The sequence below is a fragment of the Theobroma cacao genome, chromosome 10 (genome assembly GCF_053813885.1).
Source record: "Theobroma cacao isolate CCN51 chromosome 10, ASM5381388v1, whole genome shotgun sequence".
Lineage (NCBI taxonomy): Eukaryota > Viridiplantae > Streptophyta > Magnoliopsida > Malvales > Malvaceae > Theobroma > Theobroma cacao.
In genome coordinates, this window is record NC_142648.1 from 2,994,789 (window position 1) to 3,050,299 (window position 55,511).

A 55,511-nucleotide genomic window follows, 5' to 3' on the forward strand; every position below is an offset into this window, starting at 1 on the left:
TTTCAACTTCATGTTTTTCAGATTTGGAGGTAGTTGGGACCTAGGTCGAAGAGTCAATTTGTATTTACTATTTGGTAGGTACCATGGCATCCAGTAACAGTACCCACGCTCAGAGTCACTCCGCTGATGGTCAAGGTCTCTTGCATGTGTATATGTCACCCTCATTTTGTGCTGAGAAGCGGGACAGCTCGATGGCAAGGGTTTGGGGTTCTAGAGTAGGCGAGCCAGCTCGAGGAGGGGCAAGCAACAAGGGTTGGAACCCCAATTTGGCATCGAGGGACTTGGAGGCATTGGCACCAGCGAGCGGATGAGCGCGCAAACTAGGTGCGCTGGCCAACAGGCAGATTGGGCACGTGGGCCAACACGTGGACGAGGCAAGCAGACCAACAGGAAAAGGGCGCGCAGAGGAGCAGGCAGACTGGCGTGAAACTGGAACGTGCAGGCTGCCTAGGCAGTCTACTTGATGCGCGGGAAATACTGGCTAGCCTAGGGCCTGAGGGGCAGTCGTTGGTAACAAGACCAGGGGCGAGTCAAGAAGGCCCAGCATGGCTCAAATTAGCCCCTAGCCATTGGGAATAAGCTTGTAACGACTCCAAGGGGTCCTAGGCTTATATAAACCCCTTAAGCCTCCTCATTTAAGGCTAATGACTCTTGTATTAGAATTTTATACAATAAAAGCTATCTCTTTGTTCCTTAAGCTCTCTCTTCTTGCTTGTGCTTTGCCAAAACGATCCTAACTTGTTAACTTGAGAAGGCTGCTAGCCTTTCTAAACGCCCTTGAGTAAGGCAAAGACTAGGCCGCACTGGTCAAGAGAAAACTCCCGTGACATATATAGTTACTTAAATGTAAATTATGAGATTGTTATGCACTCTGTATGTTTGATTTGATTAACCATGTCGTTTAGGGTTCACGAATGATAACCTTATTTTTGGAACGTTATATATATATATATATATATATATATATATATATATATATATATGTATACATATTCTTGGTTCTCATGGTTTAATTTCGAAAGAATATTTATTAGAAATTATAAGTTTTAGATTTTAAAGAAAGAAAGGCTTGCTTGAGCCTGGTTGGCTATGCCTATTGGGCTCATGCGTCAGTCACGGCCCAGGTTTTGGGCTGTGACAATATTCTGGCAATTCAATAAGATTATTAATAAATGCAATTGTGGTTGCTTCATTTGCATAAAGTAATTCAATATGATTATAACTCTTTCTCACTTGTAATATAAATCTTATTATTAATTAATAAATATATATAATTGACAAAAATAAATATAAAATGACAGTTTAAAATTATAATCAATAAAGAAATTTCATGAAAACCGAGTATCATTTCCATTTTTGCTAGGAAGTTTCTTGACAAAATACTCCCTTCTTGAGCAGTAAGCACTCCTTGCACAGACCTCAACATTTTAGATTCATGACTTGCCTGACAGCTTTCTTTCCAATTAAAAGGGTTTGTACACTCTAAATCCAATGAAAAACAAATCAATATTATGTACGTTCATTTGAAGAGAGTTCACTCGATATTAATTTTTCAAAAAATATTAAAAAAAACACAATAAATAGAATTTTAAAATAAATCGATTTGCTGGAACCACTTAAAATGCTAAAGTGATTTTTGTAATAAGAATCCAATGAATCTCAATCATTGAATCTAATTCAATAATTAAGGACCTCTTTCCCATGATGAGTGATAAAAAATTTCAAGAGCCATCTCTCCCTTTCTTGACTTCACCTAATCCTAATTTGTCGTCACGTTGATTTTTTACTCTTATGGGCCGTCCATAAGTTTTGAATATTACATAGCCACGTTGATTTTTATTTTTTCTTTATGGTTTTTACGTGGTTAAAAGAGAAAGTTCATTTGGGATTTTCTTTTACTTATGTAATAAAGGACAATAGGATAATGCCGCTGCCCCTACTTTAGAAAGATTGTATATTATTCTTGCACCTCCATCTTTCCATTTTGAACTTTCCATTTTCCAACTTTCTTTTTCTTTGAAAGCGACCTCCACCACTCATGACCCGTATATCACTTCAAAAGATTTTTCATGACGTAGTCCTTGGTCCCGACATAAAAATAGCTCAATTACAAAAATTATGCGTAGACCGTCCTTTTTTCAGCTTAACAAAATTTAGAAAATAAGGAAGGATTATAAACAGTTAAAGTAGTTGTTGTGGGTTTAAATTCTATATGAATTTAAACTAACACGTGAGTATGTCGGGAAGAAGTGTCGACCTCACGAGGAGTTGATTATAATAGTATTAAAATTGAATCAAACTATCTTTATTTGAGTTAACTAAAGAATGAAAAATAATTAAAAATATATAAGGTAAAATAAACTGGAAGTAATATTTTAAAAATCTAGAATTATAGTTTCATTAAACATTTCACTTGGATTGTAATTGAAATAAGAGATAGCACTAAAATAAATTAAAACTCTATTTGGATGATTATCCAAATGAAGTAAGATATTAAGACCAGATTCAAGTAGAGAGAGAGAGAGAGAGAGAGAGAGTTGTCATCATAGTGATCCAAATTATCGAAAATTTTATAATATATACTACTGTTTTACCACGAAAACTCCTTTAATCGGCCTTTTCTGTTTTTTAATCTTTCCCGGTTGACTAATATTGATTGACTAAACAGCACCGAGGTTTTGCCTTGTAAGTTCGTCAAGGTACTCCTGTGCAGGGCACCCTCTCTTTGTACTCAAAGTGTAGGGTAGATGCAAACTCAGGAGGGCCTTAACTAAGAATGAAGGCACGCGCCTTAAAGCGCGACTGACAAAAATCAACCATTTCCGAGGCCAATTGTTATACAAACGGAACCAGTCTCCTCTTTCCTTCTCACTCTTGTTTACTTCATTTTCTCTTTCTACTCTATATCTGCAATAAATCGACTAACCCTTTCAGTTATTTTCCAAAGATTATTATTCAATCTTGCCGATGGATGAAAGGTTGAGGCGTGCAGCTCAATTAGGAAATATAGATGCCTTGTATGATTTAATCGAAGATGACGCGGATGTTTTACGACGCATCGATGAGATGGAGTTCGTTGATACTCCACTGCACATAGCTGCAGCTCAAGGGCACACTGAGTTTGCAATGGGGTTGATGAACTTAAAGCCATCATTCGCTAGGAAGCTCAACCAACGCTGCTTTAGCCCCATTCACCTAGCCTTGCAAGAGAAACAAGAAAAGATGGTGGATGATCTCCTATCAATTGATAAAGATCTTGTTCGTGTTAAAGGGAGGGAGGGTTACACTCCTCTTCATCATGCAGTCAGAGAAGGAAATGTTCCGCTTCTGTCTAAATTTCTGAAGAATTGCCCCAATTCTATCTTTGATTTGACTAATCGAAAAGAGACTGCTCTGCATATTGCAGCACAAAATAATAATTTAGAAGCTTTCCAAGCCATACTGTTTTGGATTCAGAAGACACGCGAATGCCACTACAGGGAGAAACGAAGAATCCTAAACTTACAGGACAAGGATGGAAACACTGTGCTGCACATAGCCGCATCAAATAACCAAACCCAGGTACCATTTTTCTCATCCTAAGAGAAAAGAGAATTTTTTGGCATAGTATTATATATTATTTGCCAATTAGTTGTGGATTTTATATACGCAGATGATCAAACTGTTAATAGAAAGCAAGAAGGTTGATAGCAATACGGTTAATCGGAGTGGTTTTACAGCTTTGCGTGTCTTACAAGAACAAGCTCGAGTTGACAGCGGAGAGAGTGTGAACATTCTGAAACGGGCTGAAGATCCAGTCTCTCCACTGTCAGTATTTACCAAATCATCTATAGAGACGGATTTGGACCAACTGTCATATGATATTTCGAAGATGAATGTAGATACAATCAATGCGTTGCTAGTCGTATTTGCTCTGATTCTAACGATGACTTACCAAGCTCTTCTCAGCCCGCCGGGTGGTGCTGAAGCTGCGGGGAAGTCAGTCCTCAAGCCTTACATGTTTATTTTGTTCTATACTTCAAATCTCGCAGCTTTTGCAATTACGTGGTTTTTAGCAGTGTTCATCATCCAGACAGTTGCCAGGGAAATCGCATATTTTGTGGATAAACTATTCATTTTGATCTGGTTTTGCTACATTGTTGCACATGTTATCATATCGCCACCGCCTTATGCCGGTTGGGTTGCTTTTGCTGCTGCTTACATAATTGGCAGCTCACTTTTTGTAATTGGCTTGCGTATCCGTCGCAAAAGAAATTAATTTCTTACTTTATAAATATTGAATTTAATACCCTTTTTATAATTTATATAAATCAAATTTTTATATTTTTAAAATTTATTAATGTTAGTCCAGTTGCTAATACTATTAAAATTCTTCTACTGAAATCATTGACATGGTATTGATTGTTAAATGAGAATTGTAAATAAATAGCGCTAGATATAAGCAAGAATAAAGAATCGGAATCAGGATGGAAGAAGAAGACCACTTGCAAATAAATGAAGAAGACTGAGTTGAGCAGTGCGCACCATTTTGTGAAGCAAGGAAGAAGGAAATCTGAAGTGCACCGTTTCGCTTATGCACTGTCTCTCAACTGCTGTTTTTAGAATTTCATCTGTTATTTTATTCCTTACAAATGTTAGTTAGTTGTTAGTTGTTTTAATTAACTAAGTTTTCCCTCTTCATCACCAGATTAACTAAGTTTTCCCTATCGTTTTAATTCTCATGGATTCAATTCCAACATTGGATAAAGTCTGTAGCTTGGTATTCAGAGAAGAGACATATAGGAATCTTATATTTTAGTCACTTGGATAAAGTCTGTAGTTTGGTACTTGGATTTTTTTAATGAAAGGTCAATTATTCCCCCTTTTAACAATTTTGTTCAAAGACAATACAACACTTCAATCAAATGCTTAACGGCAAAGAATTTGACCTAACTGATTTTTATGCAAGAATTGCCATAATTCATCACTTGTCCTGCATTGATACTCCAAAACAAAATGGAGTTATAGAAAGGAAGCACCAGCACATCCTAGTAGTGGCAAGGTTCCTTATGCATCAGCCAAAGCTCCCAATTCACTTTTGGGGAGACACAATGCTTATTAACATTCATATCATTAATAGAATACCAACCAAGGTCCTTAAAAACAAGTCACCATATCAACTACTGCACAGCAAGCCACTAGCCTATGACTACTTTAGAGTTTTTGGATGTTTGTTCTTTGTTCCACACTAGCACATAACAGAAAAAATTTTGAGAGTAGAGCCAATAAATGTGTTTTTATAGGATATTCGAACTATGTAAAAGGGTATAAAGTCTATGATATGGATGCACATAAAGTCATAACACCAAGGAATGTTGTTTTCCATAAGAATGTATTCCCTTTCAACCTTTCACAGCATGATTCACAATATTCTGCTTTTTATCAAACACATGGTATGCATTCTACGTCCGTGAATGATTTTGACTTTGACCTAACAAGTTCTCCTTTACATGAGCACATATCAACTGAATTACATGTAAATGACCCTTCATCCAGTGCAGAACATGCTACCACATTAGAAAATGATAGCCATTCATATATTCCATCACCTATACATAGTATGCACATTGATGAACCTAAAACAGAAAACGATGTTGACCTTGTTGACCCAATCCAACCACCTAGGAGAAGCTCTAGACATGGACAAACACCTAAATACCTGGTAAGTACTACACCGAACTACCACCTCATAAAAATTCAACCACACCATACCTATAACCAATTACCTATCATGTCAAAAACTGTCACCAACACATAGAGCCTTCACTATGCCCATGTCATTAATCCATGAACCAAGTTCTTACCAAGAAGTTGTGAGCCATTCACATTGGAGAGATGCTATGGAAGTTTAGCTGAGGGCTTTGGAGGATAATCAAATGTGGAGTATAGTACCATTGCCTTAAGACTCCCATACAATTGGATATAAATGGGTATACAAAGTCAAGTTGAAAGCCAATGGAGATATAGAGAGATACAAAGCTTGTCTAGTAGCTAAGGGATACAACCAAGTTGAAGGTTTTAACTATCAAGAAACCTTCAGTCCTGTGGCAAAACAAACCACAATCAGAGTATTCCTTGCCTTAGCAGCAGCAAACAAATGGACATTATCTCAACTTGACATAAACAATGCATTCTTGAATGGAGACTTGGAGGAGGAGTGTATATGGAACTCCCACAAGGATGATGTTGGATCAAAATTAGTTTACAAGCTGCACAAGTCCTTTTATGGACTTAAACAAGCATCCGAGCAGTGGAATGCCAAGCTTACAGCATCCATTTGAAAGTATGGTTCAAGCAATCAATTTCAGATTATTCCTTATTCATTATGAAGAAAGAAAATGGAGATTTTAGTGCTCTATTGGTCTATGTAGATGACATTAGAGTGGGAAGCACATCAAGCAAAGCATAAAATAATGTAAAGGAATATCTAAAATCACAGTTTATGTTAAAAGACCTAGGTTCATCAATCAACACTAGGTATATCCATATGTCAGAGGAAATATACCTTGGATTTGTTAGAAAGTCAAGGCTTACTTGGATTCAAACCTACATCAACACCAATAGACTACAACCATAAACTGAGCAGGGCTGCAAAGGAAGAAAAATTAAATGATCAAACCAGTTATAGACAATTGATAGGAAAGCTTTTATACCTGACATTCACAAGGCCAGACATCACAAATGCAGTCCAAGTTCTTGCTCAGTTCATGGAGAAACCAAAAAAGAAACACCTCACAGCAGCTCATAGAGTGCTAAGATATTTAAAAAAAGCTTCAGGGCAAGGGATTTTGATGAAGTCAGATTCCAAGTTAAAGATCTTTACCTATTCAGATAGTGACTGGGTAGGTTGTCTAGAGATTCAAAGATCCATAAAAAGGTATTGCATATTTGTTGGGGAGTCATTGGTGAGCTAGAAATCAAAGAAGTAACAAGTATTAGCCGGAAGATCAACACAAGAAGAGTATAGGTCCATAGCTACCACATGTTGTGAAGTCATTTGGATGAAATCCTTGCTAACTGATCTTGGAGTCATGTCATGATGAAACAATAAATCTCCATTGTGACAATTAGTCAAAACTACGGATGAAGCACATAGAAATGGATTGCCACTTCATAAGGGAGAAAGTCCTAACTGGAATCACCAGACTAGTGTATGTACCAACTGAGCTGCAGGTTGCTGATTTATTCACTAAGGCACTGTAGCCAAGGCAATTTTGCAACTTGATGAACAAGATGAACGTTCTCAATGATCACGCTTCCTCTTGAGGAAGAGTGTTAAATGGGAACTGTAAATAAATAATGCTGGAAATAAGCAAGAATAAAGAATCAGAAATAGGATGGAAGAAGAAGACCGTTTCACTTATGCACTATCTCTCAACGTTGCTGTTTCTAAAAAACCTAAGATACCTGCCAAACACACTCTAAATCCTAAGTTTATTTTATATTTTTATTTTGAAAAGCAGTTTTGATTTTCATTAATCCCTTCTTCCAAGCGTGCTAGGGAAAGTCTCTACCTTTGCGGCTCAAGACTGCCCTTGGCCTTTGCTTGCACCTGGTTTGAGGATTCAAAAAATATTTAGGGTTTTATATATAGTATTCACGAACTATATATTTTATGTATATACACAGACAGAGGTCTAGGCAATTTTTTGATGACTGGCTTCTCTGCTATAGGCAATTTTTGGTTCTCTGTTCTGCAGCAGTTATTTAAGGGTCAGTATGATGCTGATTCCATTTCTTTTCTTCTTTTTCTCTGCCAAATTGTAAAGGGCAACGTTCTATCTTGTTTTTGCGTGATAGTTGTATTGTCGATGGTTCCTCTATTTATGTTCCCAACTTTGTACAGGGGAGTAGGAGGACTGTGTGTTTTGGGAAAGGGGCGCTCATGCCAGCCCTCTTTTTTGTGCAGGCAAATGCTTTGTTTATCCTTCCTTTTGAAAGTGTACTGTTTACTAATGAAACGATTTTCTATTGCCTAGTACTGAAAATTACCTTTTTATATATAATTCAAAATATCCTACAATAATTGTGCTTCTAATACAGTATGGTTTGAATTGGTAAATTCCATCTAGTTAAATGAATAAAATGCAAAAGTAAAAGTAAATTACAAGGAATAAAGGCCAATTGTGTAGGATTTCCTTTACCCTAGCTTTAGAAGTTCTCCGATAAAGCTCTGCTTTTCTTAATCTTCACGCCTAGCATCTTTGCCATTGAAGTATGAAGTCTGACTGATACTAATATTTAAAATAAAAAATAGAGTTTTGTTACAAATCGTTTGAGTATTTTTTAAAATTAGTTAATATATTTATTTATAGTAATACTTTTTTTTATAAATTCTTACTCGATAATTTCCTTGGACCTTCGAAGCGGCAGGGGATTTCCATTTCTATCAAGAACCCTGAGCACTCCCTCTTTATTACTTGTCCTACATTTCCATTATTATTGTAAATTGGCTCTCCGATGTGGATGAAAGCTTGAGGAGGGCTGCTAAAGAAGGAAATATTGTTGAATTATTTGCATCAATCCGAAGAGATGGAGATGTTTTGAGGCACATAGATGAGATGGAGTTCGTTGACACTCCGTTACACAAAGCTGCAGCTGATGGGTGCTTTGATTTTGCAATGGAGATAATGATCTTAAAGCCCTCGTTAGCCTAGAAGCTAAACCAAGAAGTCTTTAGTCCCATTCACCTTGCAGTGGAAAAAGGGCATAAGGAGTTGGCTGTACATCTCATGCAAAATGATAAAAGTCTTGTCCGTGTCAACGGGAGGAAGGGTGAGACTCCTTTACACCATGCAATAACTAAAGAACAAAACCTTGACCTCTTGGCCTGATTTCTGGAGGCTTGCCCTGAATGCATTTGAGATATGACAACCGCAAACCGGACTGCTTTGCACATTGCAACGGAAAGCAATAGATTAGAAGCTCTCCAACTCTTATACCGGATGCTTAGGAAGAGTGATGATTGTGGAGATGTGGTGAACCAGAAAGACAGGAATGGCGACACTGCCTTGCACATAGCTGCGCGCAATAATCAATCGCAAGTTAGATGTCATCCTTCTAACTACTTTTTCTTCTAGTAAAAAAGAAAAGAATTCTTTAATTTGGGATTGTAATTCATAGTCAATTGATTGTGGCTTTTATTTATGTCTCAAACTCTTAAACAGATTCTCAAACTGCTACTCAATTGCAAGGCTGATAAGTTTGCGACTAATCAGCTGGTTCAACGGCACTTTCTCTTGCAAACGAACTTAATAACAGAGAGCATTAATATTCTGCGTGGTTGGTCAAATGTAGGAGTTTTAAGCTTTCGATATAAGATGCGAAAACGAATTTCCAAGATTGTGACAAAGGCATCAGAAGTAATTTTTCAAGGTATGGACAGAATATCAAGCGAGGACCGCAATGCCTTACTAGCAATTTTAGGATTGCTTCTAACAGCTACCTACCAAGCCAGTATTAGCCCGCCTGGTAGTGTTTGGTGATCCTTCCTCAAACTCCGCTTCCACTGAAGGATATGATAAAAAAGAACCGGGAAAATGGGTCATGAACCAAATTGATTTTCTCATTGTCTATATTCCAGCCTGCACTGTCTTCATAGTATCGTTTTTCCTAACATTGGGCCTCCTTAAACCTTTTCCCCTTGGTTTCAGGACTGCCCTTCAAGTATTACTTGCATTGCTTGCTATATCCTTCAACGAATCAGTATCTTTCATAGTGCCAACTGATTTAGCGTCTCTAGTCATCGATATGCTTTCACTGATAGTTTTTATTTCAATGATGTTCAAGCGTATTGCTTACCGGTTATCAAAACTTAGTGTTTTCATTTTTGGATGCTGGTTATACCCTGGTTTGTCTGATTCATTAACGATAGGATCCTATTTAATTCTAGGGTGTTGGCTAGTCCTCGGTCAATATGATCCCTTTTGGATAGGAGCCGTTTTAGTTCTAGGATGCATTTCACTGATTTCAGCAATACTTTAGTTCTATTACATCTGGACGATAGTTTCTACGGTATCCTAATTGGTATTAGTTGGTTTGTTTCTATTTTGGATAGATGCAGTGTGATGAGAAGGTGGATTGACATGCCACCCCTCACGATATATAGACGCTAACGCTGAATGAAGCTCTAAAGATGGCCGCCACTGAATCTTCCTATTTCCAATTTTATATATCTATTTGTTGTACCACTGATAAATTCAATTGCTCCTACATAAGATCTTCTCCACATTTTAGTTTATCTTTTGTTCTATTAATTTCATTTGCTTATTATTTGTGCTGATGTATTATTATGAAATTAAAACTCCCATCTCAAATTGATTGACTTGTACAAAATTTTTAAAAAATTGACTTTAATATTTATTGTAAATTATTTTATGTATAGTATTGATAAACTATATAATATTTAATTTCAAACAGTAAATATATTATAAAAATCAATATGAAACAAAAAAAAAAAGGTAACAGTTTTGTTTTTTTGGTAGGCTTTACCCTTTAGGGAGCCCTTCCAGAAATTCTCAAAGGCCAGGGCCGAACCCAGGCCTGACGGTTATAACTTACAGATGCTCAAGATTCAATTTCTTTGACAAAAACATACTATAGACTGCTTAATTACAGAAATGAATAAAAAAAAATCAATGTGCATGCATAGGAATTTCTACTACCTTTGGATTAAATCAAATATGAACATGTTTGCTTAGCTATATGGATAAAAACAACATGAACTCTTAGTTATTGCGATGGTTTTTGTTTCTTTTGGCCAAGCTTAGGTATTGCAATTAAAATAAAAGAGTATGAGCACTTGTAGTTAATATAAGCACATGAGAGGGCTTTAATACGTGAGCAATGTAAGAACAAATATTTTGCTTTAAAAGAAAAAAGTTCAGTAGCAACGATAGGTGGAGTACATGTATTTCTTCTATTACTGTGTTTTTAGTCTTCTGGTAGTTGCTGTGCTAATTATAATAGCCACTCTCCAAGCTTCATTTAGTCCACCTGGAGGTGTTTTGGCAGGGAGATAACAGTAGTTCATCTACCTCAGAGGCTGTTAGCTCCAATACCCCCAAAATTATTAACGCCACTAGAGAAGGAAGTTCAATTTCACAAGCATTACCCTGTCAAGGGACAACAGTAATGGGAACTCTTCTATAATTATTTTGGGATGAAAGACTAGGGCAATTTCAATCCGACTTTCAAGATAACTTCTCATCGGGGATTTATATCATTTTATAATTATTTTTCATCTCAATTTTACAATTAATAAATTTTAATTATTTTTAAAACATGTACATTTATTAATCACAAAATATTTAATCGACTGTACTAGATTTATATATATATATATATATATATATATACACATGTAAAGATAAGTATGAAAAATCAACTTTTTTATTTAAAATTCAAAATATCCTACAATAATTGTGCTTCTAATATAATATGATTTAAATTGGTAAAGTCAATCTAGTTAAATGAATTAAAATGCAAAAGTTAAAGTAAATTGGAAGGAACAAAGGCCGATTGTATAAGATTCCTTTACCCTAGTTTTAGAAGTTCTCCAATAAAGAATGTAAAAGAGATGTTATACATGCTCTGCTTTTCTTAATCTGCACGCCTAGCATCTTTGCCATTGAACTATGGCCTATGGCTGATACTATTATTTAAAATAAAAAATAAAGTTTTGTTACAAATCCTTAGAGTACTTTTTAAAGTTAATTAATATATTTATTTATAGTAATACTTTTGTTATAAATTCTAATGTATTAGACAAATATATTACTTAATATTATAACTTTAAAAAAAAATTTTAAAGTACTAACTTTCTAAATCCGATAAATAATAATATAAAATTTACGATTAATGGCAAAAGCTGCATTAAAATATTTTGTGATCAGCATTCTTCCACATAATCTTTTTATTTGTAATATATATATGTGTGTGTGTATAATATATATATATTTCTTTTTGGAACACATGACATGTTTAATACCATCTTGGTTTAAAAGTACATTAATGTAAGGGGCAATGAAAATTGTTTAGGAGATTGCACATCAGCCAGAAGCAAAATTCAAAGCCAACCAATACTCAAAATTTTATGCTTGTTGTCGATCTTTATGGAGGCTAAAAGACCCTGACAGAGAATTTGAGAATATCTTAGCTTCCAAGATTGTTGCCAAAAAAAGTGAAGCAGACGAACACCCTTTAGTAGTTTATTTGTCAATGCATGGATAACCCTGTTGCAGCAGATTTTTACAGGCTTCATGGCTAGGGTATTGAGGGAAGCTGCTCGAGCAGGAAACATCGACGCCCTATACGAGCAATTTCAAGAAGATCCATACCTTTTGGAGACCATCGATGCGGTTCCTTTCATTGATACTCCTCTGCACGAAGCTGCAGCTGCAGGGCAAGTTGATTTTGCAGTGGAGATGATGAACTTGAAGCCATCGTTTGCCTCAAAGATTAATCCAGATGGTTTTACCCCATTACACCTTGCTTTGCAAAAACACCAAACTCAGTTACTATATGAGCTACTGAAAATCAACAAAGACCTGGTTCGAGTCAAGGGGAAAAAAGGTGTGACCCTTCTGCATTACGCAGCTGAACTAGGAGACATTGATCTTTTGGCTAAGTTTCTTGTAGCTTGCCCTCAATGCATCAAAGATGTGACTGTTGGCGGTAAAACTGCTCTGCATATTGCGGCAGAAAACAACCATGTTGAAGCGCTTGAAGTCTTGGCACGTTGGCTACGACGGACTCACAACAAAGATGGTGGATTCTGGGAAATTGAAGTCATGAACTGGAAAGACAAGGATGGCAACACAGTATTGCACGTAGCTGCAGCCAACAGCCAAAATCAAGCAGAGGCACGATCTAATAATCCTCTCTCATTAACTATACTAAATAAGTCTAAATTTTTTTTCCTTATGTTAACTTAATTTGTCAATAAACAGACATTTGTTTTTTCTTTTTTCTTATATGAATCTATGGAGCAGATGATAAGACTCTTGTTGGAATGTGGAATTCGAAGGAACATAATCAATTTGAATGGTTTGACGGCTCTGGATGTTTTACAATGCCAAGGGCAAGCCGACAACAGGAAGGCTGTGGACATTCTAAGACAGGCAGGAGGTTTAAATTCTTCCTCAATTCCAGAATCCACACCCTTGGCTGAGCTCTTTAGATCAAAGGTTGAATTTTCTGAGAGATTAATGATAATTGTAACTCGGGCCAGACTCAATATACCAAGTGACACACGCAATGCGTTCCTGGTACTAGCCGGGTTAGTAATAACAGCAACCTACCAAGCCATTTTCAACCCGCCCGGCGGTGTTCGACAAGCTGAAGCAGGTCCCACTCAGGTTCCGAGCGGAGCAGGTAGATCAGTTATGGATACAAATAGTTTTCTTTGGTTTTATGTTCCAAACACTGCAGCATTTCTCACCACACTTTTCCTTACGGTTCTGTTTCTGATAATTGGTCCTAATGGTGAATTGGTTCTCTTACCGCTGCTGCCATTGGTCATTTGCTATGTCATGTCGACGCTGGTCATAACCCCAACTGCAACGTTTACTTATTACATTTGGCTTACTTTGGTGATTGCTGTTGCTTCTGGGTGTTGGTTATTTGGGGCTCATCTATATTGGCTTCTGAAAATATGGAAGGTTAACAAGAGTTCGGGAGAACTCACCCTCTCAGTGTTATCTTAAGGGGTGGAAACATACACGTCCTCTAGCTTTGGCCTTTGCATAGATAGATGTTCTCAGCATAGAATGTTGAGATGAATTTAAAAATGGTGATTGAATTTATTGCGATTTTTCTAGAGAAATGTTCATTTTCATATCCCCTGGCGCCATCCATGGCATCCTTTCGCTAATTATTTCCATTATCATCATAATGTAAAACCGTTTACCCTTCAAATGCTTGTTTGCAATTTTGGGTTTGCATCTTGCTTAGGCTTGGACTAATAGGCTGGCCCAAGCTTTTCTTTTCTATTTTTTTTCGCTAAATAGTCCCATCTAATCTAACTCATAAAGCTCATAAGATTTTTCAAAAACTTATGTGTACTGTAAGGTACTATATAAAGTTTATATTTATAAGTGATAGATTTTTATATAACTTTTTTTATAATTAAATATTTTAATATTATAAAAAAACTCATTAACAACCCACTAAGCATGCTCAAATGCATAAAGACAAGCACGTATATAACAAAAATATCCAATTCTCTATATTGTCCTTTGTCTCAATTGAAGATAGGAGACGCTGGGAGGGAATTAAGAATCTTAATCCGCATCAGTTGAGTTTTGTCCAGGGCACTCAATGGGACTTTTGAATATCATATGGTCGCAAGTGCTATCCAGCCTTCAATATATATTTTAAAAACCAGGATAAAGTAATGAGAGAGAGTTGTCATCTTAGTGCTCCTAATTATTGAAAATTTTATAACATATACTACTTTTTTTTCCAAGAGAACTCCTTTATTCTACCTTTTCTGTTTTTTAATCTTTCCCGGTTGACTAAAATTAATTGACTAAACGGCACCCACGTTTTTCCTTGTAAGTTCGTCAAGGTACCGCTATGCATCCTCTCTTTACTCTTTCAATTGCTGTTTCAACTACACTCTAATTAGCCAAAGCCCTCACTACCTATCAATTTATCGTTGTTCTAAGCCTTCTCATCTCACTGTGATTACCGGATGGATGGCAGCTGCTCAACTCTTTATTTTTAAGTGAATTTCCTCCATGCTTTCTTAATTACACTTTTCTGTTTTCGGCCTGTCATTGTAATTTCGCTAATCTTGTTATGGAAGAAAGTTTGAGGAGGGCTGCTCAAGAAGGAAACATCGTTGAATTGTATGCATCAATCCAAAGAGATGGAGTTTGTCAACACTCCATTACACATAGCTGCAGCTGAAGGGGGCATTGACTTTGCAATGGAGATAATGATCTTAAAGCCGTCATTTGCTAGGAAGCTAAACCAAGAAGGCTTTAGTCCCATTCACCTCGCAGTGGAAAAGGGGCATAAAGAGCAGGCGTTACAACTCATGCAAAATAATAAAAATCTTGTCCGTGTCAAAGGGAAGCAAGGTGAGACTCCTTTCCACAATGCAATAACGAGAGAACAAAATCTTGATCTCTTAACTAGATTTCTGGAGGCTTGTCCTGAATGCATCCAAGATATGACAACTAAAAACGAGACTCCTTTGCACATTGCAACGGGAAACAATAGATTAGAGGCTCTTGAACTCCTCTGCCGGATGCTTAGGAAGAGTGACTATTGTCAGGATGTGGTGAACCAAAAAGACAGGAATGAAGACACTGCCTTGCACATAGCTTGACGAAATAATCAACCCCAGGTCGGATCTCATCCCTCTAACTAATTTTACTTTTACTAAAAAATGAATGGATTCTGTAATTGGTATTGTATTTCATGGTCAATTGATTGTGGCTTTTATTTATGTCTCAATACTCTCAATCAAGCAGATGCTCAAACTGCTATTAAACTGCAAGGCTGATAAGCTTACAACTAATCAGGCTGGTTCGACGCTGGCTATTGCCCACGAACTTAATAACAGAGAGAGCGTTAATATTCTGCGTGGTTGGCGGAGGGCAAGAGTTCAAGAACAAATGTTTAAGACTGTGACGAAGGAATCAGAAGTAATTTTTTTGGGTATGGACAGTATATCAAGCAAGGACCGCAGTGCTTTACTAGTAATTTTAGGATTGCCTCTAACAGGTACCTGCCCAGCCAGTATTAGCCCGCCTGGTAGTGTTTGGCAAGGTGATAGCTCCTCAAACTCCAATTTCACTGTAGGATATGATCAAAAATTTCCGGGTACATCGGTCATGGATGAAGTTGATTTACTTCAATTTTATATTCCAGCCTATACTGTCTTCATAGTAGCGTTTTTCCTAACATTGGGTCTCCTTAAACCTTTCCCTCCTGGCTTCAGGACTTCTCTTCAAGTACTTCTTGCATTTCTTGCTATATCCTTCGACCAATCAATAACTTTCATATCGCCAACTGATTTAGCATATCTAGTCATCTGTACATTTTCAACATTGGTTTTTATTTGTACGATGTTCATGTGTATTGCTTACCGAGTATAAAAAATTAGCGTTTTAATTCTAGGATGCTGGTTAGCACCTGGTATGTATGGTCCATCCTGGATAGGAACCCTTTTAATTACGGAGTTCTGATTATTTCTCGGTCTATATGATCTATTTTGGATAGGATCCATTTTAATTCAAAGATGCATTACAGCAATATTTGAATTTTATTACATCTTGATTGTAGCTATAATAGCTCCAATGTTGGTCTGTTTTTACTTGTTCTGTTTCTATTCTGGTTAGAAGTAACACGATGAGGACGTTGGTTGACATCGCACCCCTCAAGATATACGGACACCTAATGTTCAATGAAGACATAAAAAGATGGCTGCCCCTGGATCTAGATATTTCCAATTCCCGGTTCTGTATCTTTATTTGTTGTATCACAATGTACCACCCATAAATTCAGTTCCTCCTGTATAAAATCATCTCTACTTTTTAGTTTACCTTTTGTTTTACTTTATTTCGTTTATAATTTGTGCTCATATGTTATTAATATTCTTTTTGTTTTAAATTAAACTTTACGTTTTCACTTATCATAAAAATTTTGACAAAAAATATTAGCATTTATTGTAAATTATTTTATGTATAGTATTTTTTAAAAAAATTTATCTTTAAGTAATAGACTTTGGGGTTAAGGTTTTTTTTATTTTTGTTGTCATTTACTTCTGTTGGTGTGGAGGGGATCCAGACTTGAGATCCCAAAGAGTATTATCTTGGGCCCTGCGCAGAGGGGGAGGGAGGGGGAGCTAGCAGGGGCCCCCGCCCTTCCCAAAGATGTTAAAAGTTTATAATTTTTTTTATTTTGTTTTAAATATTTATAATTTTACTCTTAATTGTACACTGCTACTTCTGCGGGCCAGGCCTTGGTGCCACCACAAGTCTCCTGTAACAGGGCCGGGGACTTGATGTCTCCATATAGGGAAGAAAATCACTGGCAACGTAACTGTTCGGGTTGTTAATAGGTTAAGTAGTATTATAATTAAAATAATAATACTAATTGAAAATTTTTTATTTAAATATATTAGAAAAGTATTAAAAATAAATTCAATATAATTTTATTTAAAAAATTATTAAATATCATCATTAGTAAAATTATGTTATTATTATTATAATACCCCTCACAAAATAAATCAATAAAATACTTTTTGAAAATAAAGTAGATATATTTTAATTAGTGTCAGATTACGTTATCACATTTAAAAGAAAATCAATCAATTTTACCTTATTGTATTTTAAAAAAAAAACAATCAATTAATCTTATCATGTTTTAAAATAAAAATAATCAATTTTATCTCAATACGTTTAAAAGAAAAGGCAAAAAACTCATGTTAGTTTATTTCATTGGATTCAAACGATAGGCAATCAAAAGAGCTTAACACCAAGGAAGAAGAAAGACAGAGGAAACAGAAAATTATTCAAGGGATTTCTGATTAAAATATGTTTAGGGTTGTATTTCATAGTTTGGATACAAAAATTTCAAATTATTTATATGTTTTAAAATTTTATTTAAACCCAATACTTTTTCGATGACTTTCTGGTGGCATAATGAGTACCAATGGAAAGGTCTTGAAATATCTTTTCAATGGTTTTTGTAGCATTTTGTTTGGTCTTACGGTTAGGAATGTAAGAATTTTTGAAATTAATTGAAAATTTAGTTTTTAACAGTTTTAACAATCCAACTTTGAATAACCAGAACTCCATATTCCGGTAATATTTTTGATCGTTTCTTTGAGGGTTTTTGTAGTATAAAATGAGATGTTTAATTTGGTGTCAATGGCTTGGCTAGGAGCTTCCCGTGTTAAGAGAATTAAAACCTCAAAGTAAGCTCGTTGACAATGAAAATCTAAAAGTCTGAGTATTTCTGTGATGATTTTGAGAATTTTGGCTTTCGAAACTTGAGAATTTTGTGTTCTTTTTAATCAAAAAAAATTTTGGTGTTATAGTATGATATGAATACTTCATATTGGTATTGATTTTATCGCTGAAAATAATTCGGGTTAAAAGTTATAAGAGCTTAAATTAAGCCAAATGGCCATCTAGATTCTAAAAATTTCAAAAAATAAAAAAAATTAATTTTTTTAAAATATGATATTAATTAATATGTGATAAATTCTGTTATAAACTTCATAAATATTGGATATGTGATTTCTACTGTATTTTTATATCTAAAAGTATATATATTTACATTTTATAAATTTATTTCTTAAATTAGTATATTTTATTAAAATATCAAAATTTAATGAAAAATTATAAATATGATTTTTTTATGAATGAAATTAGTGTGATCTTTCTATTAGGAATTAAAAATCCTTCCCGATTTTATGATTTAAGTTTAAATTCTCAACTTTATTTGAAATTTTATTAATTCAAAAATATATATAATAATAAAAAATTATCTTATTAATTGAAAATGTTTTTAAATTATAATAGATGTCGCTATACATTCTAAGTGCTTAGGATGGCCAATGGAAGTCACCTTGTAGGATTTGTTTGCAAATTCAGTTCTGATTTTGTATGTATTTTCTTGCTATATTAGACAACTAGGAGGATTATCTAATTTGCTGCTTGAAAGTAAACTTGACAAAATTAGGCAAGTGACCAATATCCCTTCGGTGTTTTCACATCTTAAAAAAATTAACCTCAATGTGAATTTGTATATGATATATGATATTTTGTCATATGATTTATTAAAATTGGGTTGAGCATGCAAAATGTATATGTATATAAGTTTTATGTATTAGATTTAGAATGTGCCTTATGCAAAGCGTGATTTCTTATTTTGAAATTTGTATATAACTTTGTATAATGTATACATATATGTTTTTGTGAATATAAACATAAATATTTAGTCTGAAATAAATATGCTTTTGAGGTGCATGAGATATACTTGAGAAAGTTGATATACTGTTTTATGAAATTTGGGTAATCTAAAAATATATGTTTTTGTTTTGTCTCCTAGTATGGCTATGCTCTAACCTTGTCAATGGGGGTTAAATGTTGACTATGTCGACATGTATTCTGTTATTAGAGATTGATCTCTCAACCGCACCACCGATTACAGAATAATGGCACTTATGATATCTGTTCAGTGCAACCAATAGTTACTTTTGATATATTTCTGACCCGTGCCACCAGGGTTAATCATGGATTTATTTTTGACCTATACCACAGGGGTTAAGTGTGGTTGTAACCTGTTACAGAAGACTATTAAAATTTAAAATATTTGTGAAATATGTTTGTTCTGTTATTTGAAAGTAGAAATTTTAAAGTATTTGATTCTAAATAAGATTACCTAATAATTTATTTTGATATTTATATTAATGACATTTTGGTCTAAATGTTTTAAGTATGCTTAATCCGACTGAAGGGATGTTAGTTACTTGTTGAGTAGTTGGACTCACTTCTTCCTTCAAATTTTTTTTCAGGTTATGATTTGGTCAACTACGCAGAAATTTCGGAGAGTGATGTTTAATCTAGCAGTATTTAAATTGTTTAGGATTTATTTAAATATTATGAACATTGAACTGTCTTAATTAGTATTCAGACTTCTATCTTGACATAATAGCCTTATGGTTTTGTAAACTTAATTTTGAATATTGTCGAATTATGATCTTTTGAATTTTCTATCAATAGATTTGGTTTTATGAATCACTATATTCTTCAAGTATTTTAGTTTTTTTTAGATAGTGTTATAAGGTATATGTATTAAAACCTTCCATGTTTGTAAGATTACATCTTACAAGTATGTGGCGTCTATCGTGCCTCGAGTTAGAGGCATGACAATTTTTCAAAATTTGAGTCTTGTAAAATAATTTTTTATATTTTAAAATATTTTTTCATAACTTATTTAGACAAAAACTTGTTAAAAATTATTACTCATTTTTCAATAACATATTCAAAAACTAACAATTTGACAAATTTCTATTCATTGATCAAAATTAAGTATAAATATTTACAAATCACATAAAATTAAATAATCAAATAATATATTTACAAAATAAATAAAAAAATTCATAATTTCAAGATATTGTTTAATAAGCCATACTATTTTCTATTAGAAAGATTTTTTTTGGTCCCAAATTATTAAATTAATCAAAAAATATTTACACATAAAATATTTAAAAACTTTATTTATGTTGAAAATTATTTACAATTGAACAAATAAAATATAGATGAGTTGCTTTAAAAAAAATAAAAAATGCAAACAAAGATTAGGAAGAGAAGTTTCTCTGCAAGTCTTAAAAGTAATATTTGAATTTTTGAAAAGGAAGAGTATAGTTTAAGTTTTAATTTTTTTAATAAAATTTTAAATTATAATTTTTTTAATTTTTTAGTATATAAATTATTTTTTTAATAAATTTACTTTTATCAAAAAAAATTTATCTCACTTTTTATTAAATTATAAAAAAAATTATTGAATTTTTTATTGTTATTAATTATGTAAAATTCTAAATAAATAATATATTTAAAATAAATTTTTAACAATTGAATGACATCACGTGACACCACTTATATAGGTGGGTCCGCCAGTGATTGTCAGCTAGAGCCCTCCCTGTTAAGGCTGAGGCTCTAGACGCCTTTATTCCTTAGCTTTTTTTAGGTGTCTTTTGAACCTTTGATTTTATTAATCAAATAAGCAAATAAAAGGGGAGAATGAGAGCACAAAGGAAGTATGCATCTGATTCATACGCGGCACTAAAGTTGAAGGAACTTTATATTGAAATAATCATGCTACAAAATTGGATAAATTTGCAGATAAATAACTATTTAGGACCCCAACACTTTATTAAGTCTAATGTTGAATGTAGAGCCAATCCTCATTTTGATATCACTTTTAACATGGTGTCGGTTTCTTATCAATTTATTAATAGAAGTTGACATTGGAAATTGATATGTTGTTAGTTTCGTTGGCAGCTACCACCGGGTAAAATTTGCACGTGTAATTATCTACGTAATCAAGTTCTTTGTTGTTTTTTGTCTTTTTAATTTTCTCATTTTTAAATGTAGTTTGACTAGAATTAATTAGATTAGTATATCTAATTAATTCTAATTAAATATAATTAGATTAGTATATCTTGATTTATAAATCAAGATAACAGCAATCAATATCCAAGATTTTTAATTAATTCTAATTAACGAATCTGCCAAGAATTTTGCTTCCTCAATATCCAAGCCTAGACCCATGGCTAAGCTCTATAAATCAAAGGCTGAATTTTCTAAAAAATTAATGATGATTGTAACTCAGGGCCAGACTCAATATATCAAGTGACACACAATGCATTCCTAGTACAAGTAAGGTTGGTAATAACAGCAATCTACCGAGCCATTTGTAACACGTCGGATGGTGTTCGACAAGCCAAGCAGGTTCTAGTGAGGTTTCAAATGGAGCAGGCAAATCAATCATGGATCCAAATAGTTTTCTTTTGTTTTATATTCAAAACACTGCAGCATTTCTCATCGTGCTTTTCCTTATGATTCTGTTTCTAATAAATGGTCTTTTCAGCGAAGTGGTTCTTTTTGTTGAAGTTAATGCTTACATATATCAAGTGGACAAAATGACAAGTGACAATCTACTTGGATATCATGCATGTTTGTATGTGTTTTACTTAGTGTTGAAGACCACTATGTGGAGTTATGTATGTCACTATGATAATCATGTTTTATACTTATTTCTTATGTATTAACAAATGTTATATCTATTGATAATATGCGTTAATGAAGTTGTGTATATATATATTGAATATGAATGAAATTATTGTGGCCTTTTCTCTTTGTTCATCTTTGTTTAAGAGATATAAAATAGAGGTTGTGTTATAGCAGTCATTTACTCTCTTTCTCTCAAAACACAACATGGTATCAACTCTCAATTTGAGTTCTTAGGGGACCAAAACTCTAAATATCACCACAAAACCCTCCAAGCAACAACCCACCCTTAAAGCATGGCAAATACCAGTATCTTCTCTCTTTAAACATCACCATTAAGGGAGTTTGAGGTCATGAAGATGAAGGAAAATGAAACTTTGAAGTACTGCAAAGATGAGGTAATGCAAATAACAAATCGGGTGAGATTGTTGGGTGAGAATAATCTACAAAAAAATGTTGTGAAGAAGGTTTCAGAAAACGCCTTGAGTGCAAAATTCAAAGGCAAAGTCAAGAGTAACCCAACACCAAGAAAGAAACCTAGTGAGTCAAAGGAGAAAGAAAAGAGAGGTCATCAACAAAACAAGTTTCAGCTCAAGAAGAACAAGTTTCAAATTTGTTTACACAAGCAAGGAACAATAGCATAGACTACTTTTGAAGTTGAGTATATCATAGATGTTATAGCTGCAAACCAAGCTACATGGATGAGGAAAGTACTCCTCCATTTTGGAATGCCTCAAACAGAACCAACTGAGTTGTTTGTGGATAATAAATTGACAATTGTTACTGTCAAAAATCCAGTCTTCAATGGAAGAACAAAAACACATCAGTGTCAAATATCATCTATTGAGTGATGTTGAAAAATGTGATGAAGTGCTTATTCATCACTTCAGTTTTGAAGAATAGTTCACTGACATGTTGACCAAATCACTGAGGTAGCCAAAGTTCAGCTATTATAGAGATTAACTAAAGGTTCTCCAAGCAATCATTAAGGGAGAATGTTGAAGTTAATGCTTGCATGTATCAAGTGGACAAAATGACAAGTGACAATCGATTTAGATATCATGCATGTTTATATATGTTTTGCTTGGTGATGAAAACCACTACGTGGAGCTATGCATGTCACTATGATAATCATGTTTTACACTTGTTTCTCATGTATTAAGAAGTGTTATATCTATTGATAATATGTGTTAATGAAGCTGTGTATATATATATTGACTATGAATGAAACTAGTGTGGTCTTCTCTCTTTGCTCATCTTTGTTTAAGAGATATAAAATCGAGATTGTGTTATAGGGGACATTTACTCTCTTTCTCTCAAAACACAACATATCGTTGCTGCAAAGTTTACTTATTTCATTTGGCTTACTTTGGTGCTTGCTATTGCATCTGGGTGTTGGTTATTTGGGGCTTATCTATATTGGTTGATGAAAATAAGGAAGGTTAATAGGAGTTCAGGAGAACTCAACGTCTTAGGGTTATCTTGAAAGGGACGGAAACATACACATCCTTTAGCATTGGCCTTTGCATAGATAGACGTTTTCAGCATAAAATGTTGAGATGAATTTGACAATTATGATCGAATTTTTTGTGGTTTATTCAAGAATGTTCATCTTCATATCTCCTGCCATTCATGGCATCCTTTTGCTAATTATTTCCGTTTTCATCAAGAAATAAAAACGTTAACTTCAAATGCTTGTTCATAATTGGGTTCATGTCTTGCTTAGGGCTTCTTTTTTTTCTGTTGAATGGTCAGATCTACTCTAAATCAACAAGTTCCAAAGGTTTTTTAAGATATTTTTTAAACACAAACACAGGATCATCGGTTGATTGCATAAGTTGACATTAAAAACGCATCACTTACCGCTATAACCATATAATTATTTTATAATAACTTTATAATCATGTAAAATTTATCAAATATTAATATAAAGTTTATATCTAAGGAATAGATTTTTACATGATTTTTCCTTATAATTAAAATATTTAATATTATAAAAAAATTCCCATTAACTACCCACTAAGCCTAAAGCCTACTCAAATGCAAAAACACAAGCACGTTTATGATAAAAATTTACACTTTTCTACTTCTTCCTTTGTTCAATTGATCCCTTGAAGATGAGAGACACTAAGAGGGAAGAATGTAAGAAGAAAAAAATTTATCTTAATCCTTATCAATTGATTTTTCTACCATACTTTTATTGTTAAGTAAATTTGGATAAGTTGAGTTCCGATGATTGAATGGGATATAGCCACAAGTGCTATCCAGCTTTCAATAGATATTTTGAAACCAGAATAAAGTAGAGACAGCGAGATCCTTTCAGCGAAGAGTACTTTGTCTCCACGACTACTTTTGTTATGCCTTTTCTGTTTAGTCACCTTTCCTGATTGACTTTAATTGACCGACACAACAATGTCCTGTGCACCCTCTCTTTACTCTTTTAATCAATTACCGTCAGTGGCCTTACGATTGCCTGTCAATTTATCGTTATCCTAAGCCCTCTCTTCTTACTATGTTTACTGGATGGAGGGGACCTGCTCAACTTTTTTTTTGATTATGTGAAACCAAGCCGAATGTCTTCAATGCTTTCTTAGTTTTATGTGCTTAATATCTTCTTCTATTTTCAGCAAGTCATTGTAATTTGGCTCCCCTGATATGGATGAAAGTTTGAAGAGAGCTGCACAAGAAGGAAATATTGTTGAATTATATGCATCAATCCAAAGAGATGGAAATATTTTGAGGCACATCGATGAGATTGAGTTCGTTGACACTCCATTACACATAGCTGCAGCTCAAGGGTGCATTGATTTTGCAATGGAGATAATGATCTTAAAGCCCTCATTCGCTAGGAAGCTAAACCACGAAGGGTTTAGTCCCATTCACCTTGCGGTGGAAAAGGGGCATAAAGAACTGGCGCTACATCTCATGCAAAATGACAAAAACCTTGTTCGTGTCAAAGGGAAGCGGGGTGAGACTCCTTTGCACTATGCAATACCAAGAGAACAAAATTTTGATCTCTTGGCCAGATTTCTTGAGGCTTGTCCTGAATGCGTCCGGGATATGACAACCACAAACCAGACTGCTTTGCATATTGCAACGAGACACAATAGATTAGAGGCTCTTGAACTCCTATGTCGGATGCTTAGGAAGAGTGACTATTGTGAGGATGTGGTGAACCAGAAAGACAGGAATGGCGACACTGCCTTGCACATAGCTGCGCGCAATAATCAGTCCAAGGTCCGATCTCTTCCCCTCTTAATTAGTTTTACTTTTATCAAAAAAGAATGGATTAATTCTTTAATTTGGGATTGTATTTCATGGTCAATTGATTGTGGCTTTTGTTTGTGTCTCAAACTCTCTATCAAACAGATGCTCAAACTGCTATTAAAATGCAAGGCTGATAAGCATGCGATCAATCAAGCTGGTTCAACAGCACTGGCTGTTGCAAACGAACTTAATAACATAGAGAGCAGCAATATTTTGCATGGTTGGGGAAGTGCAAGAGTTTTGAACTTTAAATATAAAATTCAGAAACAAATTGTCAAGTATGTGACAAAGGCATCAGAAGTAATTTTTCAAGGTATGGACAGTGTCTCAAGTGAGGATCGCAACGCCTTACTAGTAATTTTAGGATTGCTTCTAACAGCTACCTACCAAGCCAGTATTAGCCCGCCTGGTAGTGTTTGGCAAGGTGATGGCTCCTCAAACTCCAATTCCACTGTAGGACATCATGAAAAATTACCAGGCAAATCGGTCATGGATCAAGTTGATTTCCTTACTTTTTATATTCCAGCCTATACTGTCTTCATAGTAGCGTTTTTCCTAACATTGGGCCTCCTTAAACCTTTCCCCCATGGTTTCAGGACTTCTCTTCAAGTACTACTCGCATTTCTTGCTATATCTTTTGACGAATCAATAAATTTCATAGCGCCAACTAATTTAGCATATCTAGTTATGTGTTTGTTTTCAACGTTGGTTTTTGTTTTAATGATGGTCATGTGTGTTGCTTACCGGGTATCAAAAATTAGCGTTTTATTTCTAGGGTGTTGGTTAGTGCCTGGTCTGTATGGTCCATTTCAGATAGGATCCTATTTAATTATAGGGTGCTGGTTGTTCCTTAGTCTATATGATCTATTCTGGTTAGGATCCACTTTGATTGTAGGATGCGGTTTAATACTACAACGGTTTCATTACATCTGGATGGTTGTTGCTATAGTTCTAGTACCCTTGGTATTACTTGCTTTGTTTCTATTGTGGATTGAAGTAGTGCGATGAAAACGTGGGTTGACATGCTACCCCTCACAATATATGAACGTTAAAGCTGAATGAAGCTTTAAAGATGGCCGCCACTGCATCTACTACATATTTTTTATTTCCAGTCTTATATATCTATTTGTTGTATCATCAATAAATTCAGTTCCTCTTACATAAACTCTTCTCCACATTTTGCTTTATCATTTCATCTACTTTCTTTTGCTCATAATTTTTGCTGATGTATTATTATGAAATTAATACTCCTCCTATCTCAAATTGAAAATTCACATTTGACTGGCACAAAAATATTGACCATAAATTATTTTAAGTATATTATTGATAAACTATATAATTTTTAATTTCAAAAAATAAACATAAATATATATAATAAAAAATAATATGAAACAAAAAAAAGAGCTATAACTTATAGATGCTCAAGATTCAATTTCTTTCACAAAATCACACTATTGCTTAATTACGGAAAAAAAAAAGATCAAATATCCAGACATTTTTAAGTTTTAATCAAAATTACTTTTCAAAAAAAAAATTTAATCAAAATTTAATGAAAGTTTATTAATTTGAGAAATTGATATTCCGTCTCAAAAAAATATTTATTATTGAACATATAAGTCCAATCATTAGGCCTTACCACCCATGTCAAGCTTATTCTGTTTTTTTTTGCTCTTTCCCTGTTGTATATAATTGAGTGATTAAACAAGTTTTCAATAAGTTAAGGTCCATCCATTAAAAAAGTTGAGGTCCATGACATCCAAATGAAAATTTAAAACTATTGCATCTAGAACAGGATTAAATTAAATATTAAGTATTTGAAAAATTCAGAGAAAGATTATTCACATTTTGTTATCTTATTGGTTCGAAATAATTGGATGAGAGAAGATTTTATAATAATTCTCCCTAAATAGAAAATCCAAAAAATGAAATCAAAATCATGAAAAATTATTAGATAAATCATTCTTTATCACTGTTAGTTATAAATTGGACAAATTAAAATATAACACTTAAAAGTGATCCCTTGAAGATGAGAGATGCTAGGAGGGAAGAATGTAAGAAGAAGAATGTTAGAAACCTAATGGGTCAAACACATCAAGTGACATGATTGAAATTAAATAAGGATAATTAATTAAGTTGGACTTATTAGAAAAAAATCAAAATAAAGTGAATGTTGAGTTTTAGGTTGACTAGAATTCTAGATCTTATTTGATTAGGATTTTTTGTTTGTATACAATATTAAGTAGTTGTATGGTTTTAAACTTCTTATTCCACATCGAATCTTAATCACATTATACTTTGGACTTTTATACTATAAAAGTGGATTTTTAGGCTTTAGAATTGCAAGTAGTGCTTTGAGAGCTCAAGAGAGGGAACATCTTGTAACTCTATCTTTTGCTCTAGGTGGAGCTAGAGTGGTTTGAGTGAATGTTCTTGGGAGGTTATTGAGGAAGAGTGTGCAAGGGATCTTGGGTTGTTTTGGGAAACCATAAAGGTCAATTTATTGTACTTTAAATTCTCAATAATAGAAGAACAGTTTCACTCTGTGGACGTAGGCAAGAGGCCGAACCACGTAAATTTTTGTATTTTTCTGTTTGCTTATTTTCTCTGAATTTTATCTTTGTTGATTCTTGGACAATTTCCACAATAAACTGGTATCAGAGCTTCGGGTTCGGTAAATTCAAGATTCAACAAGGATGTCAAAAGTTACTAGTTCTATGAATTTTTCAATTGAGAAGTTTGATGGGAAGACTAGTTTCACGCAGTGGCAGAGAAGGATGAAAGATCTCCTTGTGCAGCAAGGTTTAATGCGCCCCTTGCTAGAAAAGGAGGAAGGGCAACCAGATGACATGAAAGATGTTGAATAGGGAGAGTTGGAGCAAAGGTGTGTGAGCACTATTTGGCTTTGCATTGGAGATAATGTGTTTAATCATGTTATTGATGAGGATTCTGCTATAAGATTATAGGCAAAGTTAGAGAAAATTTACTTGACGAAAAGTCTTTCTAACAAGTTGCAGCTTAGGCGAAAGTTGTATCGCTTAAAGATGGAGGAGAATGGAGACCTCATGAAGCATATGAATGAATTCGATGGAATCATTGATCAGTTGAAGAAGGTTGATGTCAAGGTGGAGGAAGAGGAAAATGCACTATTGTTCTTGGCTTCGTTTCCAGATTCCTATGAGGTATTTGTGGAATCTCTTATATGTGGGATGGATACAATAATGTTAGAACAAGCACAAGCAACGTTAATGTCTCGTGAAGCCCGAAAGAAAAGTAAACAAGGGGATAGAGATCTAAATGGCTTGGCATTAGTAATTGAGGCTAATAGAAGGAAGTCAACTGGTAAGGGATCTAAGGGTGGCAAGTCTAGATCCAACAATGTTCAATGCTTTAAATGCAAAGGGTATGGGCATATTAAAAGGGATTGTCCTACAAAAGGGGATGAAAGTAACGAGAACAAAGGTGAGTGTGCTTTTGTTGTTGAAGGTGATGATTGTGATGTCCTTACAATTTAAAAAAATATGGATGAAAATTCTGATTGGTATTTAGATTCTGCTTCTGCTACTCACATATGTTATCAAAAGGATTGTTTTGATTTACTTCAAGAAGGGGTGGCTGAGAATTTGACTTTGGGTAATAAGTCAATAGTGAAGGTCATGGGTCTTAGAATGGTGAAAATCAAAATGTTTGATAGGGTTGTGCGCTCTTTGGGTGGTGTGTCCTATGTCCCAAAGATGTGTAAGAATCTAATATCATTGAGCCTGTTAAACTCCAAAGGGTATGGATATTCTACTTGTGATGGAGTAGTAAAAGTCACACAAGGCGACATGGTCCTGATGAGGGGGAATTTGCATAATGGCTTGTATCATCTAGAATGTAAGGCCTCAAAAGGATGGGAACAGTGCACAGGGGATGGTAGCTACCAAAGTGAGATTTCAGTTGCCGAGGAGGTGATGAAAGGTTCCCATGGTGTAGACGATGGTGAAAGGACAAAAAATCTTACCAGTAGTGAATTGGAAGGGTCGTCGAGGTCCATTTTCGAAGTCAATTAGTGCCATTGACTTGACGGCTACACAGGTGCATTGGCCGTTTTGTGGAATCAAGTGTTGGACCATGCTTGATTCGGTATGTGTAGTCGTAGTAATTATAAAGGCCAATGATTTAGAAAGTCTTATACTTGGAGAATTGTTCAAGGTGTTGGAAAGTAGGTAGAGTTAGGAAGTTGCAATTAGGTGCGACTAGTGGAAGAGGTTTAAGGAGTTTGAATTCAAGTCAAAGGTAGAGATTTGTTGAGTTTTAGGTTGACTATAATTCTAGATCTTATTTGATTAGGATTTTTTATTTGTATACAATATTAAGTAGTTGTATGGTTTTAAACTTCTTATTCCACATCGAATCCTAATCACATTCTACTTTGGACTTTTATACTATAAAAATGGATTTTTAGGCTTTAGAATTGCAAGTAGTGCTTTGAGAGCTCAAGAGAGGAAACATTTTGTAACTCTATCTTTTGCTCTAGGTGGAGCTAGAGTGGTTTGAGTGAATGTTCTTGGGAGGTTATTGAGGAAGAGTGTGCAAGGGATCTTGGGTTGTTTTGGGAAACTATAAAGGTCAATTTATTGTACTTTAAATTTTCAATAATAGAAGAACAGTTTCACTCCGTGGACGTAGGCAAGAGGCCGAACTACGTAAATTTTTGTGTTTTTCTATTTGCTTATTTTCTTTGGATTTTATCTTTGTTGATTCTTGGGCAATTTTCACAACAGTAAAAAATTAATTAAATTCACAGAGATTTAATTAAATTAAAATACATATGCTATATATAAAGTTATAACTTAGTCTAGCTATATAAATATGTTATGTTAGTAAATTAAAACTCAAAACCTCCAATCACTTATCAGTCGTTTCATAAAATAAGAAAAGAAAAATAGTTTTCCTTATCTGACAAAAAAAAGATTCGGTAAGAATTTTGGTCTTTTTGTTTTAGAAACAAAATTTGCTAGTACAAGTAAAAAATCATACTTTTGAGAAGGTCTTATTTGGTCATTGTATGGATTACTGTTAGAGACCAAACACTTGAGTGACTGAAGTTTTGACAAATCTTAAAGGTAAAGAAGAAAAGATTTTGATTTACTTAGACTCTTGATTACAATATTTAGAGTAAGATATATAACTCTTACTTATGAATATTCATAATTAAATTAAAAATTACATTAAAAACACAAATATTGATCTTATAGAATTTGATCGTTTCTCTGATTAAATACTAGTTTATTATTCCGTTACATTATATTTTTAATTTCTTGATTATTTTCATATTTGAGTATGAGATCGAATCTCAGTATTAATATCATTTTTTATTTTCAGCACGTCATTGTAATTTGGCTCTCCTTGATATGGATGAAAGTTTGAAGAGAGCTGCACGAGAAGGAAATACTGTTGAATTATATGCATCAATCCAAAGAGATGGAAATGTTATGAGACACATCGATCAGATGGAGTTCGTTGACACTCCATTACAAATAGCTGCAGCTCAAGGGTGCATTGATTTTGCAATGGAGACAATGATCTTAAAGCCGTCTTTCGCTAGGAAGCTAAACCAGGAAGGCTTTAGTCCCATTCACCTTGCAGTGGAAAATGGGCATAAAGAGCTGGCGCTACATCTCATGCAAAATGACAAAAATCTTGTTCGTCTCAAAGGGAAGCGGGGTGAGACTGTAATGGACTGACTAAACAAGTTTTCAATAAGTTAAGGTCCATCCATCAAAAAAATTAAAAAAGTTGAGGTCCAGGACATCCAAATGAAAATTTCATATTATTACATCTAGCACCGAATTAAATTAAATATGAAGTATTTGAAAGATTTGGTGATAGATTATTCACACTTTGTTATCTTATTGGTTCAAAATAATTGGATGAGAGAAAATTTTATAATAATTCTCCCTAAATAGAAAATCCCAATAAATGAAATCAGAATCATGAAAAATTATTAGATAAATCATTCTTTATCACTGTTAGTTATAAATTAGACAAATTAAAATGTAACACATAAAAGTGATCCATTGAAGAAGAAGAAAATTTATCCTAATCCTTATCAGTTGATTTTTGTACCATACTTTTATTGTTAACAATTATATATTACAATAGTATTAAGTAATTTTTAACAAGTTGAGGTCCAGGGCATTCAACGGGACGCGTTGAATATTATATAGCCCCAAGTGCTATCCAGCATTCCTCCATATTTTCCCTCATTCATGCCGGCAGCTCCTGTTGTTTTTGTTTTTACGAGCTCTCTCTGCAACCAGGAAATGGTTGTCTGTTCTGGTTGTCTTCAAGTTTCAGCTTCTGGTTTGGCTGTTTTGCTGTGACTATCTTCTTATCGGATGTTACTTATGTTTTCTCAATTTATAGCTCCGCCATTGTATGTGGATATTATTGTCAGCATCTTGGTGATTGTTAGTGTTTATCCAGCATCTGTGATTGTTGTTCTCTAAGTTGTTCTACCAGCTTGTTGTCATGTTGATTTTTGCTGGTACTATTATCTTGTGCATGCTTCTGTCATTTGAGTATCTGTACTGTTTTTTGGATCAGGTTATTGCTGATTCCTCACCGCTTCATTCAGCTTGTTAATAAAATCCGCATCATTTTTGGCTGAGAAAAAAAGAAAAAATTAGAGACAGCCAGAGTTGTGATCTTAGTGTATAGTATTTTGTTTCCACCAAAACTAATTTCGTTGCTGCCTCTTCTGGTTTTTCAACTTTCCTGATTGACGGTAATTGACTGACTCAATAGCATCGAGCTTTTACCTGTAAGTACGTTGAGGTTCTCTTTACTCTTTTAATCAATTACCTATAAATTTATCATTATTCTAAGCCTTCTCATCTCACTATGTTAACTGGATGGAGGGGAGCTCCTCAACTATTTCTTTTTCAAGTGAAACCATTCAGGATTTCCTCCATGCTCTCTTAAGTACTCTTTTAATTGCTATATAACGTAGCCTAATCCTTTTTCTATTTTCTGCATGTCATTGTCAGTTGGCTCCCCTGATATGGATGAAAGCTTGAGGAGGGCTGCTCAAGAAGGAGATATTGTTGAAATATATGCATCCATCCAAAGAGATGGAGATGTTTTGAGGCACATTGATGAGATGGAGTTCGTTGACACTCCATTACAGATAGCCGCAGCTCAAGGGTGGATTGATTTTGCAATGGAGATTCGCTAGGAAGCTAAACCCAGAAGATTTTACACCCATTCACCTTGCAGAGGAAAATGGGCATGAAGAGCTGGCGCTACATCTCATGGAAAATGGCGGTACATCCAATTCACCTTTGCACTATGCAATAACTAGAGAACAAAATCTTGGTCTCTTGGCTAGATTTTTAGAAGCTTGTCCTGAATGTTTCCGAGATATGACAACCACAAAGTAGACTGCTTTGCACATTGCAACGAGAAACAATAGATTAGAAGCTCTTCAACTTCTACGTCGGATCCTTAGGAAAAGTGACTACTGTCACGATGTGATGAACCAAAAAGACAGGAATGGTGACACGGCCTTACACATAGCTGCGCACAATAATCAACCCCAGGTCCGATCTCATCCCTCAAACTAATTTTACTTTTAGTAAAAAGGGAATGGATTCTTTATTTTGGAATTGTATTGATGGTCAATGGATTATGGCATTTATTTATGTCTCGATAAAACAGACGCTCAAACTACTACTAAAATGCTAGGCTGATAAGTTTGCGACCAATCAGGCTGGTTCAACGGCATTGACTGTTGCACACGAACGTAATAAAACAGAGATTGCGGTTGATCGATTGTCATCTCCCTTCCGAGTCTGTTTGTGGGCAACTCTTCAAAAGGGAATGCTTGCTTGATGCCGTTGGCTGCTCACATTGTTGGAGTGGGGCCGCTGCTTTTGTGTTCAAGAAGGTGTGCACGTCTGGCCTGAAACAATTCAGGATGTCTAGGGTCCTTTTGCTGTCTCTCTTTCCTTCGGTTGTTTCTACGCTGGCTGCCATGGTCTTGCTGTCTTAAACGTCCGAATGCTTTACTCTTTTGGGTGATCTTGTCCCTTAGGTCCTTACTTCTTTGCTACCAGTTTCGGCTTACGGTTGGCTTGAGTTCTTGTACAAGCTGTTGTTCTTGTTTTGATGCTGCCATTCTTCTTGTGCAGTTGAACTATGTATTTTCTTGTTTTCCCTTTGCCAAGCCGATTTTCATGCCAAGGGAGTCTCAGGCAATCGCAGCTCGAGACTTTCTTTGACACATCGATAGTATGACAAAAACGTTGAATGAAGCTCTAAGAATGGCTGCCACTGCGTCTAGATATTTCCTATTTCCGATTTTGTATCTTTATTTGCTGTACGGCAATGTACCACCCAAAATTTCAATTTCTCCCAATGCAAAATCATCACTACTTTTCCCTTTATCTTTTATTCTACGACTTTATTTCACTTATAATTTGTGTTGTAATATTCCTTTGTTTCAAAATGAAACTTTACCTTTGACTTATCACAGAAATTAAAAACTAATTATTATAATTTTATCATTTACTGTAAATTATTTTATAAATAGTTATTTTCTGTGTTCTGAACTTATAACACATTAACCCTATTGACAACCATTGGGCTAACAGCATTTCACCTCCCAGGTGGTTCTATTGCTCGTGCCACTTTCACTTTTGTGTTCGAGCTACATGCTCTCCATAAGCATCTTATCCCCGACTCCTCTTTGGTCCAAATGGAATACATTTCAATCAATAGTCTTTATCATGTTGCTGGTATTGCAGTTTCCTTTGTGGGGCTTAAGTCGAAGAAATTGATGTGTTGTTAGTGTCAGTGGCAGCTACCACGCGGTAAAAATTGTACATGTGTAATTGTTCATGTAACCAAATTATGGTTACTGATCCCTTGTCTTTTTCCTTTTTCCTCCTTCTTCTCCCCTCTTTCATGGCTAGTTAGCTATGTAGCGCCGCTCCAGCACTCGAGGGCGGCCGGTCGAGTTCGTCCAGGCTCTAAACTAGCCTCTCCTTGCCCCCAGTCCTGGATTGGCAGTGACGGTGGCTCTCCAGAAATCTATCAATAAATAATAATATCCAAGTACTATGAAACAGACACACTACTGTCTGATAGGAGCTGACAAGTTTAATATATATGCCTCACCATGTGGAATATCTAAATATAATTTTTCCTCTTGCTTTTTTGTTTTCTCTTTTCTGTGTGTTTTGTCTTTAGTTGCATGGATAAAACCAAAATCAATGCTCAAGCATTGGAATTAAAATAAAAGAATCTGACGAAATTTATCTTAATCCTGATCAATTGATTTTTCTACCATAGTTTTATTGTTGGCTTACAGTTTTTTTTCTCAGCCATCATTTTATTGATGTGTTCAACGATGAACATCTGAGATACGTAGACAGAGCAATAATAATACAAACAGTAAGCCCTAGCACCCCACGTCACGCCTAAATTTATGTTTATTCCAATCACCTTTACGCAACAGGCAACACAAGACTTCCTATCACCAAACCAAATTATAGTAGGAAAATCAGTCACATAAAACAATCCCTTAGCCTCATCAAAGCAGAAAGACAATATGACTACATCCAGTATAGAATTGCTTCTGTAATTTGTGTCAAACACTCGTCCGCCTATCAGAATACTCCCTTCCTAAACAGCAAGCACTTGTATTCGTAAGATAGTTCGTTCAGTGTTAACTTCTTAAAAGATATTAAATAGAAAAAATACAACGAAATAGAATTTTAACTTAAATCTATTTGTTGGAATGACTTCTAATGTTTCTGTGATATTTAAGAATCCAATGAATCGCAATCATTGAATCTAATTCAACAATTAATTAACGACCTCTTTCCCAACACCATGATGAGCGATGAAAAATTTTAAGAGCCATCTCTCCCTTTCTTGACTTCACATTGATGTTTCGTTCTTATGAGCCAATCATAAGTTTTGAATATTACATAGCCACAAGTGCCATCCTCCCTTAAATATATTTTAAACCGGATTAAGTAGAGAGAGAGAGAGTTGTCATCATAGTGGTCCAAAGAAGTCTGTTTTCTTTATATAAAAAAAATCTATCCCGGATTTTACCCTTTTTTACTATAATTGACTGACTAAAGATGATTTTAATAACTTGACGTCCATTCTTTAGGAAAAAAATAAGATGCGGATGGTTGCAGCCCTTAAACTTTTAAAATATTTTTTATATTATATATTTAAAACATTAATAATAATACAAACATTAAGCCCTAACACCCCACGTCACGCCTAAATTTATGTTCATTCCAATTACCTTTACGCAACAGGCAACACAAGGCTTCCAATCACCAAACCAAATTATAATAGGAAAATCAGTCATAGCACAAAATAGCCCTTTTGCCTCATCAAACCAGAAAGACAATATGACTACATCCAGTATAGAATTCTTCTCTAGTTCATGTCGAACACTCTTCTGTCTATCAGAATACTCAATAAACACTCATTTTTGTAAGAGAATTTTTGTTTAATATTAATTTTTCAAAAGATATTAAATAGAAAAAACATAACAAATAAAATCTTAAAATAAATCAATTTATTGGAACGACTTCTAATATTTCCGTGATGTTTAAAGATCCAATGAATCGCATTCAATAATTAATTAACGACTTCTTTCCCAACCATGATGAGTGACGACAAATTTTAAGAGGAATCTCTCCCTTTCTTGACTGGACATTGATTTTTTGTTCTGATGACCCATCCATAAGTTTTGAAAATTAGTCACATAGCCACAAGTGCTATCCTCCCTTTAATATATTTTAAACCAAATTCAAGTAGTGAGAGAGAGAGTTGTCATCATAGTGGTCCAAAGAAGTCTGTTTTTTTATAAAAAATAATCTATCCCGGATTTCGCCTTTTATTGCTACAATTGACTGACTAAACATGATTTTAATAAGTTGACGTCCATTCATTAGAAAAAAAAAAAAAGGGGCGGATGGTTGCAGCCCCAAAAGTTTTAAAATATTTTATATATTACATAATTAAAACATTAATTTATATCATTATTATGAGAACACGATAAGAAAAATATTAGGACACTTTTTGAATTGTGCTAAAGATTAGTAAAAATAAAAAAAGTCAAGAAATTACCACTTAATTAATAGATTAATTTATCTTGTTTTTATTCGTCCGGTTTCTACAATAAGTATAGAGAAAGTCTTTTTAGTAATGAAAATTGTGAAAATAAGACTTTGAAATAAAATAAATGATGAGTTTCTTTTAGATAATTTAATTATTTGTATTGAAAAAGACATTGTTAACCTTTTTAATATAGAATCAATAATTGATAAATTTAAATCCAAAAAACATCGTTGGGTACAACTGTTTTAAAAAACTATTATAAGTCTTTCTTTATTATTCCTTTTTATTTACATGCTACATAAAATTATTAGATATTATGAATCTTTTGATTGTTAGTTAAATTTAACATATTAATTTTAAAAAATTTTAATCTTTGTTTCTCTTTGTTTCAATCCCTCAATAAAAGTTAACTAACTCCGTCCTTGGCAGCATCCAAATAAAAATTTTAATATTATTATAGGTTCAAGGATGCCTAGTTGTACATAATTTTAAAACTCCATTAAATTAAACATAAGTCATTGAAAGATTCAAAAAAGAGAGATTATTTGCATTTTATTGTACTATTGGTTCCAAGTAGTTGGATATAACAATTGTCATGCATATTTATGAAAAGTATAAACTTATATAAAAGTTGACACAGCAACTTATAAGTACATGTTATATTATGATATATAAGATTATGATCGACATGGTAAGAAACCTGTATCTAATAAATTGAGGTCACGTGCTAAAGTATTTTAGCCAATTTTTGACCCTCAAACATCCTCTTAACAACACTATCTAGTTAAAATTTGACTTTCATGACAAACGTCGTCGTGTTATAGTAACAAGTCATGATGTGCTAATCTTCAGTACTAATTCTGCATTGATATGAGGTCATTAAAGACAGACGTTCCATTAACAATGAAGAGGAACAACCGAAGAGAAAATCTTCGTAGCAAATCTTCCAAGAAAGATACGAAAGTAGAGACCCAAAAGTAGGACTTCTTGGTGACCTTCAGGAAAGTTTGAGGCTTTTGAATATTATATGGCCACAAGTGCTAACCGGCCTTCAATATATATATATGTTTATCCCCTTGAATATATATTTTCAATAGTTTAAAATATATAACAAGACACATTTATTCGCTTGAACTCCGAACATGTTTCATGTTAGTTTCCTCCAAATTTCCTCTCAGTTTGACGAAAACAGTAATTCATTTTATTCAATTTCTATGTCGGCCGTAATATTGAATTTTTTCTTTTTCTTTTTTAGAAAAAAATTTCTTTTTCGTGGACATTGATTGCCAGGTCCTGTTGATCTTCGGTTAAAGAAAGGTTTTTTTATTTGATTTTGGTTCTTGATTTGGATTCTCCATTGTATGTTTTTTTTTTGTTTGTGGCTTTTTTTTGTGAAATAGTAGTTTTTGACTAAAGATAGTCAAGTCTTTAGAAAAATAGTAGGGAGCTTTTTTTTCCATTAGCTCAAGTCGAAGATGTCACTAGAAATTTGTGAAGCAGATGTCACTAGAAATATTTAACAAATAACTAAAGACTTTGGATAACATAGTGGCTTAGCGCTAATAAAATCAACTTTCAAAAGAAAAAAAAAACAAGAAAAAGAGCTTTTGCTTTTGCATTAGTTAAAAAGCACTTTCCCGATATTTCTTAAAAGAGTTATCAACAATTGACTCAATATTAAATATATGTATTTATATTTAAAAAGTTGAGTTAGAATTCACAATTTTTTAAATTAAATAAAGATTATTTGATAAAAGAAATGCAAAATAAATTTTTTATGACATGATAACGCTAATCTCAATTTTTTTTGTGTTATGTTAACGCCTAAATATATTTTAATAAACAATTATTATGAAAAGTTGAGGATATTTTAAAGAAAGAATTGTATCTTTGCTTACTCAAATAATGTTTTACATTATGCTTGCTCGTTATTTGACTCTAACAATAACTAGACTCAATTAAAATCACTTCTTACTCTATCTTTTCTCATTTTAGAGTTATGTCTTTCAATTTTTTTTTAATCTAATTAGAAGCTTCCTCTAATCATTTAATTTATCAACGTATGGAGGAAGAAAAGTGTTTTGGATTTGTTGAAGAGAGAGTTGTCATCTTTAGTGGTCTAAATTATTGAAGATTTTATAATAAATAGAACTGTTTTTTCCACAAAAACTCCTTTATTCTGCCTTTTCTGCCTTTTAATCTTTCCTGGTTCATTAAAATTAATATACTAAACAGCACCGAGGCTTTTCCTTGTAAGTTCGTCAAGGTACTCCTGTGCAGGGCACCCTCTCTTTACTCGTTCAATTAATTGCTGCGAGTGGCCTTAAGTACTAGATATTTTCTCTGTTTTAACTACACTCTAATTAGCCTAAGCCCTTACAATTACCTATCATTTAATTCCGGATTTGTAGCCTAATCCTTTTTCTGTTTTCTGCTTGTCATTGTATTTTCGCCCTCTTGATATGGATGAAACTTTGAGGAGGGCTGCTCAAGAAGGAGATATTGTTGAATTATATGCATCCATCCAAAGAGATGGAGATGTTTTGAGGCACATTGATGAGATGCAGTTCGTTGACACTCCATGACACATAGCTGCAGCGCAAGGGAGCATTGATTTTGCAATGGAGATAATGATGTTAATGCCATCATTCGCTAGGAAGCTGAACCAAGAAGGCTTTAGTCCCATTCACCTTGCGGTGGAAAAGGGGCACAAAGAGCTGGCCCTACGTCTCATACAAAATGATAAAAATCTTGTCCGTGTAAAAGGGAGAAAGGGTGAGACTCCTTTACACTATGTAATAACTACAGAACAAAACCTTGACCTCTTGGACGGATTTCTGGAGGCTTGTCCTGAATGCATCCGAGATATGACAACCGCAAACCAGACTGCTTTGCACATTGCAACGGAAAACAATAGATTGGGAGCTCTTTACCTCCTATGTCGGATGCTTAGGAAGATAAGTTTGACGGTGCTGATAAGTTTAAAATGCAAGGCTGATAAGTTTGTGACAAATCAAGTTGGTTTGACGGTGCTGGCTGTTGCAGACGAACTTGATAACAAAGCGAGCAAAAGTATTCTTCCTGGTTGGCTAGGTGCAAGAGCTTCAAGCTTTCAATATGTAATTCGGAAACAAATGGTCAAGCATGTGACAAAGGCATCAAAAGTAATTTTTCAAGGTATGGGCAGTATATCCAGCGAGGACCGCAACACCTTACTAGTAATTTTAGGAATGCTTCTAACAGCTACCTTCCAAGCCAGTATTAACCCGCCTCGCAGTGTTTTGCAAGATGATGGCTCCTCAAACTCCAAGTCAATTGTAAATGAAGGACATGGCAGATTGGTCATGGAAGAAGTTAAATTTCTTATTTTCTATATTCCAGCCTATACTATCTTCATAGTATCGTTTTTCCTAACGTTGGGACTCCTTAAGCCTTTTCCCCGTGGTTTCAAGACTGCGCTTCAAGTACTACTTGCATTTCTTGCTGAATCCTTCGACCAATCAATATCTTTCATAGCGCCAACTGATTTAACATATAAAGTTATCAGAATATTTTCAGTGTTGGATTTTATTTCAATGATGTTCATGTGTATTGCTTACCGAGTATCAAGAATTAGTGTTTTAATTCTAGGATGCTGGTTATTCCCTGGTGTTACTCCATTGCAAATAGGAGCCTTTCCAATTTTAGGGTGCTGGTTATTCCTCGGTCTATACGATCCATTCTGGATAGGATCCATTTTTATTTTAGGATGCATTTCAGTATTGTATGAGTTTTATTACACAGAGATTGTACTTGTTATAGTTCGAACATTCTTGTTATCAGTTGGTATGCTTCTATTCTGTTTTGAGCAGTACTGTATTTTTTAATTATATATTTTCTTTTTTTTTTTATACTTGGACCAAGCACTATGCCATTGAAAGTCTTTTGACAAATATGCAAGAGGCTTGCAGTGACGTACAAGTAATTGAGGATAATAAAATCACCTTTTTTTTTTTAAATAGTTTTATGGAAGACTCAAGCTGTGATACCCTACATCCTACATTATATATGAATGTGAATGTTAAGACTTATATAACAATCCAAATCCATCACTGCTAGTAACTTGAGCTTGAGCTTTTAAGGGCCATGTGGTTTAGTATCGAAAAGCTGTTAGACCAGTTGTTGGACTTGCATTGTTACAAATGGTATTAGAGCCTGCATTAATCCGATGTAAGCTTTCATATTGCTGTGATGAGATCTTGGTCCCGTGAATGTGATGTGTGGTCTTGATGTCTCTTGAGCCATTTAGGAACAGATCAGAATTTTTTTCTTATCGCCATGGGCCATATGTCCTGTCCTGGAAGTGGAAAGTGATTCTTCCAATGCCATCAACTAGACTAAAGACCACAACAAGGTCCATGGCGCTTGAAAACTATCTCCAATGCCATTGAAGCCTATTCTCGTAGCTGTATTGGAATTCCGTTTAAATATATCCTACGTGAAGCCAACACAGTGGCAGACGGATTGGCCAAAGTGGGTGTGACAAGGACCAATAGTTTTGGTGCTTACTTTAAGAACTTACACAGGGATGAAGCTACTGACCACCCCTTACCCTGAACTTTTCTGTTACTGGTGTGCTAAGCATTTAGCTTAAGTCGATGTAGTTCATTGCCTTAAGTCTTGATAGTTTCTCGACTTTGTGCTAATCTATTAACCAATGGAGATTATGATATATCGGATTATGATTAACGTGGTAGAAACGTCTATGGTCTAATAAGTTCTCCAAATACTTAATTTATTAGAAAATTTCACTGTTTTAACTACTGTGTAATTAGCCTAAGCCTTTACAATTACTCTAAGTTTATCATTATTCTAAGCCTTCTCATCTCAGTATGTTTACCTGATGGAGTCAACTATATATTTTAAGTGAAACCATTCTGGATTTCCTCCATCCTCTCTTAACTACTCTTTTAATTGCTATCTGCTCCATTTTAATTCTAAGAGATTTTTCAAAGCACCCATATGTGCTACAAGATATATATAAGTTAATGACACCATGACATTTTCTACACACATATATATCTGTCCATCTGTTAACTAAATAAGTTGACATTAAAAATATATCACCTATTATTATTGAATTACAATTATTTAATAATAATTTTAAAATTATATTAATTTTAATAATTTAAGTAATAGATTTTTACATAATTTTTCTCATAATTAAATATTTTAATTTTATAGAAAAATTCTCATAAAGACAAGCACATGTATGCTAAAAATTTTCACTATTTTATTTTGTAATTTGTATGGATTGATCCCTTGTAGATGAGAGACGCAGGGAGGGAAGAGTGCATAATGAGTTCAAGCAGAAGAAAATTAATCTTAATCCCTAGTAGTAAGAAATTTTTAATAAGTTGAGGTCCATGGAATTCAAAGGGACTTCTGACTATTATATTGCCACAAGTGCTATTTTTGAACAAGGATAAAGTAAAGAGAGAGAGCTGTCATCTTAGTGGTCTAAATTATTGACAATTTTATAATATGTAGTACCTTGTTCTGCCTTCTCTGTTTTTTAATCTTTACCGGTTCACAGAAAATGATTGACTAAACACCGACGAGGTTTTTCTATTAAAGTAGCCTAATCCTTTTTCTATGTTCTCCTTGCCACTGTAATTTGGCTCTCCTGATATGGATGAAAGATTGAGGAGAGCTGCTCAAGAAGGAAATATTGTTGAATTATATGCATCAATCCGAAGAGATGGAGATGTTTTGAGGGACATTGATGAGATGGAGTTTGTTGACACTCCATAGCTGCAGCTCAAGGGTGCAATGATTTTGCAAAGGGGATAATGAACTTGAAGCCGTCATTCGCTTGGAAGCTAAACCAAGAAGGCTTTACTCCCATTCACCTTGCAGTGGAAGATGGGCACAAAGAGCTGGCGCTACATCTCAGGCAAAAAGATAAAAATCTTGTCCATGTCAAAGGGAGGCTGCGTGAAACTCCTTTGCACTATGCAGTAACTGGAGAAGAAAACCTTGATCTCTTGGCCAGAAATTAAGGATCATGATTATACAGTATCTTTTTTTTTTTTTGGTTGATGCATTGTGCTTTACTACGATCATGATTGAAATTGGTCAAATTAGGTGTATTTAGGATCCCTAACATTTTTTTAAGTCTGATGTTCAATGTGGAACTGTTGTGGAAATTACAAAATTATCTCTAAAGAGTTGCCCAAGATCTTACCCAATCAATAAAATAAAGAAAGAGAAATCAAACACAATCACAAGAACACAAGAATTTACGTGGTTCGGTTTTTTTTATGACTTACATCCACGGGCACAGCAACAGAGAAAGGTTCACTAAGAGAAAAATCAAGAGATTATAAGAACAGTCTCAAACTCATAACCCTTATCCCACGTATATCCAAATCACTCTCTTTAAATGTAGGTGATAATTATTCTTTAACCCCATAGGGTCCTTTTATAGTGCTAAATACAATAATCTTATCCTAATATAATTAAGAATTGTTATTCTAGTTTAATTAGATTTAAAGACTATCTTAACAAGGTATAGTAGTTTAATTAGAATTAAACATTTCTAATTAAATTACAATTCGAGACTATCTTAACAAATCTCCACTTTAGGCTTGAATTTACCAAGCTCCACCTTACAACCCAATCTCTATTGACACCGCCAATGCCCCAAAAGGCCTCAAGCTCTACGAACACCGATCAAGTCCAAGCAACACTTGAACTTTATCCCAGAAATTGACTTAGTCAACATATTTGCCAGGTTTTCAGCTGTAGTTATTTTCTTCACTATAATCTTACCTCTAGAAACAATCTCTCAAATGAAGTTACACCTGACTTGGATGTGTTTGGTTTTCTTATGAAACATTTGATTTTTAGTCAAGTGTACGACACTTTGACTATCACAAAACACAAGTATATATGCTTGTCCAAAACCAAGATCACTAGCCAAGCCTCGAAACCATAAAGCTTTCTTCACTACCTCAGTCACAACCATATATTTAGCTTCAGTTGCAGACAAAGCAACTACTACTTTCTAACTATTTGCAAACCTTGAGAGAGTGAACACATACCCCATTCGAGATCTTCTATTATCTAGATCACCAGCAAAATCTGTATTGGAGAAGCTAACCACGTTACAACTATTGTTTGCACCTTCTTCACACATTAAGCCAACATCAATAGTACCTTTAGGTGTTTTCACAAGCTTCAGTGTTTGATCCTAGTGTATAGACTCAATCTTTTTAGAAGACTTGGTATATGTAATTGCCTCACAATAAAAGTAAGGCTCATCAATCTCTACTTCCACAGATAAAACATAAGAATCAAAATCACCATTGATACAAGTAATGCTTTGTTAAGATATCAATTATTGTACCTCTTGCAGTTCATTTTGGATTTCATTATCATCTCGCACTATCACAAGAGCATTGATTTCAAGCTCCACCTACTTGCCAACTTTGTGGTCTAATGTATTTGCAATTCTAGACTTTATGCCACGAAGTAATGCAAAGTTGCCAAAAGTACACCGCAACCGATAACCCTCACCCCATATGCATAGCCTAGGAATATGCACTCCGCGGCCCTCAACTCAAGTTTACCATCACTCGCAAAAGCATAAACAGGACAACCATATACTTTCAATATAGAGTAATTAGCGGGCTTACCAGACCAAACTTCTTCGAGAGTCTTAAATTCAATTACAGTTGATGGATACCGATTTACCAAGAAGCAAGCCATGTTAATAGCTTTTATCCAGAATACTTTGGGTAGGCCAACATTAAAGAACATGTATCTTGCTCTTTCCAGAAGTGTTCTCTTTATCCATTCTGCAACACTATTTTGTTGTGGTGTTTTGATGACAATATGATGTCTAACGGTTTCCTCACTCTTGCAGAATAGACCAAACTCACCTTTGCAAAATTTCAAACCTTTGTTTGTTGAAGAGCTCTCTATCCTTTTCTTAGTTTGCTTCTCGATCAATGCCTTCCAATGCAAAAAGGTGGTCAACACTTTACTCATAGCCTTCAAAAAATACATTCATACCTTTCTTGAAAAATCATCAATAAAGGTCAACCTGTAAACATAAACTTAAGGCAGAAGAACAAAGTGCTGACAAGGAGTACCAAATTTTTTTTTTTTTAAACCTAAGTGAAACGCCTCAATGCAATTTCCAAAAAATCAAACCTGATCAGCAAAGTGTGAAGTGGAATGGTAAAAGAAGGGATAAACCGTCTGACTAGATCACCACCAAGCTGAGAATGAAGTGTCTTTGTCAACTCCATGCCTTGCCAGAGAGTCAGCAAAAGTATTGCCTTCTCTAAAGATGTGTTTGAAGGACATTGTACCAAGTGAGCCACATAAAGAATCAATCTCGTTGAAAATGCTCCATTTATCCCATGGTCGGTAATATATGCAACTTTTATAGTTGTATTTTTTTCAAAATATTATCAAACATGTGTATGATAAAAGTAAATCTATAGAAAGAGTACTAGACGTGTAAAAAGAGTATAATTAAAAAGATTATTAACAATACTATTGAAAAAAACATAGCTAAAGGTCAAAATAGAGGTGGCAATTGGGTAATAAGGTCAGGTCAATTCCGGTCGAAGAAAATTTTGTTCATTTTGGTTTTGGTCATTGCAAATCAAATCAGGTAATTAGGATTTGACACTCGAATTATTAGATTTGGATTATATGTGTTCGGGTTATTTTTAATTTAAGTGTTGACTTTTTAAGTCAAATGAAATTGGATTTAGATGAATTGTTTTCAATTTAAGTGTTGGCCTTTTAAGTCACATGGATTTAGATTTAAACAAATTGTTTGAATTAGAATAATTTCGAGTCGGTTATTCGGGTTGTTTGGGTTCAAGTAATTTTGAGTTCAGATCAATTTAAATTCAAATTGTTTTGAATTCAAGTCCTTTTCAACTTTGGATCATGCAAGTTCAGATTGTTCATTTTTTTTTTTTGGTCAAAATCAATTTTATGGAGTTTGGGTTTGAGTTCAAGATTAGCTATGCCAATTTTAGTCCAAATTGTTTGTAGTGCAAGGAAATATATATTTTTTTTGGAAAATTTAAGGAAAGAAATTTGAAATAAATACATTGTCTCCTCTTAAGTTTGATGAAAATGGTGCATTAAATGTAAAAACATATTCTAAAGTAATATTTTGATCTATCTTATTTTTTTAATAAAGTCAGTTTTATTGACCTCTTCAACCAGCATGCCATTGTAAGTCTCTAACCAAAGCGGAGAAGACTTGCTATGGCATAAATTTTTCATGGTTAATTTGGGCAAAATATAACCTGCATAGTTACAAAATGATATACCACTCAAAAAACAATATCGGCGTGTACCCACAGATTTATCAAAACCGCTATCATAATCAAAGCTCAACTAAATCCAAGTACCTAACATTTGCATTTAATCTCTTCAAGATTAAATTTACAAGGGTTCTGATACCCCAAGGAATAGTTTAGTAAGAACAATTTATTTTTTCCTTAAAAAAAATTGAAGTAGAAGAAGAAAAAGTTTGGTAACAACGGCTTCCTGCCTCTTACCAACCTTGTTGCTGTCGTGATTTGGGACCAAGAAGTCTTGTTGCTAGTTGTTGTATATATAGGAACAAGCCATTACCATTTAATCACAAATACTAATGTCATGGTAATGATTCTCTCTTTTCCTAATGTTAAATGAAGCAAACTTATATATCAGTCATAATTCAGTTATATTTTTAAATAAATTAATCACAAATAATTTCAAATTACAAAAAAAAAAAATATGATTCAACTGCCATTTTATCAATTTTAATTTGGTGGATACCTACTTCTTTCTCAACCACAGAAAATATGTACTACTACAAGTACATAATCAAAGCCGATTTATCACTCAAAATGATATACCACTCAAAAAACAATATCGGCGTGTACCCACAGATTTATCAAAACCGCTATCATAATCAAAGCTCAACTAAATCCAAGTACCTGACATTTGCATTTAATATATAAAAAATTTTAAAAATTTTGGGGGACCCGCTCAACTTTATAACATGAACACAGTCCTCACTCAAAAGCTTGCAGCCGGAATGCAGTTTAGGACAGGTAACCATAAATTTTGGGCAGGATAACGTATTTCCAAATGCATAACCATACCCTTTTTGTCTCCATAGTTGACTGACTTCCCAAGATAGCTGTGGCTTTCTCTACAGAAAATGTTGTTTTCGCATAAAGACATGAGCTTCAACTTCAAATTAAGGTCGAAAAAACCTCTCATATGCAGATAGAGAAAGCACAATCTAAGAGTCATTATTTTCATGTAACATATCTTATATATCATAATTTATGTAGTAATTGACAGCTCAACCAAACGTAAATAGGAACATGGAAAAAGTAGCTTGACGGGTGCATGCAGGGATATAACAAGTATGACTTGCCCCAAAAACGAATCACTTCGATCAGCGTGGACCCAAGGTTGAGGAAGGCAGCTCGAACCGGAAATACATGTTCCTATAAGCAAAATATAATTTATTAAATAAAAACATAATTAGACTTCTATATATAAGTAAAATAACATAAGCTTAAAAACTTATCCATGATGTCATGTCCCTCATCATCATCGATGGTCATTCTCTTGCTTCGCTAAAGAAGTCTGTTTTTATAATTTCAATGTCCATGATGTCATGTCCCTCATCATCATCTGTGGTCATTCTATTGCTTCATTAACTCCATTGACTCTGCCAAGGGTACGTAAGTTAGTCAATGTGGAATTTTCTTTTTTAAGATATTCACTCACGTCTTTTCTTCAATTCTATCAACTTCTTTGTTAACGTTATTAATTTCATGATAATGATTGTCTCTTTTCCTAATGTTAAATGGAGCAGACTTATATAATTTAGCTATATAAGTGTAAGATAAAGTTAGACATTAACTTTATTATATCCATAATGTTATTGGCATTATTCCCTTTTGCACACCAAGTGATAAGGGTGAAATAAATAAAAAATAATGTCAATTGAAAAGTTCACTTTTAAATTAATTTTACTGATTCTTTGAATTCCATCTAAACTTCATTTTCACACCAACAGTTTGGTGTCCCCCATTAGAATCCCCGCCACTCAAAAATGCGCTCCATATAATCTCAGAATAGTGACATGAGATTAAAATATGAACACAGTCCTCATTCAAATCACACCATGAACATAAGTCATTATCATTTTCAAAGTAAATATCAGTAGCTCACAAGAAGCTTGTGGCTGCAATGGAATTTAGGAGAGCTAACCATTAAAGAAATTGAATATTTGAGAGGATAACGTATTTTCAAATAGATAAATCATACTTTCTTGTCTCCATAGTTGACTGACTTCCTAACTACTCATGAATTTAATGTTGATGTTGAAGAAAGTGCTAAGCAGATCTAGAAACTCCATGAAGCAGTTCGAGAGAAGATTATTCTTCAAACTGCTAGATACCAAAAGCAAGCCAACAAGCACAAAAAGTTAGCTAATTTTGAGGAAGGAGATTTTGTGTGGATTCACTTAAGGAAAGAACGTTTTCCGAAGTGTCGTGCCAAATTATCTCTTCAAGCTGATAGACCATTTTAAGTTTTAAAATGTATTAATGAGAATGCTTACAAGATTTGAGCTTCTTGGAGATTATAAAGTTTATTCTACCTTCAGTATTGCTGATATCTCTCCTTACTATGGAAAACACAAAGAAGATAGATTTTGAAAGTGATTTTTCTCCAATTTAGGGAGAATGATAAAGGAGTATGTTATTATCATATTATTATCCAGGTCTCACATAGGAGTTATAGGATAAATAAGAGTTTTAGTTTATTTAAGAATTGTAGGATAAAATAAAAATCCCACATAAGAAAATAAGAAAGTTCTCTTTCTTAGGAATAGTTATATAAAGCCTTAATTGTTACGCATATTGAAGTTAAGAATAGATAAAAAATATTTTCTTGAATAAGTAGTGCTTATTTTCTCTATATCGATTAAGAGGTTCTAATATCTTTAGTTTGGCTTGGGAGTTTACAATTGTTCTCTATATTGCTTATTTTCCCTATATTTTCTCTATATTGATTAAATAAGAATTGATTACAATTGTTCACTTATTATGTTTCACTTTAATGGCATTTTTAAAAGTGAAAATTTGACTATTTTTTACCTTAATGGGGTTTTCAAAGTTCATTGGTGTTCACTTAATGAATTATGGTTATTTGATATCAATTCTTACAGAGGCGGAGCTAGTCAATTTTTATTAAGGGGGCCAAAGACAAAGAGAAATAAAAGGCTAAAAAATTTTAAAATTAATACGTTGAACTTTAGTATTAACGATCAAAAAATTCATAATAGACAATAATTTTATATAAAATGTAAATTAAAAGAAATAAAAAAAAACTTATAATAGTCCTCTAGCAAAGTTTTGTTTAACGATGACAATGTCCTCCGCATTATAAACAACTAACTTATTTGTAAGAAACTCATTATCCATTTTGTTCTAGAGTCTTATCTTTCTCAATATAAACAATTAAAAAAATTAATGCAGTCAACATCTAATAAATTAATATAAACAATTAAAAATATAAACAATTAAAAAGTTATGCACATAAAATGGATCTCCTTATTATAGGAGTTCTTCAAATACTTTCTTATGATCTTGTAACTTGGAGGTACGGTTTATGTCCCCCTCCTCTGTACTTCTTATTTAGTATTTAATAAAATTTAACAGGGTAGCTGGGCCCTGCGTGAATTTTCAGCATAAAAAAAAAACATCTAATATTCTTATTTTATTTCTATTTAACCTTAAATTATTAAATATTAAACTATAATGCATAAAATATAATAGTTAAATACGCTATACACAATTAATAATTTTCTCTTATATAATCAAGATTGTTTAAAGACTAAATACTCAAGATAATTTCCTTTCAACTTAATATAAAATGTAAAACACATTAAAAAGATATACGATCAAGATAATTTCTTCTTATATAATTAAAATTAATAAAATATTATATATTAGTGAAATTTTAAGCAACAACCAATTATGCAAAGCTAGAACTTATATTTGAGAATCACATAATAATTTTTTAATTTTCAAAGACTAAAATCATTGAAAATAATATCTACATAACAAAAAAAATGAAGAACATAACAAGTAGAAAATAAAACTTACATAACGAAAATGAAAAAAAGAAGAATATGGTTGATAGTTCGTTGAAAATTGAAAAAGAAAATCTATAGAAACTCAGAATATATGAGTAAATAGAATAAATTGAAAAAAATAAAAATAAATAATAATAATAGAAAAAGAAAAAAAAATTTCCTTCATTGTAATTTCATAATGAAAAGACAAAAAAAAAAGAGAGAGGGAAAAAGGTGTGGAGAAACTTAAAGAGTAAAATTGAATAAGGATTGTAGGATCATTTTATTATCTTTTATTTGTGTTAATTATTTAATAAAAATTATTTTAAAGAAGTCATTAAAAAATATATAATATATAAAATTTTTAAAAATTTTGGGGGACCATAGGAAAGGGACGCTCAACTTTATAACATGAACACAGTCCTCACTCAAAAAGTTTGTGGCTGCAATGCAGTTTAGGAGAGCTAACCATAAATTTTGGAGAGGATAACGTATTTCCAAATGGATAACCATACCATTTTTGTCTCCATAGTTGACTGACTTCCCAAGGCAGTTGTCGCGTTCTCTACAGAAAATGTTGTTTTCGCATAAAGACATGAGCTTCAACCTCAAAGGTCGAAAAAACCTCTCAGTTTCAGATGGAGAGAGCACAATTTACGAGTCATTATTTTCTTATAATATATCTTATATGTTATAATTTATGTAGTAATTGACAGCTCAACCAAACGTAAATAGGAACATGGAAAAAGTAGTTTGACGGGTGCATGCAGGGATATAACAGGTATGACTTGCCCCAAAAACGAATCACTTCGATCAGCGTGGACCCAAGGTTGAGGGAGGCAGCTCGAACCGGAAATACATGTTCCTATAAGCAAAATATAATTTATTAAATAAAAACATAAATAGACTTCTATATATAAGTAAAATAACATAAGCTTAAAAACTTATCCATGATGTCATGTCCCTCATCATCATCGATGGTCATTCTCTTGCTTCGCTAACTCCATTGAATCTGCCAACGGTACCTAAGTTAGTCAATGTGAAATTTTCATTTTCCAGATTTTCACTCACGTTTTTTTTTTTTATTCTATCAGCTTCTTTGTTAATGTTATTAATGTCATGGTAATGATTCTCTCTTTTCCTAATGTTAAATGAAGCAAACTTATATATCAGTCATAATTCAGTTATATTTTTAAATAAATTAATCACAAATAATTTCAAATTACAAAAAAAAATATGATTCAACTGCCATTTTATCAATTTTAATTTGGAGAATACCTACTTCTTTCTCAACCACAGAAAATAAGTACTACTACAAGTAGACTAAACCCTTCCAATTGTTTTCCTAGATCAAAGTTTATTTCAAGATAAATTGTAATCGATGCCTATTTAACAATTCCACTAGATCAAAGTTTCCACTGGCCCTTGTAGCGAGGGCTTTTCACCTAACCCCTTTATATCTTTTAGTTTAGAATTTCACAATTTACAAATTTAATTATTTATAGATATTATTAATATTTACAATTTACAAGGGTTCTGATACCCCGAGGAATAGTTTAGTAAGAACAATTTATTTTTTTCCTTAAAAAAAATTGAAGTAGAAGAAGAAAAAGTTTGGTAACAACGACTTCCTGCCTCTTACCAACCTTGTTGCTGTCTTGATCTAGGACCAAGAAGTCTTGTTGCTAGTTGTCGTATATATAGGAACAAGCCATTACCATTTCCTTCATATCCTTTCCACTCTAACTGCAATATATTGATGATCGATTCCTGCTTCTAACTAATTATTTCCATTCTCCACGATATGGATCCAAGGTTGAGGGAGGCTGCTCAAACAGGAGATTTTAACTACTTCTACTCACTAATTGAGGAAAACGCAAGCGTTTTGAACGACATTGATACAGAGTCTTTTGCTGAGACTCCATTACATGTAGCGGCTTCTGCAGGGCAAATTGCTTTTGCCGTAGAGATGATGAATTTAAAGCCGTCGTTTGCAAGGACGCTGAACCAAGCTGGGTTTAGCCCCATTCACTTAGCTTTACAAAACAAAAAAACCCTTTTTGTACATCGACTCCTAGAGATGGATAAAGATCTCGTTCGAGTCAAAGGGAGGGAGGGTAAGACTCCTTTTCATTACGCTGCTGAACTAGGAGAGCCGGAAGAACTTTTGAACGATTTTCTTGAAGCTTGCCCCGAATGCATTGAAGATGTAACTGTTCATGGTGAAACTGCTCTGCACATCGCATTAAAATGTAACAAGCTTAAAGAGTTTAAATCCTTGGTGCGATGGATACGAGGAAGCTGTCATAAAGATGCCAAACTGTGGGAAGAACGAATCCTCAACTGGAAGGACGAGCAAGGCAACACTGTTCTGCACATTGCAGCCTTGGAAAACCAACCAGAGGTTTGCTTTTCCATTTATCAGACTCCCAATTGACTTGTAATCAAATTAAAAAACTAACTAGTTATTAGTACATCTTCTATGATTTGCACAGGCAGTAAGACTGCTGGTAAAGTGTCGTGACGTAGTTGATGTGAACGCCAAGAATTCGGAAAATTTGACAGCACTGGAATATATCTCAAAATGCGATGAAAACGATGAAAGCACTGAAAACCAAAGGCCAGTGCCAGATAGATCAGAGATTACTAAAATCTTGCGAGCTGCTACACCTCGAATGCATCCCTTCATGGCAATCCTCGATTTCGACGAGGAGTTAATGTTACCTTATGTTAAAAGGGTGATCACACATATTGCTCGGAGAAGGGAGAACATTTCAAATGGCATGCGCAACGCATTGCTGGTAGTCATTACGCTGGTTATAACAGCCACTTACCAATCCTCTTTAAGTCCACCTGGTGGTGTTTGGCAGGGAGATAACAGTAATACTTCATCTAAATCAAACTATGCTAGCATAAATACCAGTAATAGTAGCACCCTTGCCGGAGAACCGCACGGTCCGGGGACAACCGTAATGCAAAAAAATACTTTTGTTGTGTTCTGGACTTACAACACATTAACCCTATTGACAACCCTTGGGCTAACAGCATTTCTCCTCCCAGGTGGTTCTATTGCTTTACTACTGCTCGTGCCACTTTCACTTTTGTGCTCGAGCTACATGCTCTCCATGAGCATCTTATCCCCGACTCCTTTTTGGTCAAAAGTGAATACAATTCTGTCAATAGTCTTTATTATGTTGCTGTTATTGCCGTATCCTAGATTGTTTAACGAGAGACGGCGAGCCCAAATGAAGAGTGAATTATCTCCACGTGCGGTGCTAAAGTCGAAGAAATTTTATATCAAAATATTCTTTTTTTTGGTTGCTGCATTGTGCTTTACTGTAATCATGCTGCAAAATTGGTTACATTCGTAGATTAGAAGTATTTAGGACCCCAACCCTTTCTGAAGTCTAATCTTAGCGTTGTGTTGTTTCTTATCTATTTAATAAAAGAAGTTGGTATTGTAATTCTTGACTCTTCTAAATACTATAAATGCAAGTGTCTTTGGCCTTTTTGATGTTTGTTGTTTTTTGATGCGTTCTCTCCTGCCGTCTTTTGGTTAGGGCAGGCTTGCTTTTTCGTTTTAAATGTTTGCGGCTGTGATAACTGCCATTTCTTTTTTGTGCAGTTAAACTTTTATGTATCATGATTTGTTATCTCGATTTTCATGTCAATGGGAATCTTAGGTAATTTCAACTTGAAATTAATATTGGCATATGGGATGTATGACTAATAAAATTCCCTTAAAAAGAAAAGTTGGTATTGAGAATTAAAGTTTTCTTCTTGAGTGTAGCTTTTTTTATTTGCCCAAAGTCTTTACTCGTAAAACCGTGGGGCAGGCTGAAACCCCAAAAGTCCACTGAAAACACTTTTGGGGTTGAAAACGGGACCCTTTTCTCCAGCAAACTTTACAATTATACCAACCCACCTAGCAAGGCTATTACTCTATTTAATTTAGTGTATTAATTGAGTACAAATTTGTACTCTATCATGTATTGACAAAACCTTAAGTAACGAAAATTAGAATATTATTTTACTGCTTATGGTATCATATTGCCAATCAATAAAGAAAATAGAGATAAATATTTCAAAATTTTCAGCATAGTTTACTGCAATGTTTAATGATAGCATTCTATTTTAATTAGGTGCAAGGTCAACATTTTCATCTAATTTTCGATGGGATATCACCAAACCATTACGCCCAACTTCAATGCCCCTAAACCATCCACTAGTGGTATCCTTGTTCATACGAACACTTATGGCCTCCACAAGAATATTAAACTGCATCGCTGACAAAGAGCATCCTAGAAGCTGTGGGTTTGGCAACCACACAATCTCCTCAATGGCAATATTTACTTCAAATGCTTTAATCCAGGACAAGTATTGCATTTTAATCACAAGAAACTAGTTCCAATTTATCCCTGTTTTTCCATAAAATATATTGTAATTCCAAAAACTACTAACCGTCTCTTTTAGCAACACCATTGATCATATTGTCTTGACTTGATAAAAGATTCAACGGAGTTTGGTATCTCGCATTGGAATCCCCACCACTCAAAAATACAGCTCCATATAATCCAAGAATAGTGGCACGAGATTGAAATATGAACACGGCCCTAATTCAAAGCCACATGAACATAAGTCATTATCATTTTCAAAGTAAATATCTGTAGCTCTCAAAAAGCTTGTGGCTGGAATGTAGTTTAGGAGAGCTAACCATAAATTTTGGAGAGGATAACGTTTTTCCAAACACATAAACCATACGTTTTTTTGTCTCCATAGTTGACTGGCTTCCCAAGACAGCTGTGGCTTTCTCTACAGAAAATGTTGTTATCGCATAAAGACATAAGCTTCAACTTCAGAGGTCGAAAAAACCTCTCATATTCAGATGGATACAGCAGAATTTAAGAGTGATATCATTTTCGTATAACATAATTAATATATTTTAAGAGTAGAAAAAACCCTACAATTTATGTATTAACTTATGTATTTATTGTTCTAGGTTGAAAAGTGAGTCTGTTCATCTAATTATTCTCTATGGACGTTATTATGATATTTAGTAGGATGCTGTTCAGGAATGTCGTTAAATTTCTTTTTGAGCGATGACTAATTTTTTTTCTTTTTGTAATTGAGCAGGTTTTTTTTTTTTTTTTGCCCATACTAGATATTATATACTCCAAACAATCTTTTGCAAATCAGCTAGAGACTTGCTGATGGAATATTGGTAACGGTAATAAAATTATTTTTACAAAAATTGTCAACTTACCTTTTCTTGAAATTAATATTGGCATATGGGATGTATGACTAATAAAATTCCCTTATAAAGAAAAGTCGGTATTGAGAATTAAAGTTTTCTTCTTGAGTGTAGCATTTTTCATTTGCCCAAAGTCTTTACTCGTAAAACCGTGGGGCAGGCTGAAACCCCAAAAGTCTACTGAAAACACTTTTGGGGTTGAAAACGGGACCCTTTTCTGCAGCAAACTTTACTATTATACGAACCCACCTAGCAAGGCTATTACTCTATTTAATTTAGTGAATTAAAGGAAGTCAACTTCAATGCCCCTAAACCATCCACTAGTGGTATCCTTGTTCATAAGAACACTTATGGCCTCCACAACAACATTAAACTGCATCGCTGACAAAGAGCATCCTAGAAGCTGTGGGTTTGACAACCACCCAATCTCCTCAATGGCAATATTTACTTCAAATGCTTTAATCCAGGACAAGTATTGCATTTTAATCACTAAAAACTAGTTCCAATTTATCCTGTTTTTCCATAAAAAATATTGTAATTCCAAAATGTTAGGATAGTCTTGAATTGTGATTTAATTAGAATTGTTTAATTCTAATTAAATTAGTATACTTTATTAAATAGTCTTTAAATCTGGTTAGACTAGAATAATAATTTCTAATTATATTAAGATAAGGTTATTATATTTGACACTATAAAAGGACCCTATGGGGTTAAAGAATAATAATCACCTAGATTTAGAGAGAGTGATTTAGGTGTACGTGGGATAAGGGTTGTGAGTTTGAGACTGTTCTTGTAATCTCCTAATTTTTCTCTTAGTGAATTTTTCTCTGTTGTTGTGCCCGTGGACGTAGGTCATCAAAAGACCGAACCACGTAAATTCTTGTGTTCTTGTCGGTGTGCTTGA

General features: G+C 33.9%; 4 protein-coding genes and 4 pseudogenes across 6 annotated transcripts; all 8 read left to right on the forward strand.

Annotated features, from left to right (window-relative positions):
• Positions 1-2,775: 2,775 nt before the first annotated feature.
• On the forward strand, positions 2,776-4,286 carry LOC18586215 (ankyrin repeat-containing protein BDA1-like). Its single transcript, XM_088802620.1, has 2 exons — positions 2,776-3,561; positions 3,653-4,286. Exons 1-2 carry the CDS (start codon positions 2,968-2,970, stop codon positions 4,256-4,258), a joined length of 1,200 nt encoding a protein of 399 aa, XP_088658746.1. The 5' UTR covers positions 2,776-2,967; the 3' UTR covers positions 4,259-4,286.
• Positions 4,287-5,320: 1,034 nt separating this feature from the next.
• On the forward strand, positions 5,321-10,023 carry LOC18586210 (uncharacterized; annotated as a pseudogene).
• A 2,071-nt stretch (positions 10,024-12,094) lies between these two features.
• Positions 12,095-13,946, forward strand: LOC148760271 (ankyrin repeat-containing protein BDA1-like). Its single transcript, XM_088802647.1, has 2 exons — positions 12,095-12,902; positions 13,032-13,946. Exons 1-2 carry the CDS (start codon positions 12,300-12,302, stop codon positions 13,743-13,745), a joined length of 1,317 nt encoding a protein of 438 aa, XP_088658773.1. The 5' UTR covers positions 12,095-12,299; the 3' UTR covers positions 13,746-13,946.
• A 667-nt stretch (positions 13,947-14,613) lies between these two features.
• On the forward strand, positions 14,614-16,577 carry LOC148760272 (uncharacterized; annotated as a pseudogene). Its single transcript, XR_016023128.1, has 2 exons — positions 14,614-15,394; positions 15,522-16,577. The product of XR_016023128.1 is annotated as an uncharacterized LOC148760272 (transcript).
• A 7,815-nt stretch (positions 16,578-24,392) lies between these two features.
• Positions 24,393-26,143, forward strand: LOC148760273 (uncharacterized). Its single transcript, XM_088802619.1, has 2 exons — positions 24,393-25,031; positions 25,164-26,143. Exons 1-2 carry the CDS (start codon positions 24,450-24,452, stop codon positions 26,067-26,069), a joined length of 1,488 nt encoding a protein of 495 aa, XP_088658745.1. The 5' UTR covers positions 24,393-24,449; the 3' UTR covers positions 26,070-26,143.
• A 4,311-nt stretch (positions 26,144-30,454) lies between these two features.
• On the forward strand, positions 30,455-33,397 carry LOC148760274 (uncharacterized; annotated as a pseudogene). Its single transcript, XR_016023188.1, has 3 exons — positions 30,455-30,773; positions 32,382-32,644; positions 32,763-33,397. The product of XR_016023188.1 is annotated as an uncharacterized LOC148760274 (transcript).
• A 5,259-nt stretch (positions 33,398-38,656) lies between these two features.
• Positions 38,657-42,235, forward strand: LOC148760275 (uncharacterized; annotated as a pseudogene).
• An 8,841-nt stretch (positions 42,236-51,076) lies between these two features.
• Positions 51,077-52,820, forward strand: LOC108663798 (ankyrin repeat-containing protein BDA1-like). Its single transcript, XM_018129257.2, has 2 exons — positions 51,077-51,760; positions 51,852-52,820. Exons 1-2 carry the CDS (start codon positions 51,161-51,163, stop codon positions 52,725-52,727), a joined length of 1,476 nt encoding a protein of 491 aa, XP_017984746.2. The 5' UTR covers positions 51,077-51,160; the 3' UTR covers positions 52,728-52,820.
• Positions 52,821-55,511: the final 2,691 nt, after the last annotated feature.

Excerpts from the sequence above, each read along its gene's own strand:
- LOC148760273 (XM_088802619.1), top strand. The coding sequence starts at position 24,450 with ATGGATGAAAGTTTGAAGAGAGCTGCACAAGAAGGAAATATTGTTGAA. Across the intron at positions 25,032-25,163 it reads CGCGCAATAATCAGTCCAAG|ATGCTCAAACTGCTATTAAA; the intron begins GTCCGATCTCTT and ends TCTATCAAACAG.
- LOC148760271 (XM_088802647.1), top strand. The coding sequence starts at position 12,300 with ATGGCTAGGGTATTGAGGGAAGCTGCTCGAGCAGGAAACATCGACGCC. Across the intron at positions 12,903-13,031 it reads ACAGCCAAAATCAAGCAGAG|ATGATAAGACTCTTGTTGGA; the intron begins GCACGATCTAAT and ends TCTATGGAGCAG.
- LOC18586215 (XM_088802620.1), top strand. The coding sequence starts at position 2,968 with ATGGATGAAAGGTTGAGGCGTGCAGCTCAATTAGGAAATATAGATGCC. Across the intron at positions 3,562-3,652 it reads CATCAAATAACCAAACCCAG|ATGATCAAACTGTTAATAGA; the intron begins GTACCATTTTTC and ends TTATATACGCAG.
- LOC108663798 (XM_018129257.2), top strand. The coding sequence starts at position 51,161 with ATGGATCCAAGGTTGAGGGAGGCTGCTCAAACAGGAGATTTTAACTAC. Across the intron at positions 51,761-51,851 it reads CCTTGGAAAACCAACCAGAG|GCAGTAAGACTGCTGGTAAA; the intron begins GTTTGCTTTTCC and ends TGATTTGCACAG.